This window comes from Lactuca sativa, chromosome 1 (genome assembly GCF_002870075.4).
Source record: "Lactuca sativa cultivar Salinas chromosome 1, Lsat_Salinas_v11, whole genome shotgun sequence".
Taxonomy (NCBI): Eukaryota; Viridiplantae; Streptophyta; class Magnoliopsida; order Asterales; family Asteraceae; genus Lactuca; species Lactuca sativa.
The window spans coordinates 14729186-14801274 of record NC_056623.2 but is presented as its reverse complement, the minus strand read 5'-3'; the positions used below and the strand labels follow the sequence as shown (position 1 = coordinate 14801274).

Here is a 72089-nt window from a genome sequence, read left to right as displayed (position 1 = left end):
GTAAAAATCAAACAGCACAACGACAACAGCAAAAAGTTTGCAAGGCAGTAGATCAACGACAACTATGAGGAAGAACATAACAAAAATGAGGAGAACTAGGAAGGCCAGCGAAACTGTTTGATTGCATAGTAGTGGAGTCGATAAAAAAAACAAACTTGCGTCTGATGTATGGTGAATCGAGAAGAGGCGTAGGGTATAATAACTTGATACCATGATAGATTATGTGAAAATCACATTAACTAGGCTTACATATATAGATATCAATATATAATGTAAATATATTACATAAGAGCCCCTATACTATATGCAAAATGAACAAATAGATAACTATTAATTAACAATGGCCTAGTTTACAACAAGAAATCAACAAACAAAATCTACATCTCCAAATCCAAGAGAATGGATGCAAGATAAAGTGTACTATTACAGAAAAGCCATAGTTCCATATAGAGAGCAATATGAAACGAAAAAGAAAAACAAAGGCATACACCATCGATACTAATTACAAGATCGTCCCAATGTTTCCAATCTATTACCATTCTATTAGGGATATCCAAAAGAGCATTATTATTTTTTGCTAATATCATAGCTATTTCGACATTTCTAAACATAACATCTAAAAATAGGGTACACAGTGTCTACATAAATAATATATCTTGAATTTACATAGGGATTAAATAGTTTTTTAGTCTCCAAAGTTGAGATTTTTTTAATGATATTGAAAAATATCCAAGGTATAATAACATTTTAACATTGGATCCTAACAAAAAAAACAAACGATATTGAATATTGGCCAAAAGGCCCATGTGTATTCTTTTACAAAAATCGTTCATGTGTTTAAAAAACTTAGAAAAATGGTCTCCGTGTAATAGAAAACTAACAGATTACGCCCATGCAAAACAAACATATTTAGACTCCCAATCCCCCCCCCCCCCCCCCCCCCCCCCCCCCGCGAAGAAGGAAGGGGAAATTTCTAGTTAGCATAAATAACGTAATAATTTAAACTTAAAATTTCAATGTGGAGACCCGCTTAATCCTGATTTTGTTCTCGAATCTCTAAACTAATAATACATCGAGTCGTCGACACCAACATTAAATGAAATCCAAAGAAGAGTCTCATCTCACCAATTTGTAAGCCTCAATTATCTTTCATCTATGCCCTCTCAACGCGCGAGTAAGATACAATTCTCAACTAAGCCGTAAATTCCTTGTGTTTGCTAATTAATCATAGGGAAAACTGCAAAAAAAGTCCTTACATGTTGGCTTCATAATTTAGTCATTATATCTTTTTTTATTCAATTAAGTCTCAAAAACCAGTAATCGTATTCAATTTAGTCATTTTACCTGGTCAACATGTCATCCAACTTTCGAAAATTATACTTTTGGCCCAAATTTTAAATTAGTAAGAAATTTACACTTTTGGCCCAGATTTTAAATTTTATTACAAATTTGGTCCAAATTTTACCCTTTTGGCATAGATTTCAGAATTTTGTTATGAATTCATCATAACTTTAGTTTTTCTACAACATTTTTTCTCAAAAAAATTTCAGATATGTTTTTTTTCTTTAAAAAATCATATTTATACAAAAAGAACATATTTTCACATAAAAAATCTTATATTTTTTATATAAAAACTTTTTTTTAAACGAAATACCTATTTATAAAAATACATATTTATTAAGCACATTAATATATACAAATATGTTTTTATAAAAAAATATATGTAAACACATATTTATAAAAATGTATATAGACACATATTTCATAGTGTGTGTGTATATATATATATATATATATATATATATATATATATATATATATATATATATATATATATGTGTGTGTGTGTGTGTGTGTGTGTGTGTGTATTATTTCTATTCGGTAACAAGTATGATTGGACACAAACTTTGACACGAAGGTAATGAAAAAGTAAACCCCTAACAATGAAATCAATTTGCGTTTGAATATTGTAACTTATAACTTGGAAATTAACCAATTTTGATAGATTATTTTGGGTTTAAAACAAAAATATAATGTTGGGTTGGTTGAAAAAAAAATTATATGACAATAAATTTTGTTTTTTAGTTTGAAGACAGACACTTTTTATTTGGGATCAAAATTCAAAATGAATTTTGAATATAAGTTATTATTTTATGGTATTAATTCTTATATATCTATTATTTAGAGTATACATTAAGAATGATAATTTAATTGTGAATAATTTACTTAAATGATGTTTTAATATGAAAAACATGTTTATATATATATATATATATATATATATATATATATATATATATATATATATATATATATATATATAATCATGTTTGTATACATCTGTTTATAAAACGTGTTTGATATATACTTTTATAAAATACGTGTTTGTATAAATTGTATATATAAACATGTTTGAATACATATGTCTTTATTATAAAGTAAGTATATATATATATATATATATATATATATATATATATATATATATATATATATATATATATATATATAGAAGAAATGCAAACACTTATTTGGATGTGTATAAGTATGTATTTGCAAAATATATTTATAATGAAATAGATGTTTGTATTTATTCATTTTTTTTTTGTAAAATACATGTTTTTATATATTTTTTTATAATAATGAAATTGTATATTTTTCAGTACTTAATAAATACCTATTTTTATAAATAGGTATTTCTTATACAAATAAAATTTTTTAAAAAAGTTTTTATATAGAAAATATAAGACTTTTTATGTGAAAATATGTTTTTTTTTTGTATAAATATGCTTTATAAAGAAAAAACATATTAAAAAAATTATTTTGAGAAAAAAAAAGATGTAAAAAAACTAAAGTTTGGAATCCGGGCCAAAAGGGTAAATTTTAGACCAAATTTGTAATAAAATTTAAAATATGGGCCAAAATGTAAAATTTGGACCAAATTTATAATAAAATTTGAAATTAGGGCCAAAAATGTAATTTTCGAAAGTTGGATGACCTGTTTATCGGGTAAAATGATTAAGTTGAATACGATTAACAGTTTTTGAGACTTAATTTAATAAAAAATATATAAAAACTAAATCGATTATAAGCCTAATATATAAAAACTTTTTTGCAGTTTTTCCTTAAATCGTATTATGTTAGACTAAACTCATATATGTGGTTTGTATTTATGTATTCATGCCACTCACTTTTATAAATACAACAAAAATTGCCTTTGCACCTTTGTAATCTTCTTTAATAAATAAATGTATTTTTTGCAACTTGTCTATTTTGAAGAGTTTTGCCACATGTAATTTTGTGAGAGTTTTAGAATTATTATTTTTCACTTGTCATTTTTTTTAGAAATTTCCATTTTTTAAAATAAAATTCCACAAAGTTCTAACTAGATTTATATGGAAAAATAATCATTATATTAATTTGATAATAAAGTCTAATAAATGTTTTAAAGAATATTTGATTTCTTTTATAAATGTTCCAAAAGATTACATTATATTATGTAAAAATGTTATTTTATAAAATATTTAATGTTTAAATATTAATATTAAATTTTTATTTTTAATAAATTCGTGTAGTGTACGAGTCTAACACGTAGTAAACTAATAATTGTTAAGTATGTTAATTAATAAGGTCGTTGGGTCCGTGAAAAACTTTTGTAATAACGAATAAGTATGTTTACTAATCAGGTACCTAATACGGTTTTATAATCGAATTTGAAATCCATCTCTATAATTAAAAGCATTTTGTAGGAAATGACTATAGTAATATTATCAAACTTTTAAAGTACCGACTTTTAATTTTAGCATTTGTTTGACCATAAAAGATAACGCGGAAAGAAAAGGAAAGGGTGGGCTGGTCTTTATGCAAGATAGCGTAGCGTGGTTCAAAGTCCAAACCATTTGGGAATATATTCATTGCTTTGGCATGAAGACCACCAATCGAGTGTCGTTTCGTTTCTACTTTGTATTATAAATACATGCACACCGCCTGCTTTATCTGACCAATCCAAGCTAGCTATTAACCTTCGCCGGAGTTGTTGACGTTTAATTAGCTGCTGCAGAAACTAATCAATCAGGTAGAAGAAAGAAGGATGTCAGGAAACGATTCATATGGCACGTCGTGGGCTGATCAATGGGATCACAATCCAGATCCCATGCCCGCTTCTGCTAATTATAACAAGAAAACCGGTACCGGTAGCGGAGGGATGACCGGAAAGTATGGGAAAAAGATGGGGGAAGGATTTGGGAAGACCAAAGAGGTGGCTGCGACTGGTGCTAAGAAGGTCAAACAGGGGACTTCCGTGGGTATCCAATGGATTAAAGATAAGTATCAGAAAACCACCCAAAAACGTTGATTCGTATGTCATCTTTTGGATTTTTGTTTTATTTACTCTGTCGATTTTATGTTTTTTTTTTCCTTCGTCGCTTGTATGATAATCGATTTGTTTGTTGTATAGAAGGGTAAATAAGTTATTGTTTATGGACTTATATAAGATTGTCTTATATGGTATAGGATTTTTTGATTAATTTTATAGTGTTTTCTGAGTCGGAGATCATTGATTGTTGATTAATTTTATAAACTATTAATGTCTTAATTCGAGGTATATTTTCAAATTTCAATCAAGCTTCTCTGTGGATTAAGTCGAATTTATGAAAGTTATTCTGAATGAACTAGTTTATCCCTATAAACCATTAATTTTTTTTTGTCAAAACATGATAATATATGATAGAAGGTATAGGGCGAGCACATCTAGCTTTTGGAATGGGAACTGTTTTGAAACTGCCATAGGGATGAACTAGTTATTCTGAATGAACTGTTTATCCCTATAAACCAACTTATGTTCATTTCTTATTTTTTTGGAACTATTATTCGCTTAGTATGTGTTGGCACCACTATAATTAGTGGGTGTTTGGATAAATAGTTTTTAGCTTATTGCTTATTTGCTTATTGCTGTGAGAATAAACATTTAATTTTAAAATGTGTTAGGATTAGTTTATTGTGGTGAGAATAAGCAATAAGCAATAAATATTGTAAATGTTTTGATAAACAAAACAGTTTATATGAGTAAAATGATTAATAAGCAATATTAACATCAGCTTATTTTGCTTATTTCTATAACAATAAGCTGATGTTTAAAGTATCTATTCAAACACTTAAATTTAGGATTAAACAATAAGTAATAACCATTTTTTTTTCCTATCCAAACACCCCCTTAGACTTTTATGTCAATAACAAAAAATGTAATAATTTCCCTGCTAGTATAATTCATTGCTGTTCAAAAAAAAAAGTTAAGTAAAATTATGTAGGAATAGTGCACTCAATATATTCTTTGTGCAAAAGACAAAGATTCTCGTCGATCCATTTATATCTTCAATAAATCTATTGAATGATGATTTAATGGTTTTTTGTACCATGTGTTTTCTAAAAGAGCTAAATATTGTTTTGGATAGAGAAAGGCCTGATTTCGTAAAATTATAATAAAAAGATTAGTTCAAAAAGACCGACTTCATTAAAATTATAATAAAAGTGTCTGATAATTGTATCAACTTGTTTTAACATTTGGATGGTCTTTATTGGATTTATATTAAAAGTGTTTGGTTAAAAAAAGACTAATTTAAAGAAACTAGCTTCAACTAATAATAAGTACCAGCCAGAAAAACTTGGCTAATTTCTCATGAATACATTCTACACAATATAGCTTCAACTAACAAACAACTACCAAAGCATTTAGTATTTTAGTTCTCGCAGCTCAATTGTTGATTAAAGCTTTATTCTCTTCATCATCTTTTCAATCTTAGGAGCCAAATAAAACCTTCATATACCCAGTTCTACTATCTTGTACTCCACTACACGTTGCTTTGAAGACAAATACAATCAGTAATTGACAATGGAGTTACCTTTGTAAACAATGTCTAGTATGTACCTTATAGACACGAAAAACATTTGGGAGTAATCAACTCTTCTTTTTCTTAATTCCAGATAAGTCAAACTTCATTCCTATCTCTTAACCTCACACAAAAATAAGATATTGTAATCTCTTTTATCCATCCCTTAACTATTTCCACTGCAACTTCTTTAACCATCTAAAATTTCATTCTTTTCTTAACCCACCATCAACCATATCGAACTAGTCAAACAAGTGAATCACTGCCTTATATGAAGGAGGTATACACAATCAATTACATAAAAGATAAAAAAAAAAAAAAAAATTCAATTTTACAAGTCGTCGATCACGTACCCCACAATCAGCGTTTCCAAACCCACAATCCATGTTCCAAATACTCGTTCCTGTCTATCAGAATCACGAATTAAGGTATGGTCTATTCAATTTTCCAATTGGTTCTTTTTCGATATGGGTCGCGTTCCACAGGTGATCAGTACAAAACCGTACCACAACGATGGTGGAGTACCAGCGACGGGGTTGCCTCCTGCAGCGAAGATGGTGGTCGGCGAGAGGGTTAAAGGCAGAAGAAATCGTTGCTATAACATTAGAAGAGGTGGTCGGAATTTGAGGAAGAAGTGATGTAGTTGTATCGTTCATCAATTGGCGACGAAGAAGAAAGGTGTGAAGAACAATCGTGTTTCGGGAGAAGGGCAAATGAGGGCAATCAAGCAAAATGACCGAGTCAGCTTCTTTTTTTTATGGGACCGAGTCAGAAGGTGGGTCGGTGGTTTTGGACCGGGTCAGACAAAATTACCAATTATCAAACATGCTGAGCGGACTGAGTCAGCCAAAAGTGCTGACCCGGACCCAGTCAGCAAGATATCAAACAAGCCCTTAGTTTGAAGACCTCAAAAAATTAATAAATTCGTTTAAAATTGTCATTAGCACCTCTAACGAGACACGTTGCATTTTAATATATTGTTTTTAAAATTTAACTTATAACTAAATAATTTGTTTTATATATTTATAGTCTTATCAAATATTTAAGTTATATATTTTAGAAATGTCTAAGACAACCGAATTGTAAAAACCAGTCCAACCAATTCGTAAACGAATACCCTTATTTATAGTTTAGTTTGACAGCAAATTAATTTATTTGCCCTATTATAGTTTATACTAATTTTATTTTTATATACAAATTAATAAATATAATTGAAATTAAATTTAAATAGCAAATAACTATATAATCTTTTTATATCATAGAAAAAACTATTTAATTTTTTATTATACTTTTAGTTACAAATCAATATAAATGAAATTAAGTTAATTATGTTTGGAAGTAAGGTATAAGCTAAACTTGATGATTTTGATCAAGTATTAAGACCTTAAATGATAACTATAGGTGCTTATAAAGTGTTCATACAACACCAGAAGAGAAGTAAGATGCTTTTAAGAAGCTAGAAGCCTAGAAAGGATAATGTGAGTTTTACCGAGAATACATATCCTCTAAACCTATTTTAAATATTTTGTCTTGATAATTTTATATGAGATTTGTTTTTGTTTGCGATATGACTACTATAAGTAAATGTTGCATTCATGAAATATATTTTGAACTGATTATATTCATTAGGAAATTACTGTAGTGAATTGAAAACCGTTTGAACATCTTACCTATGCGTTCATATATGTATAGGTTGACTTGTTTATGGACACTGGTCCTTAGGATCTCTAATCTTATTTTAGAGGATAGTTAAGCATCCTTAAATTTAAGGAAGATGATAGATGATTACCTACACGGTTAAGGTAAGTATTTACCATATGGCACATTTCTCCTACTATATCATTATACTTTGAGTGTGTTTTCAAATATACATATTAATTGAAATACTTTATTTATTTCATTCATGAAATGTTTTGAGACAATATTTTTATAATAAGGATAAGTTACCATGTTTTACAATTGATTTTAGTCATGATCACGTGGATCCATGCCCTGCTTGGGAATTAAGACTTGTGTAAGGTGCTGTTTGTTTTTTCGAAGCGAAAATTCATTAAGTCTGCGGACCATCTCTGCAATCCTCTGTAGCAGAAGAGGTGGAACAAACGGCTGCAGCCTATAATAAGAAGCATGTATGTTTTTTAACATCTGCAGACTGCTGCAGTAAACTGAAATTTAAATAAACTAATTTTATAAACTGAAAATAGTTCTCAACACCGAAATTTAATAATTCTAGTTTTAAAACATTGAAATAATAATAAAAAGAACATGTAAAAAAACAAAAATATAAAACTTTTTTTCTTAAAAAAAACTTTAAAAAATGTAAAAGAATCTAATAGTTTTATTTTAGAAAAAAAAACTAATTTTAAAAAACATTAAAAAAGAAAATAATAAAAAAATTAAGAAAGTATTGCAAACATTGTCTACAAAGTTCGTAAAAAATTACACACGTTAAAAATATGCAACTAAAATTGAAAAATTAATAAAACGGTAAAAAAAATTAAAAAAATCATGTTAAAAAAATCATGGAAATTATAAAAATAATATGTGTCACATCCGTAAATAAAAATTTAAGAAAATCAAAGTTTTAAAAAAAAAATTAAAAAAAAATTAAAAAAAAAAAAGTTATACAAAAATTCTTAAAAAAACACTTAGAAAAAATGAAAGCTGAAGAGGTTAGAAGAGGCAAGTCAAGTGCTGCGCCACGCAGCACACGCGCAGAGGTTTTGTAGTCTGAAGTTTTTCAAAAAACAAACTGCTGCGAGAGGGAAAGTGTTGCGCGTGTGCTGCGCCGCGCAGCAATAAGTGGTTTGAAGATGTTTTTATAGAAAAACAAACAGCACCTAAGTCTCGACACTTGATGAGGACTTGGGTCTAATTTAGTGAGCATTATTTAAACTAATATTGATAGTATTTTTCTTTTTGTTTTATTTACCAAAGAAAACATATAGTAAATAATTCGTCAAAAAAGTAGAGATACAAAAATATATGAACATTACAATAAAAAACTAATGCGGAACTTTTAGAAGTTTTATGGTTATAAGGACACATAAACCGATTTTTTTTTTTTTTTTTTTGGGAGAAAACTTCATAAATAGACCTATGGTATTCTGAAATCTAAAGTTTAATCCCTAAATTTAAAAAACCTCACAGATGGTCTTCATGGTTTCAAAACTTTTGATTTTAGTCTTTATTGCTCACTCATATTTTCTCCGTTAACTGAAAGACATTTTTATCATTTCAATACGACATAGACCATTTATGAAGCATGGGGGCGTTAAGAGGGGACAAAGTGTACAACTGTATATGACCTAATTTTTTTATTATATATTTTTATTTAAAAATAAAAACTTATAATAAGTTTAAGGACCTTTTTTTCTGACTCGTCCTGAGACTTTGAAAATATAGTGTTCTAAATGGCGCTCTATGGTGCGCGCCAATGTGTGCCATGGCGTGAGGCATGACTTTGCCGTTACGAAAAGCCCATAACGTTGCTCTTAGGTGTGGCTCGTGGCAAAGTGTGATATGACGTGCCATGACGCGTTATGATGTGTTATGATGCATGTTTTTTCGTTTTGAGACATGTTTTTTTACCACTATGTTATGTCTTTTCTAATCGGGGACCCCACTATTATGTTTTTTATTAACTTTTTGTTATTAGTTCTAAAAAATATAGTGTTCTAAAAGGCGCTCCATGGCATACGCCAAGGCGTGCCATGGCGTGAGGCATGACTTTACCGTTACGAAAAGCCCCATAACGTTGCTCTTAGTCATGACTCGTGGCAAAGTGTGATATGGCGTGCCATGACGTGTTATGGTGTGTTATGACGCATGTTTTTTTTTCGTTTGAGACATATTTTTTACCTCTTTGTTATGTCTTTTCTAATCGGGGACCTCATTATTGTGTTTTTTATTAACTTTTTGTTATTAGTTATTGGTATAACACTTCTAAAAAAATAGTTATACTTTATATAAATTTATATTTATGTGATAATATAATTATAAATTAATACAAAATCGCCGCCTAACATCACGCCTTGAAAAACGTCATCGCTCGCCATGGCTCGTTAAGCTTGAGGCTTGGCCTTGTCGTCACGTCGTGCCTCACGCCATTTAGAACCTTGTGTGTGTGTATATATATATATATATATATATATATATATATATATATATATAATATATATATATATATATATATATATATATATATATATAATATAAAAGAGTCTCATATTCTCTTTTTTTTTCTCTCTTTCTCTCTAGACAAACACACACACACACGATCCCTAGCCTCATTCTTCCCAAGCCCAACCATTCACCTTCATCACTCCGGGCTTCACCCCACACCTTCGTCTTCTTCTCTGATTTACCTTAGCCTCATCGTCAAACAGTCTAGCAATTATTTGTCTTGTTAAAATTAGAACACATCCTTCAAACTGTAAAAATCATGTTCCTGAGAAGTTTATTGGCAGCTCAATGATGCATTTTAAGAACACGTTGAATAGAGAACCGAGTTTTGCAATATGATTTGGGTCTTCCACCAAACTTCAATCCAAGCACGAAATCTGGTGGGTAACATGAAGGTGGGTGATGCAGGTTTCCGGCGACGACGATTTAAACGTACATGTAATCTTCGATCAAAATTCGACAGCAACTTTAGATTCTGAGGCAGGTTTCCGATTGGGTGATTTTAAACTCGGATACAATCTTTGATTTTGGGTTTAAAGGAAATCTGATCACCTACAAATTATCACCCATCGACAGAAGCTTTTGTAACACCATAATCAGTGGTAAATTTTGGGGAAGAAACATCGATTAAAATATGAAAGAGGGCACAGTCCAAATTTTGGGGGCTGTGTTGATCGAAGTGTATTTGTATCTCTCCTTCTTGATTTGAGTTTTCGGTACTAATTCTTCTGTTAAACTGAAGGAGAAGGTAGTGATTTGTTAAAGGGAAAGAATGTGAAAACGAAAGAGAAAAAGGGTATATGTTCTTGTGTACGTATATATGTGTTTGAGAGAGAGAGAGAGAGAGAGAGAGAGAGAGAGAGAGAGAGAGAGAGAGAGAGAGAGAGAGAGAGAGAGAGAGAGAGAGAGAGAGAGAGAGAGAGAGAGAGAGAGAGAGAGAGAGAGAGAGAGAGAGAGGGGTAAGACCCTTTTATATTAAATAATTATATTAAGTAATTAGTTTATAACCCGTATGAACCACAATTATTTTAAATAAATTATTAATTTAAGAGATATTTTTATTAGTTATGTGAAATTATAATCGTTGATTCAAATAAATATATAAATTTAATTTTTAAAATATATTAGACATTTTTTATGTGTGAATTAATGAAAACAATAATATAAAATTTAAATTTTAAAATAGAGAATAAATAGCATTACATTAATGAGAAGGTCTAATAAATTTAAAATGGAGAACTAATAGATTGGAAAGTGGCAACACATTAATTAATAGATCTAATATGATGACATATAACAAAAAAAAAACTACATTTTTATTAATATAGGGATATTTTATTTACTTTTTTATTTTTTCTTAAATAAGGAAAAACTTCATAAATGGTCCATGTGGTAGTGAAATGACAAAAATGCTCTTCAGTTAACGGAAAAAATATGATTAACCAATAAGGGCTAAACATCAAAAATTTCAAAATCACAGGGGCTATTTGCGAGGTTTTTTAATGAGTTAAGACCTTAAAGTTGGATTTTGAAGAACGATGGTTACACCGTGTGTATCTTAGGTTACTCCCATCATAGCCTTTTTTGAGACCGTCAACAGTGTGGTGCTCTATGCCATGCATAGATCTGTAGTACGCCATGTGTAAATCAATAAAGGGTTTGACCTTTGATTTTTTAACTTTTAGCCGGCTGTGAGGGTTGGTTTGGAAGGGGCAAAATGATCTTTTGCCCAATTGAGGATTAGTTTGGTATTTGGACTAGTTGAGTTGGAGCAATTACTTTAATTGTTAAGGGTGCTGCTAATAAGACACTCTATAATAATTTCTATAAAAAGTCAATCTATAATCAACTACTTGTAATCAGCTTTTTCGGAAAACAATGTAATTTCAACCAATAAAAATATTTCAAACATTAATTAGGGTTGTCTAAATGGTAAAATATGATATCTTTTTAACCAAACTCATTATTAATTAGGATTAGTTGATGTCATTAATACGGGGAGTCACCCGCAGTTCGAATAGAACGGTCATTTTGATCAGGTAAAGACATTAGTAGATACGGTGGGCATTAAATTAACAAATAGATTGAAATAAAAATAAAATAATAAAAAACTTTTGCACAATCTCAGCCGAAGATGGTGATCAATTTAAGTTATTCACAAAAAAAACATTTGATAAAACAGACACAAAGGGGTAAATAAAAAATCATATCAATCAAATAGCTAACCGCATCACTTCCAAAATTCAGTATAACTAAAAGGTTATGAATTTTGTATAACATTTTGAAATCTATTCTGGAGCAGGATTAATCAGATTATGAATAGGTCTATCACCATTGAGCAATGCAATGATACAAGGCTCGTAAGACTGGAGCAGGATTATCTCTCATCATATTCAGCCAAAAACGATTTGAACTTGGAAAATATGATCGCAATAGATATTAAAAAAAAAAAAAAAAAAAAAAAAAAAAATCGTGGATTTGAAGCAGCCGAAAAGTAACCCTAATCTACAAAATTGAAGTAGAAGACGAACCACTGTGTTGCAAGTTGTGAATATATAATATAATAATGAAGTTGTGGATATATATTATAAATGTTATCAAACTTTTTATTTTAGCAATTGACCATAAAAGATAACGCGGAAAGAAAAGGAAAGGGTGCGCTTGGTCTTTAAGATACAGTTTTATAATCGAATTCTAGTGTCGTTTGGTTGCTACTTTGTATTATAAATACATTTACCAATTAATCCATCCAAGTTATTAAGCTTCGGCTGAGTGCTGCAGAAATTAATCAATCAAGTAGAAGAAAGAAGGATGCCTGGCAAGCCGTGGGTTGATCATTCTAAGGACTTTCCACCCTTGCCTAAGAAGAAAACCAGTATGGCCGAAAAGTATGAGAAGACCAAAGAGGGAGCTATATTTTGGTCTAAGGGGCTCCTACAGGCGGGTTACGCGGGGGCCCAATGGATTAAAGACAAGTATCAGAAAACCACCCCAAAACGCTGATTCTTATTATACTATGTCATCTTTTAATTTAATTGGATTTTGGTTGTATTGTATTAAAAGTAACACCATCGATTTTACGGGTTTATTCCATAGTTTCTTGTATGATGATCGAATCGAATCTTATCTTATCTCTATCTTACTTCTTACTATCTGATAGAAGAGTCTATTTTAGCATAAAATCAGCCCTTGTTGACTAGATGGTTTAAAATCAGCCACTTAAAGATTTATGTTTCCATGTAAATCGCAAGAAATTAGCAACCGATTACTATCCATAATTGAATCCGTTCACTTTAGGAAGCCGAACATATTGCTTGGAATTAACCCTGGTTGTTAGGTTTTCTTTCCCTTTCCCCTTCCTCATGTTCCAATTCTCTACCCAGTTGAATCTGATCATCAACTGTATGTATCCTCAAACCCATATTATTTAGGTAGTCTTGATTCAGTTCTATACGTTTGATTTTCCTAAATTCCGTATATATGTAAATGGATAGTAGTAAACTAGTAATTCAAAAAGGATTATGTTTTACTGCATGGAAACTGTTGGATGAAATGTCTTCAATTTTCGAACTCTTTTAACTTGTCATTTACACTTCACTCTCATTACCGATGTTGTCAATGTAGTTTCTCTTTTATCAATTAAAGCAATATACTTGCATATTCTAAATTAGTTGTTTTATGGAGTATTCAGTATTCATGACCATATATCTACGTTGGTTGGAAACTCAACAACCTCTTTAGGGCTAACTGATATAATGCTTTTCTTGGCCATGTGAGATCTTTCAAGTGCATCAATTCCATTGTGTTATACAGGGTAAACCGCCACATAGGCTTGTAAGAGTAATGACTAATAATTCTAAGAGTAAATTACACGAATGATACCTATGGTTTGGAGTAATCTGCGTGTTTGATATTTTTTTATTTTTTATTTTTTATTTTATTTTATAATTTTTTTTTGTGTTTAACTCAAAAGATCCCTATGGTAAAATGGTATAGTTTGGTTTCGTGCCGAGTCTCTATCAGACCTAAAATGACTATTACCCTTAATATATATGTTTTAAAACTTTCTATTATTATTTATCATTTTTCAATTTAAAAACAAAATAAAATAAAAAAAGAATTTCATATATATCCTTCTAAATTTGAAGTATTACGTAAATATCTTTATAAACTTTAAAATTACGTGTATATCCATCTAAAACTATAAAAATTACATATATATCCAAAGTCATTTTTTAATTAGGAGTATATCAATTTTATATTGAAGAATTTATCTAAAATTCGAAATTATATGAGTTTACCAAAGTACCCTTCCCAAATTAAATCGTAAATTAAATCCCTAGGCAGATTTATTCAATTACGATTTACACATATCTCGTAAGTCAAGGCATCTTCAATGTATGTATATAGTCTTCTTCATCATGTATCTCCTCTCCATCAGTGCAATCAGTTTGCATCATCAGGCAATGTCGTATCTTTTTTCAATAAATTCTAATCTGCATTCGATTAAGTGTGTATCTACATTGGAATAAAACTGGTTCTTAAAATAGAGTTTTTTTCGACCTCTTACTATCGTTGCATTCGATTAATTCTGTAATGTTTTTTCTGTCATAGGGGCCAACTCTATATAATTTTTTCTATAATAAGGACCAATTTTGTAATGTTTTTTCTGCCACAAGGACCAAGTATGTAATGTTTTTTTGCTAGAGATACCGATTCTGTAATTTGTTTTTTGCAACAAGGACCATTCTATAATGTTATTCTACATAGGGAGCATTTTGATAATGATTTTCTGCCACAAGGACCAATTTTGTAATTTGTTCTCTTCCATAGGTACCAATTTTGTAATTTGTTTTTCTACAAGGAACATTCTGTAATGTTTTTTTACATAGGGACCATTTTTATAATGTTTTTCTGCCATAGGACCAATTCTCTCTCTCTCTCTCTCTCTCTCTCTCTCTCTCTCTTTATATATATATATATATATATATATATATATATATATATATATATATATATATATATATATATATAGCTAGGTTCAAATGTTTTTGACAACTATTGTGTGACTGAATGCACCAATAGGAATTGAGGAAATAATAAATCATTAAATAAATAATTTAAGGGTATTATAGTAATCTATGCAAATTTAATTATGGTAATTCTTTAATTTCCTAAACCCTATTCTTCTCTCATCTTTATCTTCAAACGATCGGTTTCAAAAATCTGTACCCTCACCTCAACAGGCAACTTCACTGCCGCTCCTTTGCCAGCCGACCATCACCTTCTTCCTCCCTCTCCATCGTCGGCTTCGTATTCCATCAATGAAATAGGTTTATAACTTCCGTCGTACACCAACATCCTAGTCCTGGTATGTTCTTGAACTCAATTTCTAATTTTTAAACCTAATTTCTTATTTTACAATCAAAATTCTTTTAAGAATGTTGATGTTACCAAGTTTTTTCCTACCAGAATCCACCATTGCTGGCAACAGATTGAAAGAAAAAGAAACATCGAAAGAGATATTACTACAGGTAATCGCCTCCTTTTCAATTTGTATTCTTCAACTTTTATCCCCATAATTTTCGCACATAGTAAGCTTTAAAGACTCTTGATATCTTAAAATGAAATTAAAATTGATCTTGTTGAATCAAGAGTAATCACGATGATTCAATCAATAGGTAAAGACTCCTTCTTTTCTTTTTGTTCTTGTTTGATTTGGCAGAATTACATAGGTGTTCGTTTGATTAAGAATCTATGGATGTTTGTAGAAATACCTCAAAGAGAATTTGGTAGCTTTGTTGTAGAAATGGCCTGAAAGAAATTTTGATTTCTATGTTGCACGCCAGGTGTTTGTAGAAATGCCTCAAAGAGTATTTCTTTTATTTTCTTCATTAAACCTTTTGATATGTTTTTTTGTTGTTTTATTAACTCCTTATTTGTTAATTACCTGAGTAACATCAATCTTTGGTATTGGTATTTGATTTTTTTAATCAATTTAGGGTGAAGATTTGATTAAGGGTTTATAAGAGATTTTCACAAATTTGAGACATTTTAGAAATTGATCTAAACCCACACATATATGTATGTATTTCAATTTCAAGTTTTTCATCCATGTTGTTTCATTTTTTAAATCACAGTTGTATGAACTTCTTTTAATTTATTGGATTGCTGGAAAGAGAAAGGAATAAACAAATGTAGAGATACATTCTGAAAGATACATGGATTCATGTCATTGGTTTACATCAAGGTGAACTTATGATAATTCCACTTATGTTCATGTTGATTATAGGTATCCTATTAAATTACTTCTATTCCTGTTTAGAATATTTAAAACCATTCTGCAAGAATAGTTTATTCTGTAAGAATATTTTTGTTGTATTCTGAAAGAATTTCAATTAATTATTTGTATGTTTAAGGTGCAGTTGCTAGGATGAAGCAGAAATGATGAGGAAACTTATGAAAAAAAGATATATGATACTTCATTCTCAAAGAATGAAGAAAAACAACAATATTCTTTCAGAATTTCAAGATTCAACATCCAAAAACAGCAATATTCTTTCAGAATTCAAGAATTCAAGAAGAAAACATGGCACACGATAGTATTCTAGCGTAATGTTGTTATTTTTTTTAAGAATGTTATTCATTTTTGTTTATATTTTTTTAGAATTTTTATAACTATATTAAAATGTATAAGACTTTTAGTCTGTAAGAATATGTATGAATTTGTATTTAAGTTCGGATGTATAAGAATATATTAGAATGTTTGTTATTTGAACATCTTATTCATGAATTTTGTTTTTCTTCAGTAATATTCTGTTAGAATAAAATGCTGAAATAGTATTATTCTAACAAAAAAAATATTCTGATAGAATAAAATCGGTAAAATTTGAAATTTAATTAATTAAAAAATTCAGATTTTTTTAAATTAAGATAATTAATCATCCCTAAAATTCCGAAAATTTCCTTTTATAAATGTAGTTAATTGTCCAAAATACCCTTTTGATAAAAATTGTGTGATTATATGATACATGCTACCCTATTGTAATATCATAGACCCTCAGATCATGATTGTTGATTCTATTCATCCGATGGTCCAGATCTGTACATTCTGGCACACAATAGTTACTGGAAACAATATAACCTAACCCTATATATATATATATATATATATATATATATATATATATACATATATATATATATATATATATATATATATATATATATATATATATATGTTTATGTTTTTTTACATAGGGACCGATTCTCTCTCTCTCTCTCTCTCTCTCTCTCTCTATATATATATATATATATATATATATATATATATATATATATATAATTAGTTTATTTAGTTCCTTATTATAGATGATATGTAGTTATAATGAACAACCATTTTGCAGATTTTTTAGCTTTTAGTAGAATGTAGTTTTTTTTTTTCAAATTTTATTGCAATGTACTTTAGTTTCTCTAAATTACAATCTTTACGGTTAACTAAGATAAACTGATAACCATAACCAACTTAACCAATTCTATAAAAATATATAAGCATGTTTCTAGACAACGTAGATGTCTATATTCCTTGAATAGAGCAGCTATCTCACACCCAAATAAGAACTCCTTCTCCCCTAAGAATTTAGAGATTGGAATTTAGAGAAACTAAAGTACATTGCCATAAAAATGAAAAAGTAACTTCTGAAAAACTAATCATATTATTTGCATGTGAAAAATGAAATTTTATCCTATGAAAACATCATTTTATATATACATGTCTACAAAGGAAGCACTTGTAATATAGAACTCAAATTGCCACAAAAGTTACAACTAAAATTCATTATACAGGAAACACTAGTAATCTAGAAACAATTACACAAATGGTGGTTTTTAGTCCAAGTTTGGAGTCATTTGGTCCCTCCGCAAACACGTTACAAAAAAAACGAAGCATAATAGAAGGCACCATTGGACCACCCATCTTGTTCTTCTTCTTACACGAGTCGAATTCTTTTGGGACCCCAAGACTCCAACGTGCTCACCAAATTTAACTTGATGGTTTAGTCGAAGAGTCAGCTGAACCTGCCCATGAGACGTCATTGACTTCATTTCCATTTCCCCCCGTCTCTTCTTCTCTAGAGAACAAATATTGTTATGTTAGCTTCATAATGTTTCTTTTAGACATTTTGTCAAACATCTTATGTGCAAAAATAAAGAAGCCCGAATATATATAGAATCAAGTAAGCATGATAATACCCAAGTAAAGATGCAATACTAGAATTCATGGCCCGAATCGATATCATCAATACATACACAATTCTAAAACATAGATTTTAAGGAAATTTACAAAAATAAATAAATAAATAAATAAAATAAAACAAAATTCTAAGAAACTACATATATATAACCTGGTTAGGGTGGACACATCACAGACAATGGGAGAGTTTATGTTGAAATATCAAGAAATGACCACGATTAGAGTAACTATTGGCTTCAAAAAATCCACAACCCGAAACGTTTTTTTGTCCTATTACGGTGAATTCCCTTGCTGAATGGGTTTCTATAGGAGATGCATTCTTGTGACGGAGAAACAATTGAGCACGCATAGAGAATCCATTGGAAAATATTGAAAATGTAGAGAACTTATTTGATTGTGAAGCTTGGAATTATTGGAGATTAAATCATATATATATATATATATATATATATATATATATATATATATATATATATATATATATATATATATATATATATATATATATATATATATATATATATATATATATATATATATATATATATAATTAGTTTATTTAGTTCCTTATTATAGATGATTATTTACCTTGTATATCTCCTAGATTAATGTTATATATATATATATATATATATATATATATATATATATATATATATATATATATATATATATATATATATATATATATATATATATATATATATATATATATATATATATATATATATATATATATATATTGTTCAATAAAATTCATTGGGAAAAAATATCCCATTATCACATGGTATCAGCCTAAATACCGATCCCTAAAAAAACAACCCTAACCCTCGTTGCTTTCTTCTTTCTTCCTTTCATCTTCTCTCTTCATCTCACGATGTATTCTTCTGAATCTTCTTTTTCCCTAAACAATCTCATCCATATGCTCACCATTAAATTAACATCATCAAATTACCTCCTATGGCGAAATCAAATTACCCCACTTCTCCTTCATCAAAAGTGGATGTGTCATTTCGATGGTTCCTCTACTGTTCCGCCATCCACCTCCCTAGTCGACGGCAAAGAAGCCCCAAACCTAGCCTATGATGCTTGGGTGGAACTTGATCAAAAGGTTCTTCTCATCCTTCAATCCTCCTTATCTGAAGAATCCATGACAGTGGTACTAGGCCTCTCTTCACCTCGTGACGTATGGAAAGCACTGGAGTCTGCTTATAGTCATGATTCACAGGAGCGATCACAGAACCTCAAGGATTCTTTGCGTCAACTTAAAAAGGGTAATTTATCTATCTCTGAATATGCTAGGCAATTTAAATCCATTTGTGATAAACTTCAGGCGATTGTTAAAGTTGTTCCCGAAGGTTTTTGTGTGGCTTGGGACTGACTTTTGAAACATTCTCTACAACTCATCGAGCTCTGCCCACCAGACCCTCCTTTCGTGTTCTTGTTACTCAGGCATAGGTCCATGAATTATTTATGACATCTTTACATGAAACTACTCTCTCCCCTATTGCTTTTACGGCTGCTTCTTCTCGTGGGAGAGGGAGGTCCAACTCTTCTGGGCGATTAAACTCTCAGGAAAATTCTTCCTCTCGGTGTCATGGTAGACAACCACCTCACTGTCAATTATGCCGACATGATGGTCATTATGCCACTTCTTGTCCAGACTTGGGTAGTTATGCTCAGAAATCTTCATAGTCGGCTGCAAATCTAGCCCAGGCCTTCCATGCCGATTGCAATATCACCGATTCCACTCCTGATTGGTGTGTGGATTCTGGTGCGACAACCCAAATCGACAAGGGAGCCCCCAGCTGTGTAGTCAAACCCTTACCTTAAATGGTTCATCGAAGAGATAATTCTCTCTAATAATCTTGGACTAGGATTTGTGAGGATCGGTAGGAATAGATACATAGGAATGTAAGCCTATATGGATTTAGTATGGTAACGATTGGGTTTTCGGATCTGATATTTAAGAAATATTATCATATCAATATTATGTATCTCACCAGGTTTCCTCAACCTGACCTACTCAGTTTATATGCATGACATGTATCAAGACTTAAACTAGTGGAACTTGATTAGGATGCTGAGTGATTAAGAGACAACATGTACTAGTATTCAAGATTATCAAGTCTCTACGTTGTAACTTATGTATTTGTATTGATTATGACATCCTTAGGGTTTTAACGTTTTGGAAACAAACATTTGTAATCAAAATGATCTTTCTTAATGAGATTTTTCGCAAATATAAATAAATGATTTTTAAAGCGTAAAGAAAAGTTTTAATTGGTTATGAAAATTAGAGGATGTCACATGAAACACAACCTCTATATATGTTGATCGATATGTTTCCATTGTGAATAGCTCAATTCCGTGAATACCGCCATTGCATGAGAACAAGGTATACCTGACACTTATTGCCTTTTCCCACACGCGCAACAACGAGATTCCAAGTTTACTATACCATTTTTCATTTGGTCATTCACCTCATATCTACTTTGATCAATCTACTATACCCAAAAATCGGAGGATTTGTTGATCCTCCTATCGATAACCTTCTTAGCATACTCACTAATATCCTTTTTGCTTTCAACTATAAAAAATTTGTATCCATATATTGTCATGCACATTTTATTATACTAAAATTATCATGGAAGTATTATAATATAAATAGTTACCTCCACTGTTACGTTGCTGACACCATCATTGTTGCATAGTTGCTCGAAAGAAATCAATCAACATTGTTATTGGTGGTTTCTATGCGTCACTTGATAACACATTGATGGACTCGACATTGTTTGATGTCATAATATTGTACCGAACCACAGGGAAACACGACTTTTCCTATTTCTTGTAATTGATTTTGTCTAGCTATGTACGCTAATCTTCATTTAGTGCACGACGTAGCCTACCTAAGCTTTCTTTGAAATCAGACTGTCGGTAAGCTTTTGCAGCCTCCAAAACAAAATCTATGTTCTCTCTTGCTTGCCGATCTTTGCTCTCATATTCATCAACAAATGGCGGCAACATAGTTTGTAATATGCATTCGGGAACACGGCTTGAATAACCATTTCAACTGAATTGGCTCTGATATGATAGCCAAAGACGACATGTCCCCAATATATTTTTTGAGTCTTGATAAATACCATATCCATGACTCCCCACTTTCAATACCTACCATTGCCCTCCACTAGAAACTGACACTAAAAAAAAATCCCATATACGTACTCATTCCGGAACAAAAACACACAAATACTCTAATCTTAGCTCTTCGGAATAAACCTCCGGAATGTATGGCGTTCCGGAGTACAACCCAAAATACACTTTTTCTATCCAAAATGTTTGGGGTGTGACCTAATTCCTACCAACCACTTACATCTCACGAACGAAAATAAATGCTCAAGAATATCGTATTTCGGAATACTTTGAGCGACACAAGTCTGAAATGTTCTTAAGTGCTCCGGAATATAGTATTTCAGAGAAAGTGATAATTTTAAAAAAATAACAATAATAAGTTAGTTATTTTTATAAGGGTTAGTTTACTCAACTTTCTAAAAAAATGTAATAAATAATAGAGAGAATTTGTAACGACCCAATTTTCACGTCCAAAAATTTTGTTTTAAAAACATTAAATTAGAAAACATCAATAGTTAAAAACATTGTTTGATCAACCCACAACACAACACAGACCATGTTTAAAAGTCAAATCATACAAACCATCAAAATATCAGAGTATAAATCCCAGAGGATCTCGTAAGTGCGGAAACCAGTGTGTGTGCATGATGTGCCGCTACCGCGCCGGCTCCTTCCCCTTTGACGAAGAGGTACCTGAAACCAAAACTGTAAATTGTAAGCACAAAGCTTAGTGAGTTCCCCCATCGTACCACATACCATACAAACACATAACACGCATACTGCCAGGCTATTCTGGGGTGCCTGACTACCCGGTACGGCCATTCTGGGGTGCTGACTACCCGTGTCAAGCCATTATGGGGTGCTGACTACCCGTGTCAAGACATTCTGGGGTGCTGACTACCCATGTCAAGCCATTCTGGGGTGCTGACTACCCATCGGTCCTAACAACCGATCCTCGGGGACTAGTCCCCTCCTACTACCTCTATTGCATATAACATAACAGGCCAGCATGCAATCATATCATCACGTACTGTCAGACATTTTTGGGGTGTCTGACTACCCTCCGGTCCTAACAACCGAACTCTACTATTATCACATATAACATATCATGCTAGCATATAACATATCAGATAGTAGCAACCTAGATTATATCACAAAGACAATCATCTAACATACGACTCCTACTGGTGGGCCGGCATTGTGGCCGTAGACCCACCGCTACTGGAAGGTAACTCACCTCGAAGTAGCTGCTGATCTGAGCGGGAACTGACTGTCTACTGCTGCTCCGAAAATCCTCCGGCTGCAATTCCCACAACATACTCAATCAAACATTGCTAACTGTCCTTTGGGTAAAATGACCATTTTACCCCTGATCATGACCTAAGTCAAAGTCAGAGTCAACTTTCAGTTGACCCGACTCGCCGAGTTGGCTTTCCAACTCGCCGAGTCCCTACCCAAACGTTTGCCCTGAATCCCGTTTCTACTCGTCGAGTTAGGCGACGACTCGACGAGTTCTCATTCTAAACTGATACTCAAGTCCTTCATCCTACTCGCCGAGTTGTATGAACAACTCGTCGAGTTCATCTTCATCCGATGAACACTTATGCTAAGACTCGCTGAGTTGTATGAACAACTCGCCGAGTCTGTTCTTGATCTAAGGAGATTGCCTTGAACTCGTCGAGTCAGGGCATTGACTCGCAGAGTTCCTCCATAGACGAGTTCAGCTTCTGACCTACTGAGTCACACCCCGTGACTCACTGCTCACTCGACATTACGAAACGGGGACAAACTCGGAGACTCGCGAATAGACTTGCCGAGTCACATGAACGACTCGCCGAGTCGTTGCCATGCACTCACTAAATACACAGATCTGCTCGATTCTAGTCCATGCCATTCACAGATCTGGACTCCTAGAACACGAATCACACGTAAAGTTTCCAACTTTACGTGTAGATATTCACCAATATGGATTTTAGGGTTCAATATGTACCCAAAAGGGTAGATCTAGGGTCTTCATACAATAAGGGTCCATAAAGGCAACAGATCTGAGCTCCTGGAGCTCAACCATGCCTAGATCTAAGGGCCAATCAGCTTATTACGGAATAATTTGCACATACAAACTTGGGGATTGGCTCAAGAATGACTTAAATGAAGTAATGAGCATAGAAACAAGGGGAAAACGGATTATACCTCAAAGGAACTGCTGAAGGAGTACAAAGATGGTTGGATTCCTTCCCTTCCTCTTGATCTACTTCCCCTTTTTCCTCAAAACCTTCAAGAACACACAACAATGGCTTCAAACTCTCAATGAACAAGCTTAGAATGAGGGTTGGGAGCTCTGTGGGGTGAATGGGGGCTGGCCTGGGGCGGATATGTTGTTTAAATAAGGTGCAAACCCTTGAAACTTAGGGTTTCATCCAACAGCGGTGACTCGCCGAGTCCAGAATATGGACTCGCCGAGTCGCCAACTTAAACATGTCCCTGGTCCCGTCCTTACTCGGCGAGTCGGACCTATGACTCGCCGAGTCCAAGGTAAAAGAAGGAGAATACTCGAATAAGATTTACGTACCAGGAACCAGACGCTACAAAATTGCAAATTTAGCCAAATACACCAATTACGTTGTGGAAAATAGTCAATCAAAACCAAAATTACAATTTCAGCCACTAAAATCGCAGATGGAATAAAGCCATCTGCGATTTCAACAAGCCACCTGCGAATGTACTAGTGGCTAAAGCATAGGCGTGCTTTAGCCACTTGTATATTCGCAGATGGTTTTTTTTATGTATATATACCTTGTTTTTCAGTATAAAAATATGTGACTTCCTCTCGTTTTCATCTGTGATTTTGAGGTTTTTTTTTAAATATTTTTTTACTACGAAATTGATAGGTTTGACTACGAAATAACCTTATTATATATAAAGTTTTGCAAAAAATTATTAGTTTAGTTTTTATTTATTTGGAAAATTTGTTTAAAACTTCTCTAAAAGAATGATTAAATATTTGGTTTGCCTTGTAAGTGGTGGGAGATGGCAAGTTACTGAAACAAATCTCGAATACGTATGTCCACAGGGAGGTATTTCTGAATTTGCTTTGATATTTTCTGAGTATATTAGTTCTAGTGAATTTGTATCTTTGGTGAGAAGCAAAACCGGTTTGTTAGACAAATATAAAATTAGTCTTCGTTTCCATCATCCTGAATTGAATCACCATATAGCCATGGTTGAAGACATGGATATTAGAATGTTGATCAATGTAACCAAATGTAGTGGAGGAAGGACTGTGAAAGTGTTTGTGGTGGCTGATGAAGGTGATGCGGTTACGGAGGGTGGCCAAAGTGGAAATGAGCCAGTTGCTAATTTATGCAGCGATAAAGGGAGAAAAAATCCAATAGGGACTTTCAATACTCTTAGTGTACCTCAATTTCATAATGTTGTTGAAAATGTTAAGGTTATGTATACACATATTCACTATATGGATCTTGAGAATTACAAGTATGTTGGTGATGATGATGTTGGTACATATCTTAATGACGTGGGTGGATGTTGTGTTGATGTTCCCGAACAAGAAGTTAAAGCTATGAATAGGCATGTAGTAGATAAAAGTAAAAAGAAAAAGTAATGATTCAAAAAGATGAAAATGTGCATGTTTACGGGGATTATGTTGATGTTGCTGATGTAGCTTTAGATATAACCGACTTAGAAAGTAATTATGATGGAGATGAGTTGGGTGATGAAGTTAAAGCTAAGTTTCCCGATAACCTTTTTTATGGTATGCCCCTGTACCAGCATGTCTGGTTGATATTAATGAAGATATCCCAACACAGATGGTAGACATCAATCTTCAAAAAATTGAATATCTCAATATATTTAAGAATAAAGACCTTCTAAAACGGGCTATTGGGAAAAATGTCTTCGAGAAGGTTTTCAGACGATGACAAGTAGATTCGTTTTGTCTAAGTTTGGTTTCCCACTACGTCCACCTCTACCGTGAGAGCGACCACTAGAAGACATACTAGGCGAAGATTTGTTTTGTTTCCTAAAATGGTCTCGTATTGGGATGGAACCGAATTTTGTTCACCATATACATACTCTTGACATGACATATAATAAGAAGATGTCATCTCATCATCACTTGGTGACATGCTATGTCTTGGTCGTCGTCCCTCCTAAAACAATTTAACATAATAAAAATGCAAATAAAAGTGCAATCATGAATTTTATAAAATTAATATAGTATTTAAAAACCTTTGTCATGTCAAAAATCGTGTTCACATCAACTCATTTCAATTTTTTGGTACCACTTCATCGTTTGATCTGAGGTATGTCTCTGCTTTTTCGTAACGCAAATCCACCGACACGATCAGCTCGAAGCGTCTCATATAACCATATCTACAATTTCACAATTACAGTAATAAAAATTAAAATAACTGACATAGCAATAACATCTTAAAAATAATAATAAATTTCTATACCCTAAATGGCGCCGTAAATCCAGAAACGGAGTATTTAAAAATTTGGCGACGCTCCGGCAATGAAAAATATCTATCTTGTTCCACGTATCCTTAAGGTTATCATACGTAAACTCCCACAAATAATATGAAACTTTCAAAGTAGACAAAAAAAAAATACTTGTTCCACACATCCAAACTCTCTGCCAAAAAAATCCAGTCTTGCGGCACCCGGTCATTTATTTCTTTTCCCAAAAATCCTTCGTATAAAACGTATATAAGACACACTCTAACTGCATCATCGTCCGTAGCTTTTAAGAAATGATGATTTAAAATAAAACTTTTCAAGTCATAGATTTTCACCTAACTATTTGTATGGTTCGGAAATAGACGTTCTGCAATAAACATCTTTTTTGACTACTAACATTTTTTTCTAAGACTTTTTTCCCAATCATTTTGGGATACACACCAAAATTAAACCCGATTATCAAACAAAACTCTTCCGGGCCATAAACCATTTTCGTATCCCTCAATCTAAAATATAATCGTTTTATGCTATCTGGGGATAGTACAACGTCCGACCATAGCTGATGAAGAAACATTTATGGAATATCAATCCGTCACTTTGTAAATGAGGGACGTCTAAGAAGTAACCAAATACAGTCTGTCTAAAACTTTCACATCATGCACCATGCAACACCTCTAATACTTCCCAAATGTTGCACCCCTATCCCTTTAGGTTGACAACAACTTTAACATTAAAATTTCTATAATCATGCTGAAAAACAATATATTAACAATGTGTAAATCAACAATGTACACTAAAAATATATAACCATATTGTAACCAACTATTTTCTTTAAAAACATCCCTAATATTAAATGGAATAAATAAACAAACATTCAAATTACAACTATTTTTCTTTAAAAATATCCGAATAGTTTTCTTTAAAAATATCCGAATATTAAATGGAATAAATAAACAAACATTCAAATTACAACTATTTTTCTTTAAAAATATCTGAATATTAAATGGAATAAATAAACCAACATTCAAATTAAAACCATAACAATGCGTAAACCAACATGTTGATTAAAAATATCTAACCATATTGTAACCATTTTTTCAAAGTAACGACTAGTAATTAAACACTAATTTATAAAACTAAACTGTATAGACAAAATATGCAAATGTAATACCACATCAATCAATAATAAGCATTATCTTATTAAAAACTCATTTTATACCATACGTACAACAACTCAATGCACACTTTACGCATTGTATATTTATACATTCATACAACCACTAACCAAATAGCATCAAAACTTCAAGGCTACTAATAAATATTGTTTTATCTATCAAATACAACACAATTACCCAATAACATACAATATAGTTTGTTTTTTTTTTTTTAAAAAAAAAAACTATTAGAATGAATCCTAAACAAACAAAATTTACACTTGATAAATATTGATTAAAACACAAAATGAGTTAAGATCTTATCATATTTTCCGGATTGTTGAAGAAGTCGTCCATGATTGCTCTAAGGAAATCGTAGAGAGAGAGAGAGAGTTTCTCCAAGAAAGAGAGTGAAAAATAAAGAAAAAAAACGTTTTTATAGTGAACAACACTGTCATAGATAGACAACTCAAAATCGCAGATGGACTTTTCTATCTGCAAACGTACAAGTGTCTAAAACACAATTGTGTTTTAGGCACTTGTATGTTCGCAGATGGATAGGACAAAATCGCATTGGACTTTTCCGTGTGCGATTTTAGTGGCTAATTTTGTAATTTTGATTTTTTTTTGCTATTTTGTACAAAGCAATTAGTATATTCGGGTAAATTTGTAATTTTCTCTAAATAATATATTTACGGGTTAACTAATCAAGATCAATAAGCTATATGCACACCATATGCACACAGGAAAGAACCAAAAGAATAGAGAAGAGTATATGTGATCCTTGTATGCAATGCGTGCCAAAATAAGAACATGAGAGGTTTTGGACACAGAGAGATCGATAATCAGAGAAAAATGGAAATGAGAAAGTCACTGAACGGGAATGAAGGGCAGCATCGTAGTTCTTGCTGTTATCGACGTTTGCTGATGCAACCACCCACCACCAATAAGCGACGACGTTAATCACTCCTTCTACCTATGGCGTGAATTTTCATTGAACAATTAAATTACCTCCGATTTTTGCATGGTAGATAGATTCCTGAAGGTATTTTCCTTATAAACTTCCCAATCGATTTACCTGAGCTCTAATTTTTTCCGAATGCTTTCCCTCTTCAATCCGCCATAACTTATTCAATTTGTTTTTTTGTTGTGTGTGTGTGTGTGTGTGTTTTGTAGAGATCTGAGCAGATTTGGATTTATGAAAATAACTTGGCTTTGGTCGGCCTTTTTTTTTTTTTTGTTAAATCGGGTATAAGATTTGGGTTAATTATCTCAAAAGTTTAGCATGGATGGTTTTGTTGATTGTGCTTTGAGCGACGAACCATAAGTTTTCCTGTTGAGGGATTATTTGATCATCTTTTATTCTAATGGTTGTTGTCAGTTTTTAGATTTATTCCCTATTATATATGACATTTTATTTTGGTTTGATGGAATCAGGGTTTTATATATGTTGACTACATTTTTTTATAATTGTTAATTTTTCATCATATATTCTATATGACAACCCATCTCATATCATATGTAAGTGTTTACTATAATTCCATCGATATGTATTGAACTATATTAGTCGTATTATTACGATAGACATTATCAATTTCCATACAAAAAAATCACGTGTTTGATTACTTTTTTATTCTAACATCCTACTATGATTTCTTTCTATTATAGCATTTTAATTTTTAAAGTAAAATGTTTCCTACAGGAAGAAATGAAAGTAGGATGACATATTAAACAAAATAAGATGCTATATCTTGTAATTAACCGAAAAGTTGTAAAACATACACACACATCCGAAAATAGAACAAAATCAATTTTCATTGCATAATTTAACTTTAAAGCCAAAATCGAACAACACAGAAAATTGAAAGCTTACACAAAGGTAAAATACTAAATGGCCCCGTATAATTGAATCTTTTCTTAATTTTCGTCGTTTTTTTTCAAAGTAAAGTGCTATTTCTTGCTATACCGGAAAGAAATGAAAGAATGATGCTATAAATTGAATTATTTTTTCAAAGTAAAGTGCTATTTCTGCACAATAAACAACTATTTACACAGGAACACACATACGATTTTTTTCAAAAATTTCTCAAATATATTTAAGAAAAGTACATTGGTATTTCCGGAATTTAACACTCGAAAAAGCAATCTACTTCCGTTTTTAGGATTTATAACATCAAAATTTAATTCATTTTGGCATTTTTTAATAAAACACATATGATATATAAAAACGACAATGTTAAAGGTTTTGGGGAATTAATACAAAACAGGTTCTAGTAGTATATTAAAATTACAACTTTTCGGTTAAAGGTTTTGGATTGATCATTTAAGAAAAAAGATGAAAAGCTAATGCCTACAGAAATTGAAAGTTGCAGAAGAAGCATTATATGATTACACAAACACACACACATAGATATATACAGCATGAAATAGCATTATGCTTTTGTCTTTTTGATAATTGCATGATTAGACATGCACAAAAAAGTACTACATGTAGAAATCGAAACAGAAAGTAGACATATTACATGCTTAAACAACTACTCCATCCGTCCCAATATTATTGTCCACGGACAAAAAACACACAAATTAAGAAAAACATTAATTACCACTAACTTTATTTAATAAAATGACAGTTTTGTCCTTACTTTGTATTTAATGTTCCATTAAATGCTTAGTTGGTTAATGAAACGAAGACTAATTCTATATTTTTCTAACAAACCAATTTTGTTTCTCACCAAACATAAAAAATCACTATAACTAATATACCCAGAAAATATCAAAGCGAATTCAGAAATACTTCCCTGTGGGTATACGTATTCCATATTTGTTTCAATAACTTGTAATCTCCCACCGGTTACAAGACAAATCATATATTCATTCATCTTTTTAAAGAGGTTTTTAAGAAATTTCCTAAAGAAATAATAAGTAAACTGATAATTTTCTACAAAAAGTTTATATATAATAAGGTTATTTCGTAGTCAAACCCATTGATTTCATAGTCAAACCAATTGATTTCATAGTCAAAATTTAAAAAAAAAAAAAAAAAAAAAGGACCAAAATATACCATAAAATCGCAAATCAAACTGAGTGGAAATCGCAGTGGACTGTCCATCTACGATTTTAGTCTGATCCTTCCTTATATATACAAAAAAAAAAAAAAAAAAAAAACCATATGTGAATGTACAAGTGCCTAAAACACATCTGTGCTTTAGCCACTTGTACATTCGCAGATGGGATGGGCAAATCGCAGATGGACCATTCTCATCTGCGATTTTGGTGACTATATTTGCAACTTCAAAATCATATTACTGTTTATTATATTTATATAATTAATATATGTAAATATATGGGTAATTAATTAACAAAGTCCCCATAGAGGTTTTGGGATGGGATTGCCTACCCCCGCCCCCGCCCCTGAAGTTAAAACGGGGGTTAACCTTGCCCCGCCTCCGTCGCTGTCCTTGATTTTTTTTTTTTACAAATCTCCCAAACGGGATGGGGCCCGCATGGGAACGGGGTCCCACGAGACTTTTTGACATCCCTAGATTTGGATTTATGCAAATAAACTTGGGTTTGGTTGGCCTTTTTTTGTCAAATTGAGTATACAATTTCGGTTAATTTTCTCAAAAGTTTAGCGTGGATGGTTTTGTTGACTGTGCTTTGAGCGACTAACCATAAGTTTTCCTGTTGAGGGATTATTTGATCATCTTTTATTATGATTGTCATTGTAAGTTTTTACCCCAGATTTATTCGCTATTATATATGACCTTTTATTTTGGTTTGATGGAATCGGGTTTTTATACGTGTTGACTACATTTTTTTTATAATTGTTAATTTTCATCAAATATTCTATATGACAACCCATCTCATATCATATGTAAGTAATTAGTTTTGTTTACTGTAATTTCATTTACATGTTTGATTACTTGTTTATTCTAACAACTTACTCTCATTTCTTTCTATTATAGCATTGTACTTTTTAAAGTAAAATGTTTCTAACAGGAAGAAATGAAAGTAGGGTGACATATTAAACAAAGTAAGATGATATATCTTGCAATTAACTGAAAAGTTGTAAAACATACACGCACATCAAAAAATAGAACAAAATCAATTTTCATTGCATAATTTAACTTCAATGCCAAAATCGAAAAAAAAAACAGAAAATTGAAAGCTTACATGAAGGTAAAATACAAAATGGTCCCATATAATTGAATCTTTTCTTAATTTCCGTCCTTTTTTTCAAAGGAAATTGTTATTTCTTGCTATACCAGAAAGAAATGAAAGAATGATGCTATAAATTGAATTATTTTTCAAAGTAAAGTGCTATTTCTGCACAATAAACAACTATTTACACGGGAACACACAAACGATTTTTTTCAAAAATTTCTCAAATATATTTTAGAAAAGTACATTGGTATTTCTGGAATTTAACACTCCAAAAAGCAATCTATATCTGTTTTTTAGGATATTATAACAGCACAATTTCATTTATTTTGACAATTTCTACTAATCTAAAAGCACATAGTATAAGGGCAGTTTAGGTAAAAATAGACATTTTATGTATTTTGTTTGAAACTGGGACTGTTTCTATTAAGAAAAGTACATTGCTATTGTTGGTGATTTGTTTCACTAATGTGATTTAAGTGTAATGGGATTACTTTTGTTGACCAAAAGTGATCTTGATAAATATTAAACAAGTAAGGAAGGTGTGGAGTGCACACTTGTTTAAGTTTATTCAAGATTAAAAGTAGACTGTCATTTAGGGGCGAAGCCCCTGAACGAACGGGGGTTCGGGGGCAGCGCCCCTGGGAGCGGGGTCCAAGGGGCGGCAGCCCCTGGCGGGGTCCAAGGAGCAGAGCCCCTGCCAGGTCAGCGCGAAATTTTTTTATTTGGGTTATATTGTTGTATTGAAAATGCATTAGAAATCCAAATTTAGAATATTTGACCCGTTTTTGATTTGGTATTAATTCTTATAGAAAATCCGGATTTATGACAGTTTGTTGACTGTTGCCAAACTGTTTTATGACAGTTTTGACAGTTTTCAGACAAAGAAGGTATTTAACCGATTTTGGTCAGTTTTTTCTGGTACTTACGAAAATTCATATAGTCATTCTCTATTCTTTTCTCTTCTGAGTCTTATCCAATCAAAGATTAGGGAGTACCACCCAATACTTTGATTTGATAGTGAAATCACAATTCTCAGAATTTCCAAGGCTATTTTATCCCTATTATCTTACAGCTATAACCGCCTACACACATTTTGAAATAAACAACTATTTACACAGGAACACACTTACGATTTTTTTTCACAAATTTCTCAAATATATTTTAGAAAAGTACATTGGTATTTCTGGAATTTAACACTCGAAAAAGCAATCTACTTCCGTTTTTAGGATTTATAACATCACAATTTAATTTATTTTGGCATTCTTTAATAAAACACATATGATATATAAAAATGACAATTTTAAAGGTTTTGGGGAATTAATACAAAACAGGTTGTAGTAGTATATTAAAATTACAACAAAGGGTATCCAAGGCAGAATGGTAATTAGTACTATATTGCCTTTGGATTGATTATTTGAGAAAAAAGAAGAAAAACTAATGCCTACAGAAATTGAAAGTTGAAGAAGAAGCATTATATGATTACACAAACACACACATAGATATACACAGCATGAAATAGCATTATGCTTTTGTTTTTTTTTTTTTGTTTTTTTGACAATTACATGATTAGACATGCACAAAAAAAGTACTACATGTAGAAATCGAAACAGAAAGTAGACGTATTACATGCTCAAACAACTAATAATTAAACATATCGATATATTATATGAAGTTCTAACATGATGGATGGTGATGTATATTATTGAGATTTCACTATTTAGCCCTGATTGTTGAGATACATTAAAATTTAAAAATATGACATATTTAAATTTAGATTGTTCATTAGATAAGAAAGAAATCGAATTCCATTTTAGGATGGGATAATAATACTTACGAAGTAAATCATATTTCGAAAATATGACCTGATTTATTCACCAAGACAAGATAAAGAAAGTGCCGATTTATAGGGATTATTTATTGAATTATTGAATTTAGGATTGCAAGATTTGAAATTTGAATTTGAAATGTTTCTGATCTTCATTTTGCTGAAACTTAGGAAGTCAGACGGATTTAACGGCCAGGGAGATTAAAGAGGGAGAAGGGCATTTACGGAAAATCACGTATAATAAAATGCTATCAAACTTTTAAACTACCTAACTTTTTTATTTTAGCAATTGACCATAAAAGATAACGTGGAAAGAAAAGGAAAGGATGGGGGTTGGTCTTTAAGATACAGTTTTATAATCGAATTCTAGTGTCGTTTCGTTTCTACTTTGTATTATAAATACATTTACCAATTAATCCATCCAAGTTATTAAGCTTCGGCTGAGTGCTGCAGAAATTAATCGATCAAGTAGAAGAAGGATGCCTGGCAAGTCGTTTGCTGAGCATTGTAATGAAAAGAATCCACAGATGCCCGATGAACCATGGGATCGTAATGCACCCATGCCGCCTGGTATTGCGTATATGTTTAAAAAGAAAACCAGTAACCCTGCTGTAAATTATGTAACTTATGATAATGCCAAACAGGTCGCTGGCAATTGTGCTAAGTTGGTCAAACAGGGGACTTTCGCCGGTATGCAATGGATCAAAGACAAGTATCAGAAACCCACCCAAAAACGCTGATTCTTATAGTATGTCATCTTTTAATTGGATTTTCCTTGTATCGTCTTAAAAGTCAACACCATCGATTTTATGGGTTTATTCCATGGTTTCTTGTATCATGATCCAATTGTTTGTTGTACTTGTATGTATTAAAGATAAAAATAAAGTTATTGTTTATGTCGGATTTTTTGTTTCTAGTGTTTTCTGTGTCGGCGGTCATTGATGGCTAATGTCTTGATTGGAGGTCAAGTCGGATTTATGAAAATTAGTCTGGTTACCCAACAGACAGATCTGAATGAACTACTTACTTTATCCCTATACACCATTCACATTTGTTACTCAAAACATGATCGTATATGATAGAAGGAGATCTTGTGTTGTGTTGTGCTTGGTATGTATTTAACCAATACATATAATTAGAATAGGAGTGGTTAGTTTGCTGTTAAAAAGAAGAATTTTATGTCAATAAGAAAAATAATGTAATATTTTTCCTTCTAGTATTATTCCTTGCTGTTCAATAAAAAAAAAAAAAACAAAAAAAAAAAGTAGAATTTTATGGGAAAAGTCTAGCTCGAATATATTTGTTTATGCAAAAGTCATTAATGTCATATTATATCCGTCATCAAAACTAGTCTTAAAAAAACCTCTTGTATGTGCATTCATATTGCTTGTAACAAAGACAACCTAACGGACTCAAACTCAACTACTTTGATCTCAAAAGTTTTAAATTGACTTATGAAGATGCAAAAAGTTTTAAATTGACTTATGAAGATGTGAAGTTTGTTAAAAATCTTCAATAAATCATTTATAGTAAATCAAATGAAATTATATGAATGTTGATTTTAACGGTAGTATGTTTGATTGTAATTTTCTTTTATTCTAGTTATTACCATAAAACTAAACTGAAACTGTGACCGTTTAACACTGATATGCTAATATTTTTTCCTTGTACCTAAAACCCAAATTAAGTTGAGATTTTGAAATTTGAGTTGCTTTTGAACCTTTAATACCATGGATATGCAACGTTTTTAAATTGATATCTAAATGTAGTTGATATTAAAAACCTAATATTTATTGTAAATACAAGGTGAATCAAATTAGTAGCATACAACTATTCTTTAATTAATATAAATTTATTTTCTAATTTTTAACAATATAATATCAAAGAAAATATCTGAATGGAGACCCCTTACGATCTAAGGCCTCATACCTCTGCACCACACACACACACACACATATATATATATATATATATATATATATATATATATATATATATATATATATATATATATATATATATATATATATATATATATATATATATATATATATATATATATATTTTACGGCTGCTATTGGCTGCTATTGACTGATTTGATGGTTTTAAAAGAGCTAATTATTATTTTGTATAAAAATGATGATTTTATTCATGCTCCCATTTACAAGAGTACATCTCCCATTTTTCTAATATTTATTTACTAAACGCATTCATTTGATTATTTACTGTACCCTTTTGATTTGACGGTTTTTTTTTTTTTTTTTTTTTTTTTTTTTTTTTTTTTTTTTTTTTCAAATAAGAGGATGTGCGGGGTGTATGGATAATAATATCTAAAAACCCCAATTTTGTAAAATTCTATAAAAGTGTTGTTGAAAAAGAATGTGAATTCATTCAAATTATAATAAAAGTGTTTGATAATTGTACTAACTTGTTTTAACTTTTGGATGGTCTCTATTGCATTTACAATAAAAATGTCTCATTAAAAAAGACACTAATTTCGAACGGGAATCAAATAAATAAATCATACTGATTTTATGACCTTATTATGCGTTGAATATTTGGTTCAAAAAAGACTAAGGTGATTTTTGTTTTTCTAAGACAAATAAATCCTGATTTTACAGACCACATATGCAGACCTTTGTAGTAGAAGAGGTAGACCAATCATCTGTAGTTTGAAAGAGGAAGACTGTTTGTTTTTGTAACATCTGCGGGCTGCTAGAATAAACTAAAATCTAATTAACCTTCTTTATTAAAAAAAACTTAAAAGAATTTTTCAATAAGTTTATTGTAACATTCGATTCAAGGTATTCATTGTTTGCTCCTTGAAATTTGAAGATTTTGCAAAAATGGTCCTTCGTACGTTGGGCGTACGTTTGGGTACGCTTAGCGTACGCGATTGCTTTGGACGCGGAGGGTTAACCATGTACGTTGGGCGTACATGGTCGCGGGGGGTACGTCTGTGTAACATCCAAAAATATGGTCACGAAATATTCATTTGACAAAATTGCAAAAATGGTCCCTGTGGTTGGCAAAATTCTATGCTTTTGGTCCAAAATGTAATGTTGTTGCACCACTGGTCCAATTTTGAATACTTTGTGTGGTTTTGGTCCCCATATTTCACATTTTAATGTGATTTTGGTCCATACCCCACCTGAAATGACCAATATACCCTTATATAAGTTTTTTTTAATTGTTTTCTTATTATTTTAATTAAAAATAAATACAAAAAAAAAAAAAAAAAATCCAACCCACCCCAACCCCTCCTAAGCCACACCCACCTCACCCCTACATCTCTTACTCCTTACATTGACTCTATTTCCCTCTCACACTTCATTTCTTGACACCACTACTTCCGACGGACCACCACCTACCGGACTACCACCGCCGCCGGACCACCACCACCTCAGATCTGCCACTTTTTAGCCATAAACCACCACCGTCACCGGTAATGTTGCCCTTCGTCTTTGTTTTCTCAATAGAAAACCACCGCCAGATCTACTTTTTTTAGCTAAAAACCACCACCATCTCCGGTAGCACGTCCCTTCGTCTTCTCCATCGAAAACCTTATCTTCTTTTGGAAAACTCTAACAATCGTACCAGTAGAAGAGGGAGAAAGAGTGGTGGAGAAACCCATAGTGTTGCAGTCTAGATTTATAGCTCGAGTCGTCTTCTCTGGTGAAGGTGGTTTGACAGTGGTTTTCAGATCCGACGATAGAGAGGGAAACGCTGCAGATAACAATCGGGATGGAAAGCCTTTTGAAAATCCTATATCCGATGAGAAAGGAGGTAGCTCTGAAGATCCAGATCTGTAACACCATCTGATGTTCAGATGGCGTCGTTGAAGGTGGTTTGGGTATGGATGGCTCAGATGGTTTCCAACGGTGTTTCCCAACAAATGTGACAGCGGTTTTCGATCTAAGCATGTTTTTCCGACATAAGGGAGATGGGGGTGTGTGGGCGGACGACAGATGATGGTGATTGCAGTGGACGGTGGTAGCAGTCGTTGATAGTGACAACAAGTGATGGAAGTCGGTGGTGATGGTGACAACTATGGGTGTGTTCCCTTCGGTGTGTGTGTGTGTGTGTGTGTGAGAATAAAACCAGATAGAGACAGGGGGGGTTGGTGGGCCATTTTTTTATTTTTATTTAATTAAAAATATTGTGATAAATATAAAAAAATCTAAGGGGTATAATAGTCTTTTTAAGTTGACAGGGACCAAAACCAATAAAAAGATCCAATTTTGGACCAGTGGTGCACCAACGTTTTGTTTTTGACCAAAAGTACATAAATTTGACAACTACAGGGACCATTTTTGCAATTTTGTCTATTCATTTTTAAAATAGATAAAATAGTATTTCAAACATCATCCATACATCTCAACCAAAATCAAAGTATCAAATGTCCTAAAAGTCAGAGTAAAGTATCGTATGCGGAATACCCATGGTGTGTGCAATGCAGTCACCCCGAGCTCTTCCCTTTGCCACAGAAAGAAGTCCCTGGTTATTGCCCTGACGACTCCCCGAGTTGTCAGTATAAATAACATCCAACAATGTCCAATACTCCATTCTTGGGGTAAAAAGACCATTTTACGCCTAACCTAATTTGTTTCATGACTAAGGCCCAAACCACCATATAAAAAGGCCTAACCCTAAGAAATCCACCAAGGCCTACTAGTAGCCCATTAATAGCCCACTTTTCCAAATTGGTCCCAAACCCCTCCAACGGGCCTTAACCTAAAGCCCACCAATTTACTTAGCCCAAAAGTTCGTTTTCAGAGTGTCCACTAAGGCCCAAAGCAACCAAGTCCAAGAAATGGCCCAAACCGAGGCATAATTGTGCAAAGTCCCCTCTGACTGAGTATGGAGGGCGTACTCATCTGTACCCAGCACCTACTCTCTTGTTGGCTTGTACGCTGCAAGTACTGACTTATACGCCCAGCGTACTCCTCTATTAAGCCATATTTTGCTATTAAGCACTTAATGCTTTGTCCAAAGGTCCAAACCACATATCTAAGTCTCAAACAATGTCTAAACCCATAAAGTCACTGACTTGGCGACTTTGCATGCCCCAATTGAATCCAAACTCAAAATATAGCATTCTACTTTTATGGAAATGACACTAACTCATGCATGGATGGATTTCAACCTCAAAAATGACAACTTTATGACTCAAGTACCCAGATAAAACTAAGAGTTGAAACTCTAAGCTCCAAAAACAAGGTGGACTCATAGGATCTCATTGATGGGGCCAAAAGGGTCCATAAACCCAAACCAAAAGAGATCTAAGCTAATAAGCATCAAGTATGAGACTTTATACGTCAAATGAGAGCACAAAGATGATAAGGTTCTGGATCTATAAGAATTTTCCCCTTCAATGAAGCTTCAAGGATGGATACTTCCCTTCAAGCACCAAAATACTCTTCCAAATGGCCTTCTAAGCTCCAAATCACACAAGATGGGATTAGGGTTCGAAAGTAGGGTAAAGAGGACAAGGAGGCTGATAAAAATGAAGGTTCAAGTCCATAAGGATGTTTAAATAGTAGCCAACCCCTAAAATTTGGGTTTTTATTAACCTTATGTACGCTCCACATACCAAGCTATTGTTGGATTAGGTGTCTGAGCCCATAACTATATTTGGTATGTACTTGATTTGATTATGAGCATGGTCCTTTTGAGTTGTCTTCACTCATGCAATTTGACAGGATGACAAGTGGAGAGAGAGTAGGATTTATTATATGAATACTAAATTGGTACTCAAAATGATTTTATTAATATATTATAAGATTAATATATTATTTGGAAATCATATTATTGATTAGTATTTAATCAGAAATTAATTTGACATTAATTTTGGGATTAAAAGGAACTAATTAATAATGGAGGGGTTGTTTTGCAAATCATTTATGGTTGTGAAACTGGGCCTAGGGACTCCTTGGATGGAAGTGGACTAAATTTATGGGTAACCCCATACACTACTAGAAAAAAGGCCTTTTACGATGCTCATTGCGCGTCGTAAAAGGCTCAGACGACGCGCAAATGCGTGTCAAGGAAGGCCATGTCATAAATATAGACGACGCGCATTTACGACGCTCTCTTATGATACGCAATGCGCGTCAAGGAAGGTCATGTCATAAAGATAGACGACGTGCAAATGCGCGTCGTCTAGAGACGACACACGCTTATGATACGCATTGCGTGTCAAGGAAGGCCATGTCATAAAGGAAGATGACGCTCAAATGTGTGTCGTCTATAGACAACGCGCGCTTATGATACGCAATGCGTGTCAAGGAAGGCCATGTCATAAAGAAAGACGATGCTCAAATGCGCGTCGTCTAGAGACGACGCACGCTTATGATACGCAATGCATGTCAAGGAAGGCCGTGTCATAAAGAAAGACGACGCTCATTCGCATGTCGTAACCTTACGTCTCTCGTTTTTACTACGCGCCTTTACGATGTTTTTACGACGTGCATTTACAACACACATTTACAACGTGAATACACATAATAAATGACAAATATACCAAAACATTCATTTTCATCTAAACGTCAAACAACTTTACATATATGTTGAATTACCTAAGTTGTAACTACATGTTACCTTAAGTAACATTACTAAAAGTTAGCAAAAAATTGTACATGTGTCTCAAAAGACTACCTAGCGTTACACATGTCAAAAGACCATACCTAGCATTAGTGGTTAACCATAACATTGTTTTGTGAATACATTGTCAAAAGACCATACATATCATCGATAAATGAAGCCTGTAACAAACGTTGACCATTCTTCACGTATCTCATCGATATCAGCAGTTGTGTACTCAGCTTTTCCATCCCCGATCTGTGAAAACATTTGCATATTGTTTTTATTAATAAAAATAGCATATTAACATATTCTGTAACAGTAAGTTGCTATATTTAACAACTAAGCATAAAATGTAAATTATTCTTTCTTAATAGAGCATTGTACTTTCAAATGAATGAAAGCACATATTCTGTAACAGTAAGGATGCCATAAATTATAGTAATGAAAGTAGAATGCTAAATCCTTACATTGGCTTTGACCAACACTTCAATTCCTTCTTCCACTATCTCCTTCATGAACCTTAGCATGTAGTAGCCACATTCGGTAGATCCGGGCTGAACTGGACACTACACAATTACATATAAAATGATCATGTCTATTGATCCAAAAAATAAAGTTAAAACTACAATTTCAATAAGGAATTAAGTGATGACCGTAACATTAACCCAATTTAGTTTAACCCTTTTGTTGGATCCACTTTGTGTAGTGTACAGAACCATTGCCCTATAAAAAACATTAACAAATATGTGTTTATTGTACTCACATCAAGTGTTTTGATAATTTATATTACTTACGAATCAACAATTTGCTTCAACTGCATATTGAAATTGCCAGAGCTCAAGGAATCAAGATAATAGCAAGTATCCGATTTCATGTCTAGTACACCCAATATCCAATGTCTTCTACAAAAACCACAAAAAATGTCAAATAACATAATTGCAGTCATTTTAAAAATAAAATGTCAAATAACAATACCCGGGATTGTAGGGCATAAAGATGATGTCATTGCCCTTTCTTTTAGACAACCGATCTGCTAAACCTCTGCTTGCATCGTCAATATTCTTAGATTTCCCTTTACGCGTACTTGGTGAGATTACTGTCGGGTTCACAAAGCAAATTCCATGGTCTCTTTCTGGGGAGCCATACTTCAATTTGTTAAACAACACCCTGTTATCATACAAACACTAAATTCATTAAACATTTTTTTTAAGACACATTGTTATTTAAATTAAATTTCTTGCACTTACATCATATAAGACACAATAACAGCACCGGTCAGCTCATCCATTGTAAGAACTGCTTCAAAATCATCCCAAGTTAAGTACGTGTAACTATCGTACCCAAAAAGATCATTCTCACTCTACACTCTTATAGAATCAACCTTTGTAACTTGTCCATCAGCCATCATTGCAGTCATTTTCAAAATACTACTGTTCTCAATCCTTATCCTTGTCTTCATCTGTGCTCTGGTCCACCTTCTTTGCACGGTCACATTTTGTTTCTCCTTTTTAATCTTCTTTTCTATTCCAATCACTTCTTCCACATCATTCCCTTCTTCCACATCATTCCCTTCTTCCATATCACATGGTTGTTTTTCTCCATCAACCATTTTTCCTGTCCCCTTTTCTTTCTTATTACTTCCTATTTCTTCTTTTGGAGGTGTTGCATCTTCCTTCACTGGTGTTACATATTCATTCACTGGTGTTGCAGCTTTCTTCACTGGGGTTGCATGCTTTTTCACAGATTTCGCCACCACTTTTCCCTACAAATGCAATCAAAAATACAAAATGAAACAGGAATCATTTACTGAATTGAAGCTGAAAAAGAACTCACTCAAATATCAGAAAAATTAAGATAACCAAGGGAAAATATGTTCAAATAGTATTACCAGGTCAGAGCATCGAATAACTAAGTGTCTTGGCCAGCTTAGTATGTGTCCCAGTGCATCTTTGACCTTCACAATGAACTCCTCTTCAAGTGGAAAGGGTACTAAAGCTTCTCCTTGCAAAATTGTTTCAATCATAACTTTAATGTTTTCATCTGTTACATAAACATAAAAAATAATTAAGATCCAATCTTCTAAAAAATGAAAATATATAAATAATAATAATGCAAATATATTTCAAAATACCCGATGCTTTCATTATGGTTCCTTTAGCAACTACATTTGCAGCAAATTCAACCGCAAGAAGACATGAATTATCCTGCAAAATATAGTATGTTAGTTTGTAGAAAAAGAAAATTATTTAAATATATTTTTCATAATTGTCTTCAAGGACTTACAAGTGATTCATTCTGTGGTTGTTTTTCAAAATCTTCAATGACGCCCCCTATTTGGCAACTTGCAGCTTCAGAAACATTAAGTATACCTCTTTTTAGTTTCTCCAAGTCATCTTCAAGTTTGTTGATTCGTTTATCCACCCTCTCGTTCTCAATCTCCAAGTAATACTTAACATTCTTGGGTAAATAAAAGTATTGTTGTGGCGTTATAAATTTACCCATCCTTCGTACACGCCCACGTTGTTCCTGAGTACCCAACGCCTCTGTAAGCACATCATGTGTTCCACATGTAACCTCTCCAAAGCTTCCCGATTTTTGAAGCTCATCCTGTAAAATAAAATGGGACAAATGTTATTTTTTTTATATATTTGGGAATTAATGAAACTCACAATTTTATCAACAATCGTCTTCACATCTGCATCGTATCCTCCTGTCTTCAACTCTCTTGGTTTTTTCCACAACATTGTCCTATCAATCTCCTCTTCCGTCTTGCCGGTTTCTTGCATCTAAATTATCAAGAATAACAAAATCAATTAACATAAATATATACAAATAAAATAATCAATATTCAGTGGGAATCATACAATGTCATTAATGAGTCCAGCATATCCTTTTCTGCTCAAACGATGATTGTATTTATGATGTGCACGAGTATTTTTAGTTTTCATACTTTTCTCCTGCATTAGAAACATTAAAATTATAAATACAAACATTAAAATTGTAACTACAAATGCATATAGGAAAAGTTTAACAAACCTCCCACTTCTTTGTAACTCTATGGGATACAAAAACTTTCTAATCTTCTTTCTTTATAATCGGATAATCTTTCGGAGGTTTGAATAGATTTGCCTTGGGATCTTTACTTCGGTTCTTAATGAACTTGGCATATAGATAATGCTTGAAGTTTCTCCACTTCTTCCCGATCGATTGGAGAATTTGCTTCCAGCTCTTTGGGTCAACTACAAACTTTTCTTGAAACATAAAAAAAGGTTGGTTCAAAAACAAATCTGAACAGGGACAAAAATAGATCTGAACAAAGGTAATAACAGGAAGAAAACAGAGACTTACCAAAACCTATTGCCATAATCCTTCCCTTACTTCCTCACTAACTTCTAGCCACGAGCCATAGGTTATGGGAACCATTGTTCTTGCAACCAAACCCTCAAAAGTAGACAGTTTTGTGGCTTCCATTCCAACCGGGACACCTTTTTTATTGTAAGTTATTACAAGCTTCACTTTATTGGCTTTTGTCTTTGTTGTCGGACCTCTTTGTTTGGAGTCCTCATCGTGATCAGAAGCTGAATCTGATTCCATGTCACAAAAACACAACCTGTTTCAACAAGATTCAAATTAAATTAAGTACGTTGTTATTTGTTGCAGTTGGACATTGATTAATCACATTCAAAATCTGAAATAAAACCATACCAAAAACTTTATTATTCTGCAAAAAAAATATTTAAACTAATATGCCCTCGCCATCCGGACGCGTACACAAAAAATCATCATCAAGGTCTAATAAAGCGGACTCTTGTGTTAAATCAAAAGTAACATCAAATTCCAACATATCATCAGTTTCACCATTTGATCCATACTTGTACATCCTACGAGGTGTGAATCCAACAACATGCAAATTCTCATCTTGTTGATCTTGAACATAAAAAACCTGTTTGACTTGACTAGCTAATACGAAGGGTTCAGACTTTTGACCAAGCCTATCAAAGTTAACTACCGTGAATCCTAAATCATCCTTTTTTACTCCACGACTATCAACCCAATCACACATGAATACAGGAATACGAAACATGTGATAATTAAGATCCCATATCGCCTTTATACGACCGAAGTAAGTAACAGCACCATATACAGGATTGGAGTCTTTTGCACTAGCAATCTGCATAGTATGTGCAACTAAAGACACTCCACTGCATTGAGTTGTTCTAGACTCATCTCGAGATGTTGTATGAAAATGATATTCATTTATGGCAAAACCGCCATATTTAGTAATAGCAAAATTAGGCCCTTTGGCCAACCAACGAACATCATCACAAATATCTTCCCCGTTAGCCAAACGTTTTCCAACCTAATAGAAAAATATCTAATTAATGTAATTCAAAAAAATAATTAAAAATATTGTAATTCTAACTATCTTATTTTAAAAACAAACCTCTTTCTTAAACCAACTAATAAATGTCCGACTATGTTGGCTCTGCAACCATGTACTCTTGCGAGCATGACGGGGGTTCAGATCCTTCAATTCCAACATATGTTGCCTGAAGTGTATTACAAGTTAAAAGAATGTTTTATATGATAGATAATGGTATAAGAGTATACAGTTTCATGTAATTCTTACTCTATATATGGCTCCACAACAGCAGTGTTTCGTAATACATAAAGATGAGCTTGATCAAGTAACTGAGCATCTACAGCATCAATTGTAGCCTTTGATAAAGGCTTGCCACTGTGGATTCTTTCATCAACACGCTCATGAGGATTGCCAATTGATTTCTTGTTTTTTAAGTAGTCTGAACAAAATTCTAAGGCCTCCTCTGCCACATAACACTCTGCAATGCAACCCTCGGGTCGATGATGATTTCTTACATACCCTTTAAGTGTTTTCATGTATCTCTCAAATGGATACATCCACCTAAAATGAACCGGGCCACACAACCTCACCTCTCTAACTAAATGCACCATCAAGTGAGTCATGACATCAAAAAATGAAGGAGGAAAGTACTTCTCTAACAAACGTAATGTTAATACGATGTCACTTTGCAACTTGCCTAGCTTACTAACATCAACAACTTTACTACACAACTCATTGAAAAAAATGACATAGGCTTAGGATAGTTCTTCGCACCTTCACATCTAACACCCCTTTGATTGCAAATGGAAGAAGTTGTTGCATTAGTACATGACAATCATTAGACTTCAAACCATTCATCTTTGAAACATCATCCGACACGAGATTCTTGAAATTAGAGCAATACCCATAAGGAACTTTTATGTTAGACAGGGTTTCATAAAATAGATGTTTCTCTGCGGAATTCAATGTGTACTTGGCAGGCGGAAGCCAATGTCGATCCCCTTTAGGTTCAGGTCGTAATTCAGTCTTGATGCCCAACGCTTCAAGATCTTGTCGTGCTTTTAATCCATCCTTCGTCTTGTGAGGCAAATTCAACGTTGTCCCATAAACACTCTCGGTCACATTTTTTTCTATGTGCATGAGATCTAACTGATGGCGAACAGGCAACTTCTTCCAATATTCAAGTTAAAAAAAAAATCGACTTTTTATGCCAAAAATTAGATCTCTCGTCGATACTTTCTTTTTTCTTCTTTGTCTTTTCCTTCTTTGGCGTTTCCTTCTTTGACGCTCCCTTCCTTGACTTTATCTTCTTTAACTTTATCTTCTTTGATCCTACCTTCTTTGATACTACCTTCTTTGGCTTTATCTTCTTACCCCGTGTAGTCTCAAATCCCGCCAGATAGTCATAAATCTCTTCACCTGATGATGGTTGTGGCATAAAATCGTGCTCCTGTTGATTGTTGAAATGTTTTTTTCTTTTGCGAAAAGGATGTTCAAGTGGTAGGAATCTTCTATGCCCAAGGAAGCATACTTTTTTGGACTTTGGCAACCATTGTGAACAAGTATTCTTTGAACATATTGGACAAGCATAATAACCTTTGGTAACACACCCCGAAAGATTACCATACGCGGGAAAATCACTTATAGTCCAAAGTAATATTGCTCTTAAATTGAAGTATTCTTTCTTATGAGAATCAAAAGTCTCAACGCCAGTTTCCCACAAGAGCTATAGATCTTCTATCAATGGTGCCAAGTAGACATCAATATTGTTACCAGGTTGGTTTGTCCCGGATATCAACAGAGTCAACATCATGAATTTTCTTGACATACACAAATAAGGGGTAGATTATATGTTATTAGGATAACCGGCCAACAACTATGCTTGGAACTTAATGACTTGTGTGGATTGATACCATCAGCAGACAAGGCTAATCTAAAATTTCGTTTTTCTTGTCCGAATTCTTTCCACGTGTTATCAACAAGCTTCCAAGAAGGGGTATCGCGAGGATGAGTAAGCTTCCCACTATTGACCCGACCTTGTGCATGCCAAGTTAAGTCATGTGCAATTTGTGGTATTGAAAACATTCTTCTAAATCTAGGGATGATAGGAAAATACCACAAAACTTTTGAAGGTACGTTTTTGGAATTCTTCTTCCAACGAGAAGTGCCACAAGTTGGACATTGAGAAGCATCTTTATGTTCTTTACAGAATAGAACAAAATCATTTTCACATGCATGAATCTTCTCATATTGTAGACCTACTCCTTTTAGCAACTTCTTGGACTCATATATCGAGCTAGGGATGGTATTGTTTGTTGGTAAGATATCTTTTAGGACAGACAACAAAGCATCAAAACTAGCATCAAACCATCCAAATTGACCCTTCAAATGTTGGAATTTCAATAATCCACTAAGTGCATTATACTTTGACCCTACATAAAGTGGCTTATCACACTCTTCAAGAAGTGATTTCAACGAATCAGGTTCATCGTCTACGTATTTGAAGGCATCATGAAGCATATCCTTTGTATAAATAGCATCAGGAGGAATGGAATTGTTAGGGCATCTAGAATCAATATTGGGTTGTTTTTCTCCATGGAAAGACCAAATCTTATAATTCTCATCGAAGCCGTGGGCAAACAAATGATAATGGACATTGTCAATTGAGTGGTGACACAAATTGATGCAATTTACACAAGGGCATGGAATAACATCTAACTTTGGATTATTAGTTTGTGCAAACTCTAGAAAAGCATTCACACCTTCATCATATGCATTTGATAATCTACTAGAGGAAATCCATGATTTATCCATTAAACATTTGTTGCCAACCTACATAATTATTTACCATTTAAAGCAATAATGATTACGCATGTTTAGGGACAAAAACTATGCAAAAACAAAACTGTACAGGGCCAAAACTATACAGGGACAAAAAAATTGTACAGGGGCCAAAACTGTACAGTGACAAAACTGAAGCATGGACCAAAACTGTATAGGTTATCAATTACTTTTTAAGCATCCAGTTACTTTTTCAGCTTGTTTGAATATTTTTATGTGTTTGTTATAAAATTTTATGAACTTTTACAGAAATTTGAAAATTAGAAATACTTTTAAAATTTTGAATATGATCTTTTGCAGAAATTTGAAAGTTAGAAATGGGCTAAACAGGTGTCCAACACAAAACCACCTGCAAACCCGTTACTTCATAATTTATGTGTTTGGCCTTTTTACCCTTGGGTGGTCAATCTGTTTAAAATTAGCTTTATTTTTCAATATGTAATTATCTAACTGTAATATTTTCTTTAATAAATATAGATTGCTCCAAGCCAAATCTTACAAATATAAATACATGCATTTGATATTTGGTTTCACGTATTTTTAAGAATGGGAATCAGTGAAAGTTGTGTTAGTTAGATAGAAAGTAACTGCCATAATTAGGTATTAACTGTCAGTTGACAGTTACATTCTAAAAATGTATAAATATTTATGTTTGATGTTAATTGTGATTAATACTGCATAAGAACTTCCTATAGGTATGGCTGTTCTTTGTTGTTTTTTTCTTTCTTTCTTTCTCTTCTGTCTTTGTTGGTTAATGAGTTGATGTTTCTACTTGTTTCCATTCCTGATTTAATGTGGCAGATTGAGGTTAGTAAAATTTTCATCACACATCGATTAATTATCATTTTATTATTATTTAAAGATGATTGAATTGATTTGTATGAATCATGTGAAAGGGTGAGTACCTAAGATCTATAAAAGATCTGTTAGAAAAGAAGGAGCACAACTGCAACCTAATCAAGGTAACTCACAGTCACAGGTAAACTCTCTGTTTCTCAAGGTTGTTTTTATTATCTGTAATAACTTTAGTTATAGATTAATTATTGTTTTTATTATAATATGATTGAATTGATTTGTATGAATCCTGTTAAAGGGTGAACATGATGGATCTGTTAGAAAAGAAGAGGTGTAGGTGTTATATGTATTGCTTGTAGAGTAGCAAGAAGCTTTTTGGATGACATTCTTTTTAATCTCATTCTGTTGAGCTATATGTTATATGTATTGCTTGTAGAGTATGTACAATATATGTTAGGCTTTTGATTATTTTTAATGTTAAGTTAAAAATGCTTGGATATTTTAAACGAATATTCACAAAAATGAATTTTTAATCAAAATAATATAATAGAATCTATATTAGAAAACGAAAAATAAAAAACTTATGTACCCTAAAAAATAGATAGATTAAAAATAAATACCTTTTCTTACCTGAGTATGTGGAATATCAGTGTAATTTATAGCAAAAACTGTTGCTTTATCACCCTTTGAGCCTGCAGCAAGTAACAAAAAAATTGTAACTCATTGTAACTATATGCATATTGCAATGCACAATTATGAAAAAAATTAACGAACATTAGCATTTAGCAAGTTATGTGTGAAGAAAGGTTCACATAATGCAAGCTTGGATATTATACTTTGAAGCATGCGTTTGTTGCTTCTGGCTCTAAGGATTTGAACATTGGTGGGACAAGAGACTGGCATGCATATATATTCAAGAGAAACAGCCAAATGGAATTGTATTCATTCTAATATAGGGGTAAAAAATCATGGTACTGTGATAACTGATGCATACATTGATGTTACTGTAAAAAATAGCTTTTTGCACTCAGCTTCTCTTTTTATATACGAGATAAAAGTACCTGATCTTCAAAAATTCACATTAAATCACTCATAAATCCAATTAAAAAGACTTTTTAGTTGTTAAAATCGCCTAAGAGCTTTCTAAAACTCGAATGTTGTAAGTTTCTTGAAAAGACTTCATTAAAGTAACTAAAAATCACGTTTTCATAAAGCAAGCAATGTTGTCAACTCAGAAATCATGCCCATTTATGCTTTAGTGTGACCATGAAACTAACCACAGTCAGATTATGTCAAAGCCTAGAAACATCTCATTCATCAATCCTATTATAAGTATACAAAATGCAAAGCTAGAATAGTAATTTTTGCCATGTAAGCTAATTTTTTTGGCAGTGCCCATCATACCTACTTGCATGGGAAACTAGGGAGATCAACCGTCTAAATGACTAAAAGTAGGTTCTACTCCTAATTGCATTTGATCATAAGTGAAAATGTTTCTTGTAGGAATAAATTAATAAGTGGAGGAGATACTAACCGTATAAGATGCACAGCACCAAGCCACATACTGCTGTAGTTACCACCCAGATCAATGCACTTTTAATCCTCTTGCCAATAGTCCTACAAGCAAAAATAGTTAGAAGCATAAATACATACACTTTCAATGTTTAATATGCTCTAATGATGTGGGCCCCATTAGGACAAGACACAACATCATAAATTTATGGTGATTACCAACAAATGATGTGGTGTTTGTATTGAACAGGTTGAACTAATGCGTGGTTTAGAAGATAGAGATGATGAATACAAGACAATGTTAAATGAGAAGCTTCGTTTCAAAATCTAAAGCTTAGATTAAGAAATTTTAATATCTTCAGTCAAAGGATACATTGTGTGTTCTCAAATTTCGATTATGATTACGGCATCCCTCTTCATAGTTCGAATTGTGAGAACATGACACATAAAATATTATGGCAAAAGATTGGTAAAGTATCATATCTTTATGTAAGACATTATGCATCGTGTCCCATACGCTTCGGGTATAGGATCGATTGTAAATGCTATAGTATTTTACCATTCTAAAATTTTCCAAATGTCTAGCGCATTAAGAGGGAAAAAGGAATAGAATTGGTTTTGACTGAAAGAATTTAACAACTATCAAAGGATGATCCAAAGTTCGCTGAGGATTGATCGCTTGTAAGTAGTTGAAAGTATGGTATTGGATGGACCATATCGACATTATTACGAATAGATAAGATTCTATTAAGAATGAGTTGTCATATGGCAAATGTGGAAATGTTTCCATATTGGGAGTTGGATATTGAGAGTCTATGCCTAGATTAGAAACTTTTATGCAAGAAGGATGTTCAAAGGAATGTACTTTGAATGTGAGACTTCACATCTATGGAATTGTCTTGTAACAATTTCTAAGAAAGCACTTTGTAATTTCATTAGCCAAGTCTTGGTGACTTTTGTGCTATGACTTTACGAAAGGATCGTTGCGTAAAATGTTAGAATCTAGCATATTCTAGTAGTGGCAAGAACCTTGTGTTCCTACACTAATAATTAGGATTAAGGAATTGTGAAATGAGCATCATTGGAAAAGTTTTCAGGTGATCTATTTCACAAAGCATGGACCATAGGAAACAAAGTGTGCATGTTTAGAGCATGGGACAATTGTTGGTATAATTCAAGTAATGAGTTCATTATCCGAAACATTAAATGATAAATAATGAGTAATCAATATGATGGATAAATAGAAGGGTTTTATTTACTCTCACAAGTTTGGGGCCATATAGGATTAAGTATTGTTGTCATGTTTCAATTTGCATGTTTTGACTTCCAGAATAACTAGGTTATTCAAACATCCACAGTTGGTCATACGTTGGGAGTAGGTATGAATAAAGACTGTCATGAATCTGTCTGTAGATTGTCTGAAGTGTTTAGACATGGCACAAGTTTGCTGCAGAGTTCGTGAGTGCTTTGATAAGATTAAAGTATTGGATTAAACCCACGCTCACTTGGATCACTTCACAGTTTTATCACGAGTGATTAGTGAGACGATAATATTGTATATTCTTGAAACCGAGATGTGTGAGTTGTTATTTGCTGGTCGGTTGCACATTGATAATAAGTAAACGCACCAGTAACTTGGTGTTATAAAACTTATTGTTATGTGTGATTCGATCAGTAAATGCAAGCGAGCATTTGAGTCGAAGTTTATCCATTCCTTTTATCCAAAGTGGGATAAAAGCGATATCTGTGGGCCTCTCGATGATTTAGTGATGACATCTAAGCGCTTGGCCAAGCCGGGACTAAGTTGATGTGTTCAATTGTAGTCTGTTATCAGTCGTCATGAATCGGAAGTCGGGAAATAGTATAGAGAGAATGATTGAAATTCATGTCTTTTGTCTATACGATATCTTTAGAATGGAGGGATATATAATCCCTTATCTAGAGGACACGCTATCTGATAAGATCAGAGTTGACAGCGGCTTTTGAAAGCTACGATTGCTGATCAGGTTTTGAAGTCATACGGAAAATAGTTATTAGACTTATCCAAGTGGGAGACTGTTGGATTAGTGTCTAAGTCCATAACTATTTTGGTATGTACTTGACCCGATTATGAGCATGGTCCTTTTGGGTTGCCTTCACCATAGCAATATGTAGGATGATTTAAGGAGAGAAAGGTATAAATATGATTTATTAATATATTATGAGAATAATTTATTAAAGGAGAAATCATATTGTTTAATTAATATTAGTCAAGAATTAATTGTTAATTAATTTTGTGGCTAAAAGAGATTAATTAAACTTAGGGGACTGAAGTTGTAATTATAAGATAATTATAATTGGGCTATGGATCACCAAATAATATATAGGTTGGACGAATTCTATGGGTAGCCCATTAGAAATCGTCCAAGGGATATGTTTAAGGAGTCCATGGGCTGCTTAGGGCCTAAGCAGTCAAATTAGGGTTTCCTAGTTGTAAACCCTAATAGCCTACATGTATATAAAGGGCCCCTATGCCCCAAAAACGTGAACAAGTCTTCCATTAGGGTTTCCAGCCGTTTTTGGTGCCTCCCTTTCTTCTCCTCTTCATCCAAGTTGCATATGGTGTTTGTGACTCCATTAGAGGTACTACACTTGTGGTACTTGCTTTCAAGAGCTAAGGAAATTCAAGGAACTAGTTGTTATTGCTATATAACAACAAAGGTATGTATTCTAGCTTTATACATGAATTTCGAAAATTATAGTAGCATGCCAGGTTTCTTTTTGTGTTCATAAAGCTGTATAACTAATAGTGAAAACATAGATCCAATACTAGGGTTGTATGCACACATAGGATTGTTTGTGTCAAACCCATCAGTGGTATCAGAGCCATTGGTTTTTGTTTTCTATTAGCTTTTATTAAAATTTATGAACTTGACATATTAGGGTTTATGGCTAATGAACCCTAAAGGCTAGGTATTTTTCGCAATTAGGGTTGCTAAACCCTAGATGGCGATTTTTGCTAGGGTTTCCCAAATCCTTTCCTTAGCCTCCAAGATTTTGAAATCTAGGGTTTTCCAACCCTTGGATTTCGAAATTACCTCCTTCCCCAAGGTTAGATGCTAAATTTTAGGGATTTGGATAATCCCATATCTTGTAATTATCTTTTAATTGTTAAATATGCTAATTAAAGATCTTGAATTATCCCATCCCTTATTTTCGAGATTTAGAGAGGGATTCAAGGGATTTGGATATCTTAGATGTATAATTGGTAATTATCCTCATGATCTAGATAATCCCTTGTGATTTAATAATTTAAATTAATTGTTTAATTTATGGTAATTATTAAATCAACAATTTTAATATTTAAAATTTTAATTTAAATGTCTCAAATTCAAAATTTTAAGTGAGATTAAAACCTAATTGTTTTGAAGAGTTTCAAAACTTGCCCTCAAGTTTTGGAATTTAAATTGTTGATTAAAAGTTAATTTTGAAAGTCTAAAATCCAAAACCCTGATTTTGAAAAGTTCAAATTAAACCCTTATGGTTTTATTAAATTAATTAAGTGTATAAAAGAGATTTAATAAATCCATAATGATTTTGGTTAATTAAAAGTATAATTTAAACCACCTAGTATTTTAAAAGTGTAAAATACACCCTTATACTATATATAACATTAAAAGTTTAATATTATATATGTATAACTAAAAATTCAGTCTTACCGTTAGTAGGCCTCATTCACGAAGCTAGTCTATAAGGGGTGTTTAAGGAAATTGCCTATAAAATGGCGATTGAATGGGTATCCACTCTTACCCACCGCACTCTTGACTAGTGGAGGGTCGTTAGCCGAACGGGTAGGATAGGACAGAAACCTTCCATTATAAGTATAATGAAGTACAAAGTAACTAAATGCTTTTTTCAAATTCCCAAATCATAGTTACTTTAGGCAAAAGGTGAAATTGTATGCTAACCCATGGAATTACACTTCGTACCCTTGTCAAACGTTAGTGGAGCGTGTGTGGTTAACCGGCACACTAATTTGGGGATGACATTGGTAGCGAAGGGTGACTCGATGTTTTTCATAGATCAATGGAGCGTGTGTGGCTAACCGGCACATTGATTAGGTGATAGTAACATTGGGTGCACCACGTGATTCGCATGGTTATTCACACCTTGTTTGTGATCCTCGGCATCCCAGTCACGAATAGTAGGGCATAATCGAGATTAAACATGCCATTGAAGAGTTCAATGAGTCTCAAAAGATCTAGGAGTTTCAATTCATTTAAAACTTAAACTTCTTTTTCGTTTTTCATGGTGGAAATTGGTAAATCGTCATTTACCTACCTTCAAATATTCTGCAACTAGATTACGGCATCCCTCTTCTAGGTTGTAGAGTATTGTGTTGGATCCTAGCTTGATGTTTCATTTGGGTGTTGCATCAAGAATTCTAATCAACTTAACTTGAATTTTCTCCCGTTTTGTAGATGTCTGAATCTTACAATAGTCTTCCCAAATCCTTTGGAACAAGCTTTCCAAATGAAGATGACGTTCCGAGATACGATCAAGGAAATGAGAGTCATGCTTCACTTCCTCCACCTCCTCCAATTGTTCTCCCTGACCCACAAGTTCAAAGGCTTGAAAAGTTCAAGCTCACTCAATCCCTTTTGGCAAGTAAACACGAAGATGGGAAACCTGTGTGTGCGCACGTCTTAGAGATGAAAACACACATTGATAGGTTAAACATGTTGGGTGTCAAGATTTCAAGTGGGTTGGATATTGACTGGGTTCTTCAGTCACTTCCTGAATCATATAGTGAGTTCGTTAGAAAGTACTATATAATGGACCACGACGTGACCCTAATTGATCTCACCTATTTGCTTAGAGCTACTGAATCAACAATGATTTGGCGTGCTGGTCAAGCAAATTTGTCTAGTGAATCAAACTCCCAAACTTCAATGGACACTGGCAACATTGGAAGTGCAGAAAGAACTAAGTCTGTGATTGTCCGATGTGTTGTGCCAAAGGAGTCTATTTGCTTTTATTTCCAAGAGAAGGGGCATTGGAAACGAAGCTGCCCTAATTATCTGAGAGATCTAAGAGATGGGAGAGTCAAGACGTATGACTCTACTTCAGGTAAAATCCATTAACTAACTCTTTTAAGTTCCTATTCTAGATTCTTAATACATGATGTGATAAGATTACATTTTGATGTTTTGTAGGATCGAAGAAAAGAGAGGAAACTTGAGAAAAGAAGTGAGCTGAATCTGATCATGAAGAAATGGATTTCGATCGCATTACTTGAAGAATGGATTCTTGAGCTACTACTTGGAGTTAGAATAGATTGTTAAGAAATATGTAATAACATAGTTTTTCAATTGAGTTGAATTGTAAGGACAAAATTTTTTCCGCAATAAAATGAATTTTGACTTTATCTTATTTATTTATCCTTGCAATGGCATGTATGAAAGAATTGATGTTTGAATGTTTCTATTATTAGCAATAATGGATTTGATTCTTAATTGTGTTATTTGTGGAAATGTCAAAATTTTACCAAATAGGGAGAGTTTCTCATCACCCAAGTTTCAATTGGATAGAAACTTGGAATCATGCAATGTGCATTGTATGATGAATGAAAAACTTTCACATTTGGGAACCTTAGACTAATTCTTTGGCAAAGTGTCAATTGAAGGACTAGGAGATCGAGTACACTAGGTCGTACGTTGATCAAGTCTACCACAAGAGTGACAAAGATATTCGTCATGATTTACTAAAGTTTAGTAAATATGGTTATACTTATAAGATTAAGTATAATTCTAAGTTGATTGAAAGAGTTTCAATGAATAGTAGAACGAATAAAGAAGAATCAAGTAGGCAGAAAGATAAAAGTTTCTCTATTCTAAGAAGAAGGGAGAATACCTTTTATTGTGTTTTATGATAAGTCTTTATGATTAAGAACCATGTCTCAATTGATCCTCTAAGTGAGTCTTAGTGCGATTGCATGTCTAAGAAGAGGAATTGAGAATTGTAGAAATGGTTAAATCAAAGAGTCAATCATACTTCGTTCCAATATCAAGTCTTAGAGTCAAGATTGTGACATTGAGTGAAAAGTCTTAAGTAGGTTTATAACACTCATCAAATGTGGAATTTGGAAAAGTTTTCTTATTCTTGCACATTTGAAATTGGTAAGTTGTGCTGTCTTGGATAAGACAAAGACCAACTAGGACCAATTGTGTGAAGTGTTTTGTCTTGATAAATGCTTCACTAACTATTGAATATTTGTTTGTCAAGAAATGTTTCTTGACAAGAGAATCTTATATGTCAAGAAGTCAGTGGGAGTCTTAATGGTCTTGAAAAGGTTTCAAGAACAAATCACGAATAAACCTTATCGATCATCACTAGCACACGACTTGAGGTTTACAACCTATCGTGCTGACATTGTTTTGTTTCTGTGCCATTCCAATTGAGTTAATTGTGTATATGAGTTCTATGAGTTCTCATTTGAATACACACTAAAGCCTTAGTCGATGGAAAGTAAATTGATATGTAAGGACAAGTTACTAAACTACTTGGAAGGCGTGGTGGGCACTCGTGTTACCATAGGGCAAGAAATCAAGATTAAAAAAGTTCAGTCCATATGAGTTTGGATTTGTCGCAAACCTTGTTTTTGGCAAATTCACATGGATAGGAACTCATACACCATAAAATCTAAGTGTCATAAGATTCCCTCCTTCATGAAAATGACTGTGAGGAAATGCTTTCACTAAGAGAGATTTTAAGCAGATAACAATTGTGAAAATTGTATTCTCAAATTCGATTATGGTTACGGCATCCCTTTCCATAGTTCGAATTGTGAGATTTGGCAATTAGTTTCAACATTTGGAACTTAGTAACATAAGTTATGAATTGTTTAAACACACATATGAGCTATCTAAGGCAAAGGTGTATAAGGTTAAGAAGCTTAGATAAAGGCTTATCGAAGCATCTGGTATTAGAAATATGGATTTCAGAGATTCAATAGGCATTGTTTTCTGAAAGTTCATTTGTTTTCTGAATACATGTCAAAGCTAGTGGGAGCATAAATGTTATGCTTATATGATAATCATCATGATAGTGGGAGCATAAGTGTTATGCTTGTATGATTGTTATGGCGAGTATTGCAAGTTAGCAATATTAATTATAGAAAAACAAAGATTCCATTTGCAAAGTTGCATGGGTTGAAAAGTTGTTTTGCTATAATTAAGGGAGAGAATATTATACTTCGTTTCAAAATCTAAAGCTTAGATTAAGAAATTTTAATATCTTCAGTCAAAGGATACATTGTGTGTTCTCAAATTTCGATTATGATTACGGCATCCCTCTTCATAGTTCGAATTGTGAGAACATGACACATAAAATATTATGGCAAAAGATTGGTAAAGTATCATATCTTTATGTAAGACATTATGCATCGTGTCCCATACGCTTCGGGTATAGGATCGATTGTAAATGCTATAGTATTTTACCATTCTAAAATTTTCCAAATGTCTAGCGCATTAAGAGGGAAAAAGGAATAGAATTGGTTTTGACTGAAAGAATTTAACAACTATCAAAGGATGATCCAAAGTTCGCTGAGGATTGATCGCTTGTAAGTAGTTGAAAGTATGGTATTGGATGGACCATATCGACATTATTACGAATAGATAAGATTCTATTAAGAATGAGTTGTCATATGGAAAATGTGGAAATGTTTCCATATTGGGAGTTAGATATTGAGAGTCTATGCCTAGATTAGAAACTTTTATGCAAGAAGGATGTTCAAAGGAATGTACTTTGAATGTGAGACTTCACATCTATGGAATTGTCTTGTAACAATTTCTAAGAAAGCACTTTGTAATTTCATTAGCCAAGTCTTGGTGACTTTTGTGCTATGACTTTACGAAAGGATCGTTGCGTAAAATGTTAGAATCTAGCATATTCTAGTAGTGGCAAGAACCTTGTGTTCCTACACTAATAATTAGGATTAAGGAATTATGAAATGAGCATCATTGGAAAAGTTTTCAGGTGATCTATTTCACAAAGCATGGACCATAGGAAACAAAGTGTGCATGTTTAGAGCATGGGACAATTGTTGGTATAATTCAAGTAATGAGTTCATTATCCGAAACATTAAATGATAAATAATGAGTAATCAATATGATGGATAAATAGAAGGGTTTTATTTACTCTCACAAGTTTGGGGCCATATAGGATTAAGTATTGTTGTCATGTTTCAATTTGCATGTTTTGACTTCCAGAATAACTAGGTTATTCAAACATCCACAGTTGGTCATACGTTGGGAGTAGGTATGAATAAAGACTGTCATGAATCTGTCTGTAGATTGTCTGAAGTGTTTAGACATGGCACAAGTTTGCTGCAGAGTTCGTGAGTGCTTTGATAAGATTAAAGTATTGGATTAAACCCACGCTCACTTGGATCACTTCACGGTTTTATCACGAGTGATTAGTGAGACGATAATATTGTATATTCTTGAAACCGAGATGTGTGAGTTGTTATTTGCTGGTCGGTTGCACATTGATAATAAGTAAACGCACCAGTAACTTGGTGTTATAAAACTTATTGTTATGTGTGATTCGATCAGTAAATGCAAGCGAGCATTTGAGTCGAAGTTTATCCATTCCTTTTATCCAAAGTGGGATAAAAGCGATATCTGTGGGCCTCTCGATGATTTAGTGATGACATCTAAGCGCTTGGCCAAGCCGGGACTAAGTTGATGTGTTCAATTGTAGTCTGTTATCAGTCGTCATGAATCGGAAGTCGGGAAATAGTATAGAGAGAATGATTGAAATTCATGTCTTTTGTCTATACGATATCTTTAGAATGGAGGGATATATAATCCCTTATCTAGAGGACACGCTATCTGATAAGATCAGAGTTGACAGCGGCTTTTGAAAGCTACGATTGCTGATCAGGTTTTGAAGTCATACGGAAAATAGTTATTAGACTTATCCAAGTGGGAGACTGTTGGATTAGTGTCTAAGTCCATAACTATTTTGGTATGTACTTGACCCGATTATGAGCATGGTCCTTTTGGGTTGCCTTCACCATAGCAATATGTAGGATGATTTAAGGAGAGAAAGGTATAAATATGATTTATTAATATATTATGAGAATAATTTATTAAAGGAGAAATCATATTGTTTAATTAATATTAGTCAAGAATTAATTGTTAATTAATTTTGTGGCTAAAAGAGATTAATTAAACTTAGGGGACTGAAGTTGTAATTATAAGATAATTATAATTGGGCTATGGATCACCAAATAATATATAGGTTGGACGAATTCTATGGGTAGCCCATTAGAAATCGTCCAAGGGATATGTTTAAGGAGTCCATGGGCTGCTTAGGGCCTAAGCAGTCAAATTAGGGTTTCCTAGTTGTAAACCCTAATAGCCTACATGTATATAAAGGGCCCCTATGCCCCAAAAACGTGAACAAGTCTTCCATTAGGGTTTCCAGCCGTTTTTGGTGCCTCCCTTTCTTCTCCTCTTCATCCAAGTTGCATATGGTGTTTGTGACTCCATTAGAGGTACTACACTTGTGGTACTTGCTTTCAAGAGCTAAGGAAATTCAAGGAACTAGTTGTTATTGCTATATAACAACAAAGGTATGTATTCTAGCTTTATACATGAATTTCGAAAATTATAGTAGCATGCCAGGTTTCTTTTTGTGTTCATAAAGCTGTATAACTAATAGTGAAAACATAGATCCAATACTAGGGTTGTATGCACACATAGGATTGTTTGTGTCAAACCCATCAGTAACAACTCTGACACCCAACTCTGAATTGGCGCTCAAAGTGTATCACCCTTATTTTATAAACAAAGGCCTGTGTCTCACCACTGATTCTAGAGGAGGATTGATTGTACCTGCAATCTCCTTGCCATCTATTTATAACTCGGTCTACCTTGATAAGCCCAGGTGTAAGATGAAACTACTCTTCTCTACTGAGATTGGTACATGGGTGTTTGTCAGTGAAGTTAAATCAACATCAGATATCTCCACGCAAGGAGTCAATGATCCATCTAAGGGGCTAATAGGAGGCTTAACAAATGAAGCCTTGTACAGCTTCGGAGTCCGATTGGAAAAACAGATAGAGTTAGTTCATTCTTCATACAAAGGTTTGTATGCTTTAGGGGAATTAATACCTCCTAAACCTCCGGATCACAATGTTATTTTGGTTCCCTGTTCCACTGTTGAATTGAATTGTCTAGTGGTTGATGTTTATTGGTGTTATATCTTAGTACAATCAACTAGCTGGACCAAAATGCCAATCCTGCTTGTGAAGAACACGTGTATCCATGAGTTGATAACTTCATCCGAGCACCAGAAATTAAGTTCCATCATTGCTGGAGAGATGACATTGTCTGATGCAAAGCCACATATCATGAAGTTTAATGAGCATCAAATGACTCTATTATTGTGGTGGAGAAAGCCTATATGTATGGGAAGACACGCATTTGGTGATCAGTACAAAGCTACTGATGCAATGATTAAAGAACATGGAAAACCGAAGTTGGTGTTTATTCTTGGAGGAGAAGGTGAAGAGATAAACTTGGAGGTTTACAGTTTCACGGGTGTTGGAGCTTTGTCAATGTACAACACTGATAAGTCCATTGTTACTTTTGTTGAAGCCTCAATGAACATAACTTATCAGAAAAAATGGCCACTTTATCATAGCACCAAGAATACCATCCTAAAGAAACATGATGAAAGATTTAAATACATATTTCAAGAGGTTTATGAAAGAAACACGAAGTCAAAGTTTGAGGCTGCTCATGTATGGTATGAACGTAATCTTATCGATGACGTGGTTGCCTATGCTCTCAAGAGTGATGAAAGGTATGTCTAGGAATGCAAAAATTGTGATGGTGATCTTCAAAGCGATCATGAATTGATAACATCAGTCTGGGTGTGTCTGAATGGAAAGACCATTGAAGTTGAAACAACCTATCCACCTGTGACACGACATTACAGGGTGCACCAAAAGAGAGGCAAAACTAGCAAAATCAGCATAGCCTCAATTTGTGTATGGACTTGTGTGATGACCCACATGACAACATTGGATAACAATTCTAAGCTTCTTGATTTTAATGAGAAATTTGAGGCGGCATGTATAGACACTTTTGAATTTGGAAAGATGATAAAGGATCTTGCAATTCTCACGATTTGGACTGTTTTACAAACTCTAGGCTTGAGGACAAGCCTCTACTTCAAGATGGTGGTATTGATAGAGAATGTGATAAAGAATGGATCTTCTTTGAAAACAAGGGAAAAGTTGAGGGACCAAATTGTAATATTGTGTGCTTTCTGTTTTGCTCTTATGTAGAAACATCTCTACGTAGTATAAATAAGTGTAGTCTTAAGAGTATTGAATCATTCAGAATTTTGTAACTTTGAGTATCGGCTTTAGCTTGGGCAGGAAGTTTCTCTTGAGAGAACTTTTCTGATTAGGGCAGGAGGATAATCATTTGGATTTCCTTTCTGATTTGTTCTTATTTCCATTTAGTAATCAAATAGCTTCCTAGATCTATATATCTCATATTTGAGTTTCATTTATCTGTTATTGGATTTTGGTTTCTATCAAAGAGGTTGTGTGATGATCAAAATGCAAAATGAATCAGTGTCTGATTTCATAAATACATACACTTTCAATGTTTAATATGCTCTAACAAGTCTTTTGGTTCCAGAATAAGATGCTTTTTGACTAATTAAGTGAAACAACTTAGAACTTTTTTCTATGTTCTTGAGAAGATCAAGTGTCCTTGCAGAATTTCTCAACAGTTCAAAATAAATCTCGACTCAGACATCTACATTTAGGGTTTAATGAATGCTTCAACCATGATTTCATAATCTCAATCCCCATTACAAATCGTCCATACATACCCCCAATCGAAATGAAAGATACCACACGATTTCATAAGTACAATCAGAAAACATACAAATTACGTTCTACCAGACCAGGGTTCGAAGAACCTGAAGAGAAACATCTCACAGGGGAGTTTGATTAAGAGTATTTTGAGGGATTTTTTTGTCTCTTTTCTTAGGCAACTGACATTATACATACACGGTTAGCCAATCCTTTCTTCACCTTGAGGATAAGGTGAAAGTTTGGGATAAAAAGCAGAGAAAATGTTCGCAAGATGAAAGAAAGGGATAAAAACATTACATATAACTTGAAAAGCTTGAGATTTTACCTTGTGTTCGACTTGAGAAGCTTCAGTAGGTGAGAAACCCTTGAATGTGTTCAACTTAGCATCAGATTCATGGCTACCATGCGCTTCTTCCCCTTGTGTCGACTTTCTTCTACTCTTTCTCTTCTGTTACAGCGTTCTCTGGCCAACCGGGAAGTTCACTTGGCCTAAATCGGTTCAACAGGAACACCTTAATTGGACCTAGGGCACGTAAATTTGAGCAGTCTCCAATGATGTCAGTTAAGCCCACGGTCGTCGGCGAGGCGAAATCAGCCAGAGGAGAAGTAACCTAACGATCGGAGGAGGAGACATTGTCTGCAAGGGGAGGTGAGTCGAGGTCTCAGAGTCGATAGAATTGTAGAGAGTGAAGTGACTGATGAATAGTGAGTGTTAGATATTTTATTAATAACCTCGATTTTTGTGAAGAGACGCGCGCCTTTCACTAAAATTATAATGCGACATTTTGAGACGGCGCACATTTTACATTAAGCGCCCTCCGTGTTTTTAAGTTTTTTACATTAGACACTAAATCTAAGGGCACTCAATCAAACGTGACATATATACTTAAATTTTTTGAAGAGATGACATTTTTCTAATGTCACTCTCTCTTGCGTAACATAGATCAATGAGCATCGTATTTTGCGCGTCGTAAAAGGCCTTTTTTCTAGTAGTGAAAAGATTTCGTCCAAGGGCTCTAAGAGGTGGTTTGTGGTTTGCTTTGGGCTTAAGATAGGAACTAGGGTTTCCTTATTCAAGTCCAGCTTCAAGACTAAGCAACTTAGCCATATATAAATCCCTTAACCCTAAGAAATTTGGATCTATGCATGGCATTGTAACCCTGGCCGATTTTTCTAGTGTCTCTCCAACTCATCCTTTACATTGGGTGTTTGTGACTCCATTAGAGGTGCAACACTTGGGGAAGTAAGCTTTCAAAAGTCAAGGATCTTCAAGGTTGTTCTTGTTATTACTACATAACAAGTGAGGTAATGTTCTAACACTAGTTTTATATATGAATTTCGAATTCTATATGCTAGTCTTACGTTCATTGCTTTGGTATTCAATTAGTAATAAAACTTAGATCCAAAGAATTAGGATTGCATGATCACATAGGAATGTAGATATGCTCATAACCCATCAGTGGTATCAGAGCCTAGGATGTTTTTCTATTGAATTGGTGCAAGAGTGAATTATCCAAAGAACAAGAAAGTCGAAATTCTACTGTCTGAGACACGAAATCGACGAGTTCAAAGTAGAACTAACCGAGTTCCATGCCCAACTCGGCGAGTTGTGAAAGTGCATTATGGATCAGGAGGAAGTGGTTCCATTGGATGATATTCAAGTCGATGAGCGCCTTAATTACGTGGAGAGGCCTGTGGCCATACTGGAGGGGAAGATCAAGGTTCTACGAAACAAGGAGATACCTTTGGCAAAGGTACAATGGGAGCATCGTAGGGGATCCGAGTAGACGTGGGAGCCCGAGTCCGAGATGCGGGAGCATTACCCAGATCTATTTGCCACAGCAGACTTCGAGGTCGAAGTCTAGGTCAAGTGGGGGAGAACTGTAACACCTCGAGATTTTGCAGGTATTTCCAAACCCTCTTCTATCATTACCTTGTCTATTGTATTCCTTGGGATTGAGTAGAAAAGCTAAGATAAGTTTAAGGGCCAAGTTTGAAAATAAGGCCAAGAGGGAGTACAGTGCGCGTACATAAGAGTACGCTAAGTGTACTAAGGTTCGCCTTAGTACGCTAGGTGTACACTTGTTTACGTTGGGCGTACTAACGTCAGGATGAAACCCTAATATTTAGGGTTTGGGGCCTATATAAGCAACATTATGAGCACCAAAACCTCCCTTACCTCAGCCTCCACAGATTATACTCGTCTTCCCCAAACCCTAGTCTTTCCTTTGTGTGTTTAAGCTCATTGACTGTGTTCTTGAGTTCTTTAAGAGGAAGGTATTGCATCAAAGAGTTGGAGAAGAAGATCAAGCTTGTGGATCCGAAGTTAGTTTGTGCCCAAGAAGCTCCATAAGGTGTAAAGCTCCAAACTTTATTCATATATCGATAGATCTCATCATTTTTCTTTAAAAGAACCATTTCTTGTCCCAAAAACCACAAGGTGGTGCATGTTGTGTTTCGGACGACAAGGGCTGTCAATCTAGACTCTTGGAGGGACCTTGAGTGATAAAAATGCGGTCCTATTAGCTGAATGTGTCCCATGAAAATAAGGTCTTAATGGATTAAGACCAAGCATTAAGAAATTGATGGACGTCCAAAGTGATAAAGTTCATGACTTTATGGATCCTAGGCATGTTGGGTTTATGGATATGAAGTTTGGGCTTAAATGCTTAAGCCATTAAGCACTTAATAAGGTTTTGGCAAACTGTCCAATACGCCCAGAGTAACTCCAGTATGCCCAACGTACTGGGTCAACCACCCTGATGGTGGTCAACGTCTGGATGAGTACGCCTCGCGTACCAGAGGAGTACGCCCCGCGTATGTCCTCTGTTGGGCATTTGACAAATGGGCTTCGGGTTTGGGCTGTTTATGGACTAATTGGATTTGGGCCTTTGCTGGACTTTTTAAATAATATATTTTGGGCCAGGTATTGATAGTGGATCATGGGGTTAGGCCCAATTAGGAGGTTGGGCCCAATTTAGTAAATTGGGCCAATAATGGGCTTTATATATGGACTTTCTGTTGGAATAGTGTCTAAGGCTGTAACTATATTCAGTTGTGCATGGTCCTTTTGGGTTGCCTTCACCATAGCAACTTGATAGGATGATTTATTAAGAGAGAATAAATATTATTAATATATTATGAGAATAATATAATGAATAATATATTTGTTATTTGATTAATATAAGTCATAGAATTAATTAGAATTAATTTGGTGACTTAAAGAGATTAATTAAATAAAGGGGTATAAACTGTCAATTGTTTGATAGTTAAGCTTTTGACTGTAAATCCATTTGGATATGGCATGGACGAATTCTAAGAGGTTTAGGATAGCTAAAATCGTCCATATCATTATCTAGGAATGGATTTGGATAGCCTTAAGAGAAGATTATCTGATAGGGACTTATCTGTAATCCTTAAGGAGTCTACAAGTATAAATAGACCCCATGGCTGATGGAATTCGACACTTGACCTAAAGAAAGGAACCTCTGGTCGAAATTCCTCCCCTCTCCTCTCTCCCAAATCATCCTCCTTGCTTTGGTGTTTGTAAGCCATTAGAGGAGTGACATTTGTGACTCTAGAAGCTCCAAGACCTCAAGATCAACAAGGAACTCAAAGGTATGATTCTAGATCTGTTTTAATGTTCTTGTTTAACCTAATTAGTAATTAGAAGTCTTGGATTCAAAGCATGTTTATTAGAAAGCCTAGATCCGAGCATTAGGGTTTTGCATGCGCACATAGGAAAGTTCTTATGGCTAAAACCCATCAGTGGTATCAGAGCCTAGCTTGGTTTTCTGTAAATTGTTGCTTGATTAACTGAAACAAACCTGCAAAATTTTAATTTTTGGTTTCTGAGTCATGGACTCGGCGAGTCTCAAAGTGGACTCGGCGAGTAGGCCTGACTCGGCGAGTCCATTTGTGCACTCGGCGAGTCCAGGCGTCAGGAATGGCCAGATTCGGGATTTCTTTGTGTTTATCTTATCTTAACTTACCATAAACTAATTAGATCAACATTAATTCGTTTTTCTGATAAATATAACTATTATCTTGATCTAATTAAAGGTAATTATCAACTAATTAAATATTTAATTTCCTTATATGATAATTAATTAATTATTTTAATTATTTTGGTAATTATCTTAAAAGAAATCTTGAATAAATCAAATATAGATAATTAGGATATTAATTGTTAATTGGAATTATTTGTTATTTGATCCTCCATGTTTTAAATGTTTAAAAACCTACCCTCATGTTTTGAAATTTACTTTTGTGATTAAAAGTTTTAATTTAGACAACTTAAATTTCAAACCCTAGATTTTAAAAGTTTTAAAATACAACCCTATACTAATATGATATTACTAGAATAATATATATATATGTATAACTAAATGCTAGTCTTACCGTTAGTAGGCCTCATTCACGAAGCCGATCTATAAGGTGGGTATAAGGTTGCGGCCTATAAAATGGCGCTTAATGGGTGTACACTCACACCCACCGCTTGCTTGATTGGTGGAGGGTCGTTAGCCGAACGGGTAGGATAGGGCAACCTCATCCTCTCATTAAAAGTATAATAAGAAATACAAGTAACTACACATATTTCAAAAAATTTCCAATCCTAGTTACTTTAGGAAAAGTGAATTGATGCAATCCCATGAAATTACACTTTGCACCTTGCTAAGATGTTAGTGGAGCGTGTGTGGTTTACCGGCACACTAATTGGTTCTAAGCGAAGGTGGCAAAGGGTGATTCGTTGTTTATCATAGTTCAATGGAGCGTGTGTGGTTTACCGGCACATTGAATAGGTGATTGTTACAATGAAGGCGCCATGTGAATTTGCATGGTAATTCACACCCGCTTTGTGATCCTCGGCATCCCAGTCACAAACAAGAGGGGCATATCGAGATTTAAACATGCCATTGAATAGCTTCAATGAATCTCATCCGAACCTAGGAATTCTCAAAAACACTTAGGACTAATAGTTTAAGTTTCGTGATGGAGAATTAGTGAATCGTCATTCACTTACCTTCAATTTATTTGCATGTTAGATTACGGCATCCCTTTTCTAGTATGTAAATGTTATTGTTGGATCCTAGCCCTAATTTTCTTATTGGGTAATAATTAGGGATTCTTATTCTAATCTATCTTTGTCCTTTTCTAATTATAGATGTCGAACGCAAACAACGCTGCTGCTAGTTCTTTCACATTGATGAGCCTTTGCCAAAAGGTCACCTTCGATGGAACGAACTTTAGCGAATGGATAAGATACATTCGCACCATTGCTCGCTATGAGGACAAAGAGTATGTCCTTGATGAGAAGCTCGAGAAAATCAACACCGAAATCGCTACTCCAGCCGAAATCACCGCTTTTGAAACTCATGAGCGAGATGCAACGAAGGTACATTGCATCATGATCGCCACCATGAACTCCGAATTCCAAAAGTCCTACGAGGACATGTACCCGTACGAGATGCACCAAGACTTATTGGAAAGGTACCACCAAAACGCGAGACAAGAGAGGTACGAGATTTTCACTAACATGATTTCCGCGAAGATGGGTCATGGAGAATCTCTTACCGTGCACTTGCAAAAGATGCAAAGGTATGTCGACCGCCTTCGCAAGTTAAATGTTGACTTCGGTGAGGATTTGGCGATCGACATGGTGCTTCACTCTTTGCCTCCGATGTACAATCAATTTAGGATGACCTACCACATGAACAAAGAAGAGGTCACCCTAAGCAAGCTCCAAGGTCTCTTGAGGGTTGCTGAGAGCAACTTCAAAGACAAGTCTGTTGCACCTACTCCCAATCCGCCCGCTGCTCCTGTCTTGGCTATTGGACAAGGGAAGGGAAAGAAGAGGAAAGCTTCATCGAAGAACCATCGCAAGGTGAAAGCCCGAGATGGTGCCTCTTCTAGTGGGACCAAAGTTGATCCCGCCAAGCCCTGCTCCAACCCGAAGGAGGCAGAGTGTCACCACTGCCACAAGATAGGACATTGGAAGAGAAGCTGCCCGGATTACCTGCAAGCAATCAAAGAAGGAAAGATCAAGCCATCTTTCGCAGGTATATATACAATCAAATCTAACGATTCTAATCATGCTAATTCTTGGGTTCTTGACACCGGTTGTGGTTATCACATTTGTTCTAATGTGCAGGGACTAAGAAGAAGTAGGGATGTGGAGCAAGGAAGGATCAATCTAATCATGGGGAACAGAAGATCGTCGCCTGTAACCAAGATTGGAGTGTATTCCTTAGTGCTTAGGAATAGTTTAGTTTTAGATTTGAACAATTGTTGCTATTCGCCAGAAATGGCAAGAAACATCATTTCATTTCATGGTTTATTTAGACAAGGATTTAGATTTTCTTTTAATAATGAGAATGGTTCTATTTTGGCTTATCTAAATGGTGTCTTTTACTTTGAAGCTATACCATGTAATGGAATATATGAAACTGTAATGATTGTTGATGACTTTGGAAATGATGTTTTGAATATTGATTCTTCCACTAGTATGGATAAAGCATCCTTGTGGCATTGCCGTCTTGGACATGTCAACAAGAAACGCATAGCCCAACTCCAAAAGGATGGAGTGTTGGAGTCATTCGACCTTAGGGAAGATGACACATGCGAGTCTTGTTTGCTTGGAAAGATGACTAAGTCGCCCTTCACAAGTACTTGTGAAAGGGGCGAGGGTCTATTGGACCTAATACATACCGATGTATGTGGACCATTTAGATCAACCACGAAGGATGGAAACCGCTTCTATGTGACTTTTACCGATGACTATAGTAGATATGGGTATATCTACTTAATCAAGCAAAAGTCAGACACCTTTGAAAAGTTCAAAGAGTTCAAGAATGAAGTGGAGAATCAACTGGGCAGGAAAATCAAGATGCTTCGATCCGATCGAGGAGGAGAGTACCTAAGTCTTGAATTCCACGATTATCTCAAGGAGTGTGGAATAGTTTCGCAATTGACGCCTCCTAGGACACCGCAGTTGAATGGTGTGGCAGAAAGGCGTAATCGAACCTTATTGGATATGGTTCGCTCTATGATGAGTCGTGCTTCACTACCAATCTCTTTTTGGGGGTATGCCTTAGAGACTGCCGCCCATATCCTTAACCGAGTCCCTACTAAGAAGGTTGCCAAAACACCTCACGAGATATGGACAGGGAAAGCTCCCTCGCTGGCACATATCAAGGTTTGGGGTTGCGAGGCTTTCGTAAGACGAGATACTCACGACAAGCTTGAACCTCGAAGTGAGCGATGTATTTTCATCGGCTACCCGCAGACATCCTTTGGATATCTCTTCTATAGACCGAAGGACAATGTTGTCTTCGTTGCGAGGAGAGGAGTTTTCCGAGAGCGAGAACTCATAAGCCAAGGAGACAGTGGGAGGCAAGTCGAACTTGAAGAGATTCAAGAGTCGATGGATGAAGGAACCTCTACCGCTGGCGCTCAACCCGAGGAGGAAACTCCGGTTGAACCAATTGACGAATCCTTACCTCTTAGACGTTCCGATAGAGTTAGAGTTCATCCCCAGTTCTATGGCTTTCATATTACTACCGAAGGGGACACGTATATTAGTGATGGTACACTAGTAAATCTTGATGAACCTAATAGCTACAAGGAAGCCATGGCAGGCCCGGAGTCTGTAAAATGGAAAGAGGCAATGGATAGCGAGATCCAATCCATGTATGATAACCAAGTTTGGAATTTGGTTGATTACGTGCCCGGACGTAAGACCGTTGGGTGCAAATGGATCTTCAAGAAGAAGACCGACGTGGATGGGAACGTACACACATATAAAGCGCGATTGGTCGCGAAGGGTTTTACTCAAACTCCCGGAGTTGACTATGATGAGACCTTCTCACCAGTTGCGAAGATTAAATCTATTAGAGTGATGTTAGCAATTGCCGCATTTCATGATTATGAGATTTGGCAAATGGATGTCAAGACCGCTTTCCTTAACGGAAAGTTGGCTGAGGATGTTTACATGGCTCAGCCAGAGGGGTTTGTGGATCTGAAGCATCCGGATAGAGTGTGTAAGCTTGAGAAGTCCATTTATGGACTTAAGCAAGCATCTCGCAGATGGAATCTTTGTTTCGATGACAAAGTCAAAGAATTTGGATTTGTACGAAGCGAAGACGAATCTTGTGTATATGTCAAAGCCAGTGGGAGTATAGTAAGCTTTCTCGTTCTATATGTCGATGACATATTACTCATAGGAAACGACATCCCGACTCTGCAGGAGGTAAAGTCCTGGCTCGGGAAGTGCTTCGCTATGAAGGACCTCGGAGAGGCTTCTTACATTTTGGGAATAAGGATAGTAAGAGAAAGAAGTAAGAGACTAATTGGACTTAGTCAAAATACTTACTTAGAGAAGGTACTAAAACGCTTTAGTATGGAAAATTCGAAGAAGGGAGAACTACCAATACAAAGTAATGCAAAATTGAGTAAGACTCAAAGTCCGAGTACCGAAGCTGAAATAGCAGAAATGAGCCGAGTACCATACGCTTCCGCAGTTGGCTCAATCATGTACGCTATGACTTGTACTCGCCCTGATGTAGCCTTCGCTTTGAGCATGGTTAGCAGATATCAAGGGAATCCTGGCAAAGCACATTGGATTGCGGTGAAGAATATCCTTAAGTACCTTCGGAGAACGAAGGAATGGTTCTTAGTCCTCGGAGGAAGTGATGACTTGAAGGTGCGAGGGTATAGTGACGCCAGTTTTCAAACCGACAGGGACAACTACCGTTCGCAGTCGGGCTGGGTCTTTACCCTAAATGGAGGAGCAGTGACATGGAAAAGTTCCAAGCAGGAAACCGTAGCTGATTCAACGTGCGAATCAGAGTACATTGCAGCGAGCGAAGCGTCGAAGGAGGCAATATGGCTAAAGAACTTCATCGGTGATCTTGGAGTCGTACCTGCCATAAAGGAGCCAATGGAGATTTTCTGTGATAACGAAGGTGCGGTTGCCTTAACCAAGGAACCGAGGGATCATGGTAGATCAAGACATATCGACAGAAAGTATCACTTCATTAGACATCGTGTAGAAGAAGGACAACTCGTAGTTAAGAGGATATCATCAGAAGATAACCCAGCAGATCCGCTTACGAAGGGACTGAGTAGGGTTAAGCACTTGCAGCATGCTAGGAGTATTGGGCTGAAGGATGATATTAGCATAGATTAGATAGTATTAGAAACGTGTAATAGATAAATGTAATTGACATTTGATGATTAAATAAAGGAGTTTTATTTATGAGTAATGTTACTATCTTATGTTAATTGTTTAGCTATTGTTTCACTTTGCATGTTTTGACTTCCAGAATAATTGAGGTTATTAGGAATAATCGAATTATTCAAATGGTCCACAATCGTTCATATGTTGGAAGTAGATATGAAAGAAGATTGTCGTGAATTGGTGTGTAGAATGTCTAAATGATGTTAGACATAGCAAAGGATTGCTGCAACGTTCATGAGTGCTTATGAACTAGTTTTGAGCATTGGAATAAACCCGCGCTTGCTGGAATCACCTTATGGAATAAGATATAAAAGGTGATCGCAAGACGATAATATCATATAGTCTTAAAACCTAGATATATGGTTTATTATTTGTTAATTGATTGTACATTGATAATACGAAAACGCATCAGTAACTTGGTGTTATAAAACGTATTGTTGTGTATAGTTGGTAAATGAATAAGTAAATGCATATAAGTCGAAGTTTATCTGTAACTTTTATCTAAGAAGGTAAAAGCGATATCTCGGCCGCTCGATGATTTGATTTGACTTATGTGCCGGGCCCGGTCAGAACTGAATTGATGTGTTCGATTAAGTTCTATGTCAAATAAATCAGAGATCGAGAAACCTAAATGCTTGACTAACCATTCCATAGGATTGTCAGCATGATATCTAACAGAGGACTGTACGTTCCCTTATCTAAAGGACAAGATTGATTAGATCAGAGTTGACAGCGTCTTTGAGAGCTACGATTGCAAACCGAATTGTACTTGTATAGTTACTAGACTTATCCAAGTGGGAGACTGTTGGAATAGTGTCTAAGGCTGTAACTATATTCAGTTGTGCATGGTCCTTTTGGGTTGCCTTCACCATAGCAACTTGATAGGATGATTTATTAAGAGAGAATAAATATTATTAATATATTATGAGAATAATATAATGAATAATATATTTGTTATTTGATTAATATAAGTCATAGAATTAATTAGAATTAATTTGGTGACTTAAAGAGATTAATTAAATAAAGGGGTATAAACTGTCAATTGTTTGATAGTTAAGCTTTTGACTGTAAATCCATTTGGATATGGCATGGACGAATTCTAAGAGGTTTAGGATAGCTAAAATCGTCCATATCATTATCTAGGAATGGATTTGGATAGCCTTAAGAGAAGATTATCTGATAGGGACTTATCTGTAATCCTTAAGGAGTCTACAAGTATAAATAGACCCCATGGCTGATGGAATTCGACACTTGACCTAAAGAAAGGAACCTCTGGTCGAAATTCCTCCCCTCTCCTCTCTCCCAAATCATCCTCCTTTCTTTGGTGTTTGTAAGCCATTAGAGGAGTGACATTTGTGACTCTAGAAGCTCCAAGACCTCAAGATCAACAAGGAACTCAAAGGTATGATTCTAGATCTGTTTTAATGTTCTTGTTTAACCTAATTAGTAATTAGAAGTCTTGGATTCAAAGCATGTTTATTAGAAAGCCTAGATCCGAGCATTAGGGTTTTGCATGCGCACATAGGAAAGTTCTTATGGCTAAAACCCATCACTTTCAAGTTAAGGACTTGGTATTAGGCCTTGGCCCAATAATGAGAATGGACTTAATAAGTGGTGTGGACACTTAGTCAAGAAGGTTATTGTGGGTATTAACTTAGTATTGATTATGTGATAGTTCGGGATTTTCGGTGGGACAACAATCAAAGATTTATAGTATTTTGGCACTACTTGAGAGGTGAGTTATCCTCACTATACTCAAGGGTTTAAGGCACCAAGGTCGGCCCTTTGGATTGTTATCT

The 72089-nt window shown here is 34.1% G+C and overlaps 2 long non-coding RNA genes, 1 other non-coding gene and 1 pseudogene across 3 annotated transcripts; 2 read left to right on the top strand and 2 right to left on the bottom strand.

Annotated features, from left to right (window-relative positions):
* Nucleotides 1-12375: 12375 nt before the first annotated feature.
* LOC111916818 (small nucleolar RNA U31b) lies at nt 12376-12465 on the bottom strand. Its single transcript, XR_002858678.1, has one exon. It is a non-coding gene; the product is annotated as a small nucleolar RNA U31b (small nucleolar RNA).
* Nucleotides 12466-17842: 5377 nt separating this feature from the next.
* LOC111916724 (uncharacterized) lies at nt 17843-18722 on the bottom strand. The gene is made up of 2 exons (XR_002858603.2): nt 18473-18722; nt 17843-18199 (listed from the first exon to the last, which is right to left on the bottom strand). It is a non-coding gene; the product is annotated as an uncharacterized LOC111916724 (long non-coding RNA).
* A 14564-nt stretch (nt 18723-33286) lies between these two features.
* Nucleotides 33287-33975, top strand: LOC111916725 (uncharacterized). Its single transcript, XR_002858604.2, has 2 exons — nt 33287-33642; nt 33717-33975. It is a non-coding gene; the product is annotated as an uncharacterized LOC111916725 (long non-coding RNA).
* Nucleotides 33976-59108: 25133 nt separating this feature from the next.
* On the top strand, nt 59109-60509 carry LOC111916708 (isocitrate dehydrogenase [NADP]-like; annotated as a pseudogene).
* The last annotated feature ends 11580 nt before the right edge of the window (nt 60510-72089 follow it).